Source organism: Miscanthus floridulus, chromosome 11 (genome assembly GCF_019320115.1).
Source record: "Miscanthus floridulus cultivar M001 chromosome 11, ASM1932011v1, whole genome shotgun sequence".
NCBI lineage: Eukaryota > Viridiplantae > Streptophyta > Magnoliopsida > Poales > Poaceae > Miscanthus > Miscanthus floridulus.
Window position 1 is genome coordinate 80,680,879 of NC_089590.1, and position 72,089 is coordinate 80,752,967.

Below are 72,089 nucleotides of genomic sequence, written 5' to 3' on the forward strand. Positions count from 1 at the left end.
CCCGAGGCATGCTCTTAGGATTCATAGTCTCGGAACGTGGGATCGAGGCCAACCCGGAGAAGGTCTCGGCCGTGACCAACATGGGCCCGATCCGAGACCTCAAAGGCGTGCAGAGGGTCATGGGATGCCTTGCGGCCCTGAGCCGCTTCATCTCCCGCCTCGGCGAAAAAGGCCTGCCCCTGTACCGCCTTTTGAGAAAGGCCGAGCGCTTTTCTTGGACCGCCGAGGCCGAGGAAGCCCTCGCCAGGCTCAAAGCACTGCTCACCAACCCCCCCGTCCTGGTTCCGCCCACCGAGGGCGAACACCTCTTACTCTACGTCGCCGCGACGACCCAAGTGGTCAGCGCGGCCGTAGTCGTCGAGAGGCAGGAGAAGGGACACGCTCTGCCCATCCAGCGACCTGTCTACTTCATCAGCGAAGTGCTCTCCGAGACTAAGACACGTTACCCGCACATCCAGAAGTTAGTTTACGCCATAGTCTTGGCTCGACGCAAGCTGCGTCACTACTTCGAGTCCCACCCGGTGACTGTGGTGTCGTCTTTTCCTCTGGGAGAGATAATCCAAAACCGGGAGGCCTCGGGTAGAATAGCCAAATGGGCTGTCGAACTCATGGGGGAGACCTTGTCTTTCGCGCCTCGGAAAGCGATCAAATCACAGGTCCTGGCCGACTTTGTAGCCGAGTGGACCGACACACAGCTGCCACCCGTTCAAATCCAATCAGAATGCTGGACCATGTACTTCGACGGGTCTCTGATGAAGACTGGGGCCGGCGCGGGCCTGCTCCTGGTCTCGCCCCTCGGAATACACATGCGCTACATGATCCGGCTTCACTTCGCCGCCTCCAACAATGTCGCCGAATACGAGGCCCTCGTCAACGGCCTGCAAATCGCCATCGAACTTGGAGTACGACGTCTCGACGTACGGGGTGATTCGCAGCTCGTCGTCGATCAGGTGATGAAAGAGTCAAGCTGCCACGACCCCAAAATGAAGGCGTACTGCGCGATGGTACGTCGTCTGGAGAACAAGTTCGACGGTCTCGAACTCAACCACGTTGCACGAAAGTTCAACGAGGCCGCGGACGAACTGGCAAAGATGGCGTCGGCACGGACCCCGGCCCCTCCGAACGTCTTCGCCAGAGACCTCCACAAGCCGTCCGTCGACTACGCCTCGGCGACGGAAGAGGACCCATCGGCCGAGCCCACCGCAGGGCTCGAGGCCCCCTCTGCCGCCGAGACCCCGCCAGCCGAGCCCGAGGCGATGGCGATTGACGAAGAGCCTCCCAAGATCGACCAAGGAACGGACTGGCGAGTCCCTCTCCTTGATCGCCTCGTCCGAGGAGAGCTTCCTGCTGACAGAACCGAAGCCCGACGGCTTGCGCGACGCGCCAAGACTTACGTCCTCTGCAACGGCGAGTTATATAGGCGCAGCCCATCTGGTATTCTCCAACGATGCATCACCACCGAGGCTGGCCAATCCTTACTTCAGGACTTACACGCGGGAGTCTGCGGGCACCACGCGGCGCCTCGGACGCTCGTAGGTAACGCCTTCCGCCAAGGTTTCTATTGGCCAACAGCGGTGGCCGACGCCACAAAGCTAGTACGCACCTGCGAGGGATGCCAGTACTATGCTCGACAGACGCACCTCCCGGCCCAAGCCCTCCAAACCATCCCCATCACATGGCCATTCGCTGTGTGGGGACTGGACATGGTTGGGCCTCTGCAGAAGGCACCCGGGGGCTATACCCATCTGCTGGTAGCTATCGACAAATTCTCTAAATGGATCGAGGCTCGTCCGATCGCTCAGATCAAATCCGAGCAAGCGGTGCTGTTCTTTACGGATATCATCCACAGGTTCGGGGTTCCTAACACCATCATCACTGACAATGGGACACAATTCACCGGGCGCAAGTTCCTAACGTTTTGCGACGACCACCACATCCGGGTGGCCTGGGCGGCCGTAGGGCACCCAAGGACGAATGGCCAAGTAGAGCGTGCCAACGGCATGATCCTACAAGGCCTTAAGCCAAGAATATTCAACCAGTTGAAGAAGTTTGGCAAGAAATGGCTTGCCGAACTCCCGTCAGTCATCTGGAGCCTAAGAAATACCCCGAGCCGAGCCACGGGATTCACACCGTTCTTCCTGGTCTATGGAGCCGAGGCCATCCTCCCCACTGACTTAGAATACGGCTCCCCGAGGCTACAGGCGTACAACGAGCAAAGCAACCGCACTGCCCGCGAAGACGCCCTCGACCAACTGGAGGAAGCCCGCGACGTCGCGCTACTACACTCAGCCAGGTATCAGCAAGCCCTACGACGCTACCAAGCCCGGCGCGTCCAAAGCCGGGACCTGAAGGTGGGCGACCTAGTGCTGAGACTGAGGCAGAGCAACAAGGGCCGCCACAAGCTGACCCCACCCTGGGAGGGGCCGTATATCGTCGCTCAAGTGCTGAAGCCCGGGACCTACAAGTTAGCCAACGAGAAGGGCGAAATCTTCACCAACGCTTGGAACATAGAACAGCTACGTCGTTTCTACCCTTAAATTTCCAAACGTTGTTTACATTGTTTCTCGAAATAAATAAAGAAGCGTTCTTTAGTTGTTATAATCTTTCGAGGAACCCCCTTATAGACAAATCGGCTGTATAGAACCCAAGGACCGAAAGATCGTCTCAAGGGCGAAAAGGCCGGCCGAGTCGTGAGAACGGCCTATGCCTCTGGGCTACGGCAGCTCCCTCACCACCGTTTCGCCCAAAGGACAGCTTAGGTTCCGAGGAAGTTCTTTGCAGAGAGGTTGTCTATCGATAGGGGCTCGACGTCACTATAACGCAATAAGGGAGACTCGGCTCTGCCTCTGCAAAGTCGAGCCTCCCTCGGGGGCTAAAAAGGGGGAACCCCCCTAAGTCCCGGACACCATTTCTCAACCGTTTTTCCGAAAATTTCCACGCCAAACTCTCTCGCGCTCCGACGGGACCTTCGCAAGAAACCCAAAGACCAAAAGCCTGTCTGGAGGCCAAAGGGCCGGCCGGGTCGTGAGAACGGCCTACGCCTCTGGGCTACGGCAGCTCCCTCACCACCCTTCGCCGAAGGACGGCTTAGGTTCCGAGGGATTTCTTCGCGATCGAGACAGAGGGCACGAACTTAGAAATAGAATGGAAAACGGTTAAGAAGCACACATACGCAAATACTTTAAGGGCCTCGACGGCCACAAAAAACGTCACGATTCGGCAACTAACTCGATCCGGTTACATGGCCCCTTTTGGCCCAGGTCAAAGCTCAAGGATCGGCGGCTGGCGCGGGAGGGACCACCTCTTCTTCGAACAGCTTGGCCAACGCGGTGCCAGGTGCCTCGGCCGCCTCCAACAGCCTCACGACCTCTGCATCAGCCTCCTCGTCATCTTCTGGCAACACGTAGCCGTCGCTGACAGCCTCGAGGTTGATGGCGTAGTGCGAGGAGACGACGGCCAGGGCGCGCTTGACACCCGTGTGCAACGCCCCTCGGAGTCTCTCGCGGACGTGGCCGCTCAACGCGATGAGGCGGCTCCCAAGGGAGCTAGCTGATTGGACCTCCTCGACGTCCAGAGCCTCGCAGGCAGACCGGACAGCGCTGCGCAGCGCCTCGTGCTCCCGGACCTCGACATCCAGCGCTGCTTGCGCCGCGACGGAGGCCTCAGCCGCCTGGGAGGCCTCTTTCTCCAGATCTACGTCGCAGCAAGGGGTCAGGAGTCAAGCGCGAACCAGGACAAAAAGAGCAAATGGAACGAGGAACATGGTTCAGCGGAACTTACCCTCGGCCTTGCCCTTCCAGGCTGAGACCTCGACCCGAGAGGCCTCGGCCGCCTTGGTAGCCTCTGCCAGGGCGACTTTTGTCGCCTGATGCTCGCTCTGCTCCGCACCCAGCTGCCCGGCTGTAGCCTTCGCAGAGGCCGTCGCTTCTTGGGCCCGAAGCCTGAAGGAGTCTCGCTCCTCCTCCAGTTCCTTGATCTTGGCCACCAGAGGGGCGGACTGCTCCTTAGCCATGGCCAACTCCGCCTGAATGTCAGCACAACGAAGGCGGAGGTCCTCCACTTCCGCACTCCGCGCCGACAATAGTCCCTGGGCATCGGCAAGCAAGCCCTTCTGGCGCCGGAGCTGGTCCCAGATATCCCTCTCATTTCGCAGGAACACCGATTTCCCAAGGGATCGGGTCTCGAGCTCCTAAGGAGGCAAAACAAAAAACACACGTCAAAACACTGCGAGCGGGCTCGGAGAGAAAACAACGCGGCACGAGAGGGGAAAGTACTTACCCGCGTGACACCGGGCAAGTCCTGACCCATAATGGTCATCGCTGTCTGCAGCGACCGCACTGCCAATTGGCGATACTCCTCGAGGGTATCCCAACGCCCCCCCTCGGCGACGTCCTCAAGGGCGAACACAGGCTCCCCCTCGGGATCAGCCTGGTCCCGCCAGAAAACACGCGGGAAGTTCCACCCACGGGGCTCGGGCCGTAGCGGGACAAGGGCCGAACTCCCCTCGGCAGGATCTGGGACTTGCTTGCTCCACGGCACTGGCCGCCTCGGCGTCCGCCGCCTCCTTCCCTCGGGAGGAATCATCAGACGAGATTGTCTGAACCAGGGGCGGCGCCAAAATTTGCCCCGTCTCCACCTCCATCGCCTCGGTCTCGACGGACCCGAGGGCTCTGGCCTCCGCCATCTCTACCTTGATGGCCTCGGCGTCCACCGCCCTGACGTCGGAGGTCTTGGGGGCTCCGGCCTCGCCCTCAGTGGCCTCGGCAATAGCAGACGCCCCAGCCTCCTTCGCGGCCGCCTCGGCCCCCTGTTCCTGGGCAGCCTCCTCCTCCACTCGCTCCGCGGCCGCCTCGGCCCCCTGTTCCTGGGCAGCCGCCTCCTCCGAAACGGCCTCACCCGACGCCGCGCCGCGTCGCACGCCTGCCTGCGCCTCCGCTGCCTGATGGGCGGAAGAGCTAACGTTCACCTTGAGCGCCTTACGGGGCGCCAAGGGAGGGTCTCCCACCAGAAGCGTCTGGCTGCAAGAAAAGACACTCCCAAGGTCAGCATGCAACCAAGGGGCAAACAAGAAGCGGACTCCGCCAGGAAAGACGCTTACCGCGAACGGGGATGCAACCGCTTCGACACCGTCCGCCTCCTCTGCAACGGCGGCGGTGGTGGCAGCAGCGCGGCCTCGGTGTCCACCAGCGCCAGCTGGTCCCCGTCGGACCCCGGCACCTCCTCGACCCTTCGCGGAGATAATGGGGTCGCCCCCACCGTCACCCGCTCAACCTCCACCGTCGAACCCATCGGGCCGACGGCACGCTCCTCCGACACCCGCGCCTCGGGTGTGCCGGCCTCGGCGCCGGGACGGGCCACCACTGGCCCCGGGACACCTCCTCCTCCTCCTAGGGGCGTCAGGCTCCTTGCCGGCGCCCCGGGAACCATCTCCCTGATGTCGGGGAGGTGTTCCAGGCAGGCCGTCCCCACCTCGCGCCCACCGCCGTCGCTCGAAGAATCCGACACCGACGACGAGGGAGACGGCTCCAAAGGGAGACCGTCGAGCCTCTGGCGCCGGCGACGGGCGTCCAGCTTTTCGCGCGCGAGGATCTTCTTCGTGCGCTTCGCCTCCTGGGCATCTTTCTTCTTCTTCTCCTCCTCGGCACGCGCCCTGTTCACGGATCGCCGCCGGGCGTCCTCAGGAACGGGCGGCGGGGAGCCTCGCACGTCTCTTATCCCCTGTGAGAACGACGAAGTAAGACAACAGACCAAAAAGGCGAAAAACAAGAAGGACGCGAAAGCCTCGACAACATCCAACTTACCAGCGAGACATACCCCCGCGACGGGCGCATCGGGAACGGCAGTCAAGTCATCGAGCCTCGGCTTCCCGTCTACCGCCTCCCTCACCCGACGCAGGGTCTCGTCATCGGTAAGGGCGAAGGCGGACATCTTGATACCGGCGACCGGGTCGCTCGGCGTCATCTCGAACAGCCGCCGCCGCCGGGCCATTAGCGGCAACACCCTCCGGCGGTGAAAGGCCGCCACGACCACGGCCGCCGAAAGGCCGCAGTCACGCAGCTTCCCCAAGGCCCTCAAGAGCGGTTCCAGCCTAGGCTGGTCGACCTTGATGACGCCGTACCCCCATTTCTCCGGTTGACTCTCTACAACCCGCCCGGTATAAGGGGGAAGTCCTCCGCCGTCGTTGCGGAGGTAGAACCAGCCGTCATACCAACGACGGTTGGACGTTGACAGCTGGGCCGGGATGTAGAGGGACTGCCGGTCTTGGCGCACGTGGAGGGTGCAGCCGCCGGCCCTCTGCGCCTTCCGAGCCCCCCTCGTTCCCCCCGGCTTGGAGGTGAACGTCGCTCGGAACAAATGGAGCCACAACTCCCAGTGGGGAGCGATCCCCAGATACCCCTCGCAGACGGCGACGAAGATGGCCGCCTGCGCGATGGAGTTGGGGCTGAAATTGTGCAGCTCCACGCCATAGTAGTGCGGGAGTGCCCGCATGAAGCTATCCGCCGGCGACCCGAAGCCTCGCTCGTGGAAGACGACGAAGCTCACCACGTAACCGTCGCGCGGCCTCGGCTCCGACTCGTCCCCCGGAGCAATCCACTCCGGCTCGTCGGGGTCGGTGATCGGGCGAAGAAGACCGGCCTCCACGAGCGACTGCAGCTTCTCCTCGGTGACGTCGGACCGCTCCCAGGGATCCGCCGGGAGGATGACGGGACCACCAGCCATTGCGCGGCGGAGGACGCTGCTACGGCGGTAATCTCTCTCCCTCTCTCTTTCGATCTCTCGCCCTCGCACTTCTCTTCCCCGGCGCTCTATGCTCTCAGCGACGGCACGGAGGCAGCAAAAGCGAACGCGGAAAAGGTAAGGAGGGAGAGGGCGAGGCTGTTTGCGTATTTATGCAGGGACGAATCGAAACCACCGGGCGACGAAATCGGGGAAGTTTCCCCCAGGAAATCCGGCGCGGTTATCCAGATCCGGTCTTACCGCCCACTCCCTCCTCATTAATTGCGCGTGCAGTTACGTCCCGTCGACTGACGCCACGTCGCGCCCAACCGCAGCAGCAGCAGGCGCCGTTCCACCTCCCCGAAAAAGCTGCCTCAAAAGGCGCGCCTGCCGTTGCTAACCGCAGGGAGAGAGGTAACCCCCACCCGATTCCTTTCAGGCAAAGGAACCAGGCACCGAGCCCGTTACGGTCCAGGGGTTCGAAGGCTGGGCCCTCAGGGGTTTCGACAGCCGCCCCAGGACAACAGAGTCAGGGGCGACTACGGGCGAGCCTATGCGAGGCCGAGGCCCAAGCAAGCGAGACGCTTGGGATGCCCTGTGTCGTGTCCGAGACCGGCAGGGAAGTCTCCGAATGGGATCCCACCGTAGGGAGGCACCGAGCCACCGAGGCCCAGCGAACGGCCTCGGCACCCACTAGAGAAACCCTCCGGTACTCTTGGAGCGCGTCTCCGGACCGCTAGCCGACCCCCAGCGAACGGGGTACGGGCCTCCACTCGGACTTACCCGATAACAGCTCACCGGAAATGCCGTCGCTCGCGCCCACCGAGGGTAGCGTGGCATCTTCCACCCCTCCTTCCGAGCGAAAAGGAAGCGCGAGGGTCGAACAAAAAGTCAGGAGAATCCCTGACGGCCCTCTCGCTCCGCGCAGAGGCTAAGGGACTCTTCCTGCAAAACGTTGCCGAGTCCCAGCGACCTGGGCTCGCACACGAGGGGACTCGGCAATACAAACCCTCCTTCCGAGCGAAAAGGAAGCGCGAGGGTCGAACAAAAAGTCAGGAGAATCCCTGACGGCCCTCTTGCTCCGTGCAGAGGCTAAGGGACTCTTCCTGCGACACATTGCCGAATCCCAGCGACTTGGGCTCGCACACGAGGGGGCTCGGCAATACAAACCCTCCTTCCAAGCGAAAAGGAAGCGCGAGGGTCGTTCAAAAAGCCGGAAGAACTCCTGACGGCCCTCTTGCTCCGTGCAGAGGCTAGGGAGCTCCTTCTGCAAAAAGACGCCGAGACCCCGCGACCTAGGCTCGCACCCGAGGGGGGCTCGGCAGTCAGACCCTCACACGCGAGGGGCGAACCAAAAGCCAGGGGACCTCTGACCGCTCTCTCGCTCCGCGCGAGAGACTCGGGGGCCCTCCTGCAACTTTGCCGAGACCCAGCAGCTCAGGCTCGCACACGAGTGGGCTCGGCAAACAGCCCCCCCCCCCGTCCGAGCGAAAAGGACGGGCGGGGGACGGGCAAAAAAGACGGGAGGACCCCTGACCGCCCTCTCGCTCCGTGCGGAGGCTCGGGGGCTCTTCCTGCACCCGAGATAAAGACAAGCGACCCAAGCCCGTTACGGTCCAGGGGTTCGAAGGCTGGGCCCCCAGGGGTTTCGACAGCCGCCCCAGGGCAAAAGAGTCAGGGACGACTACGGGCAAGCCTGTATGAGCGCGCCCTGTATCGTGTCCGAGACCGGCAGGGAGGTCTCCGAATGGGATCCCACCGTAGGGAGGCACCGAGCCACCGAGGCCCAGCAAACGGCCTCGGCACCCACTAGAGAAACCCTCCGGTACTCTTGGAGTGCGTCTCAGGACCGCTAGCCGACCCCCAGCGAACGGGGTACGGGCCTCCACTCGGACTTACCCGATAACAGCTCACCGGAAATGCCGTCGCTCGCGCCCACCGAGGGTAGCGTGGCATCTTCCACCCCTCCTTCCGAGCGAAAAGGAAGCGCGAGGGTCGAACAAAAAGTCAGGAGAATCCCTGACGGCCCTCTTGCTCCGCACAGAGGCTAAGGGACTCTTCCTGCGACACTTTGCCGAGACCCAGCGGCTCAGACTCGCACACGAGGGGTCTCGGCAAAACAAACCCTCCTTCCGAGCGAAAAGGAAGCGCGAGGGTCGAATAAAAAGTCAGGAGAATCCCTGACGGCCCTCTTGCTCCGCACAGAGGCTAAGGGACTCTTCCTGCGACACTTTGCCGAGACCCAGCGACTTGGGCTCACACACGAGGGGGCTCGGCAATACAAACCCTCCTTCCGAGCGAAAAGGAAGCGCGAGGGTCGTACAAAAAGCCGGGTGAACCCCTGACGGCCCTCTCGCTCCAGGCGGAGGCTAAGGGGCTCTTCCCGCAGCATCGTCGAGGCCCTGCGATCCGAACTCGCACCCACGGGCCCGGCAAACACAATGTAACTCCCCACTCGAAAGAGAAAAAAGCCCCTGGAGAAGTGAAATCACTCCTCCAGGGCCTCGGGGGCTACACCCGGCGGGTGCGCTCGCGCGCACCCACCGAAACCTCGAAGACAAAACACCATCCCGACAGGAACTATCAAGAGCCAATTCTCGTCAGAACCTCAGGGGGAGTGCCTCCACTCCCCCCAAGGCTCGGGGGCTACTGTCGGATACCGTGAGAAGGGGTACCCTAAGCAAGATCCAAAAAACGACTGCTTAGACTTCGTAAAGATCGAAACCAGCTAAACGCTGCTGGCCTCGGCCGATTGTCCGACTCGCCCGAGGCCCCATCGCCGCGAGCCTCGGCCGACCCTCCGCTTCGCCCGAGGCCCCTCACCACGGGCCTCGGCCGATTCCCCGTCAAAGGCCTCGGCCGGGCCACCGACCCTCTGTCTCGCGCAAGGCGGACTCGGCAGCACTCCGCCACCTCTTCCTTCTCCCGTCCCTCTGGCAAAACGTCGTGTCACGACAACTCAGCCAACTGCTGCCCCTGACAACAGCCGCACGCCCGGCACAGTACAGCAGAATGGCCGATGGGACAGGAGGCAGGACTGGGCAGGGGTTACCCGCCACTGTACTAACCACCGTGACGCCCATGCCTCACTATGCTGCCAACTCCTGCACCGAGGACAATGCAGCGTGGGGAGCCACATCTGGGCTACTGTAGCCTCGGAATCAGTACCCAAGGCCAATAACTCCCCCCAAGGACCTCGACAGTTTGCTTCACGGGCTCGGCAGCCTGAGGGTCCATGACCACCGAGCCCCCCGCGATGGCTCGGCCTCGGCATAGCCGCTGCCCCCTACGACGTCATTACACGGCAACCCGCACGTCGCCCGCCATGTCCTGCATCAAGCCGTACTGGAGCCCCACGACGCACAAGACCGAGTACGACCAGCATGTCACTTCCGCACGTCCCATCGAGGCGCTCAACCACTCCGACAAATCACACGACGGCGCAGTGCAGCGACGTGGCAGACCAGACGTCCGTCACGTCAGCACCCTGCCATCCACGACGGGACTGTGCAAGGGTTACCGGCTACTGTGCTGCCTAAACTCCTGCACCAAGGACGGACACGACGTGGGGAGTCAGAACCGGGTTCCTGTGACCTCGGGGCCAGCGAACCGACCGCTCCGCCCCGCTCGAGACCCCCGATGAGCCTCGGATTCCGCCTCGCCCGAGACTCCCGGTAGGGCCTCGGGCGAACTGGCCATGCTCCGCCTCGCCCGAGGCTGGGCTCGTCCCGCAATCTCGTCACCTCCACCTCAAAAGTCACTCTGGCAGGCTATCGCATCCAATTAATGCACCCAGCTGCCCTCACTACGAAAGCCACGATCGGCAGTATGCCGCGACAGGACAACGGTCAAATCGCCTTTTTACCATCCCTTACTGACGATACAGGGCACCGTATCCTGTAGACGCATGTTCGGCACTGTTCCGCCCAAATCAACTATCGGCGATGGCCGCCCAGACCTCACATTGCCACCCGCTAAAGGCCTCGGCACAGCAGGCCTCAGCACAGTGGGTCTCGGCCTCAGCGCGATAGGTCTCGACACAGCCTACTACAGCAGCCACCAGGCCTCGGCATTTCACCAAGTCAACAAAAGTACAAGAGCGCAGCATGTCGTCAGCCTTGAAGACCATACCGACTAGACATCGACTGGAACTCCCACGACGCCATACTGCTTCAGGGAGCGGAATACGTCAGCAAATAGTAGCCTTCTCATGTACCTCTCGCTTCCTCCTTGTAACTATAAAAGGAGGTAGCCAGGGCCATTTCTGGGGGGGGCAGAAGGACAAACACACCGATAGAATCACGCACTTCCACGCTGCTTGGGAGCAACGTCCCAAGCAGTTCGCACCACCCTCGCCGAGACCTGGGGCTAGCTCCCTCTCTCACTCAGCTTGTAACCCCCTACCACGAGCACTCCGGTGCAAGGAATACAAGATCAATCTCTCAGACTGGACGTAGGGCCTCGACTGCCCGAACCAGTATAAACCTTGTGTCTCTTTGCATCACCATCCGGGATTAGGGACACGCAGTACAAATTCACTCGTTGGTTGAGGGACCCCCGGTTCCAAAACACCGACACGTACACTCGGTCGATAATAAGTAGTGTCGCAACTTAGTGCAAGAGAAATATAAGCATAAGCATAACTTTTTGGTGGGAGAATATCTTATCTCTGGATCCAGTAGCCTTCTACTCAGATAGAAAATAACTCTCTCTTTTCCTTCAAATTCTTGCATCAAGGCCGATCCAATTATCTTGTCATCAGCCGATATGTATAATTTAAAAAGGCTTACCTTGCTGAGGAGAGACCAGTATAGGTGGACATTTCATATATTCTTTTATCTCTTCAAACACCTTTTGTTGTATGTCACTCCACTTAAATTCTTGATCATTTTTCAACTTCAACAAGGGAGAAAACATCAGAACTCTTTTTGACAAATTTGAAATGAATCTCCTGATGAAATTAATCTTACCAAGTAAAGATTGTAACTCTGTTTTAGTAGCCGAGGGAACAGCCTCATCAATTGCTTTTATGCTTTTTTTGACCAACTTCGATTCCTCTCTCGTGGACCATAAAACCCAAGAATTGTCTAGCTGACACTCCAAAAGCACACTTATTTGGATTCATCTTTAGACCATATTTTCTTGTGCATTCTAGAGTCTCCTGCAAATTAGCTAGATGCTCTTTGTACCCTTTGAATTTTATCATCACATCATCAATGTAGATTTCAACAATCCTACCGATCAACTTATGAAAAATGTAATTCATCTCCCTTTGATAAGTTGCACTGACATTCTATAGACCAAAGGTCATCACAACCCACTCGAATAAACCAATTGCACTGGGGCATCTGAAAGAGGTCTTTGCTATATCTTCCTCGGCCATAAAAATTTGGTTATACCCTGCATTATCGTCCATGAAGCTAATAACCTTGTGCCCGACTACTGCATCTAGTAACATATCAGCTATCAGCATCGGATAACCATCCATGGGCGTGGCTTTGTTCAGATCCCTAAAATCGATGCAAACTCTTAATTTTCCATTCTTCTTATACACAGGGACAACATTCGATATCCACTCTGCATATCGGTATGGTCAGATAAACTTTGCTTCCAGTAACCTTTCAGTCTCCTTTTTTATATCATCAAGCACGGTCAGGTTGAATCTCCTTGGAGCCTATTTAAATGGCTGATATCTAGGTTTGATTAGCAACCGATGTTTGACAATTGACCGGTCTAGACCAGGCATCTCATAGTATTCCTAAGCAAAATAGTCTTTAAATTCCTTTAACAAATCAACTAACTCTTATTTATACTCAGGATCCAACTTGGCACTTACATACATCGGCCTAGGTCTATCTCCAGAACCAATATCTACTTCTTCTAATTCATCGACTGACGTGAAACCATATCCTAGTTTGCCATCTGTACCATCTATTGGATTATCCATCAAGACATTTTCAAAGCTGGCTACTTGGATCGGCTGCTGGCTTTCATTGTTGATTCTAATGAAGCCTCCTTCCCATAACTTGCCAAAAAAGCATTCAAAGTCTCCTAGTTCCTAGAAAACTGGATTGGCTGTTGCGATGCTCACAGACTCATCAGCGTGAACCAGTTCGACATCATCTCCATGCCATTGAATCAAACACTGATGCATGATCGATGGTACACAATAGTTTGCATGAATCCAATTATGACTAAGGAGCAAACTGTACAACCATTTTCCATCGATGACGAAGAATGTGGTGAGCAGAGTCTTACTCCTGATTGTTAGTCCGATGTTTATTGCCCTCCGAGTCTTAGACGCATTACCTCCAAAATCCTTAAGCATCATGTTAGTCTCCATCAGATCTCCTGATCCCTTGCCAAGTTTATGAAAAGTGGTGTAATGCATGAGATTGACAGAAGCACCTCTGTCCACCAACATCTTGTTCATCGGCTTCCCATCAACCAAACCTTTTACATATAAAGCTTTTAAGTGCCGATGCTTGACTGGTTTATCAAATATAGCCTGTTGTATAACCATCAGCTTGGCAACTATCTCTTTATACTTCGATTCATCAAAATTCGAATAAACTTCTTGATCTGTCGGAGTTCTAAATTCTGATGGCAACAGAAAAGCCATTTGAATATCAGCCGATGGTTGCTTTCTATCGGCTGTTTGCTTAGCACACCATGCTCGAGGTTTACTAGATGCCTGAGCCTGTTCCAACTCTCTGTTCCTCAGGCATTGAACCCTTCTCTTCTAGCTTCTTATCAAACCTCCTAGACACCATTGGCCTTCCTGCCAAACATATTCTCTCTCGTTGCCTTCTTCTTCATAATTAGCCCAATCTTGATCAACAACTCTTTTTCCTAGCCGATTATGAACACTTCCATTTTTAAGCGTCGATCCATGTTATTATGGTGATATGCAACTTGAGCATGGATAGTTCGGCGGTTGGCTTGAGATTGCCTAAACTCCCAACACTGATCGCTGCACTCTGGACAGTTACTCCTGGTAGGCAACTTCAAACCTTTGTTCCAGCAATGTCTGAAGAAAGGACAATTCCAATACAATTCAGTTTGCTTTCTTTCGTACCTCTCTTTTTTCTATTGACGCTAGTATTCTTGCTTTTCCAACCAACGCTGATAATCATTTTCCTTCTGTCACTGCCATTTATTCAATAGAATTCAATATGTAACTCGCTGCTTTGTCGCCCTTCTTTTGACGTTTCTCCCTGCTCATATCGGCTCTTTTGCTTGCCGCGATGTCTTTTAATTTCCCTGTATTCGTCGGCCGATATTTGCCTCTTGGGATCGACTGTTCTAGCTTCTCTTGATTTGGTTGATGTTAGGACCTTAGTCTTTCCTTTAAGCAACATAGCATCAACCATGTTTTGATCTCTTGGGAAAGGATTATCATCAACTTTCATTTTCTAAGGTGTACCAAATTTGAGTCTTCCTTGCTGAATAGCCCTCTGTATATGCTACCAGAAAATTCTGCATTCATTAGTAGAATAAGAGGTAGCGTTATGGAACTTGTAGAACTTTTTATTCTTCAATTGATCAGGGGGCAACATAACATGATTATCGAGCAACTTGATCTGTCCCTTCTCAAGCAAGAAATCGAAGAGTTTGTCTGATTTTGTGACATCAAAGTCATAGCTCTCCTTGACTCCTCTTCCCTAAGGATTTGGCACTATTACTGTCTTTTTGCCTTAATTCCATTCAGCCACAGCAACCTCTTCTTCTTCATCTTCATAGCCGTCATCGACTGAGTATGGATTATAAGCTTTGGCCACTGTGGTACTCTTCTGAAATCAGGTATCTCTATGTATACTCTAGAATTGGCTATTGAGCGCTGCCACTCGTTGAGCCAATTGACCCAAGTTATCAAATTCTTGTCCTAGCAGTTTTTCTTTCTACATTGGTAGCATTCCTTGAATGGCTAAAGCAGCTAGCTAATCATCAGCCAAGTTTAATGAGAAGCATAAGTTCCTAGTCTCTCGGAACCTCTAAAGAAACTCAGTGCCCGATTCATTAGTCTTCTGCCTTATAGTTGTTAGATCGGTAATCTTCTTTTCTCCAGTCCCAGTATAAAAAATATGTATGAAATTTCTTTTCCAGATCAGCCCAATTGACAATGGAGTTGACCGGCAGTGATGAAAACCAAGTGAAGGCTGGCCCTAATAGGGATAAGGAGAAGAAACGAACTCAATGGGCCTCCTCAACTGATGCCTCGCCCAATTGTGTAAGATTACTAACTAACATGTTCTATTGTGTTTGTACTGTCTTAGCCAGTGAACTTAGCAAACTCTGGAAGCCTATAATTTGCAGGAAGAGCGACCAAATCATATCATTCTGGATATAGGTGTTTGTATGAAAAGGTAGCCCTTTTGGCTTTAGACCGAACTGATTCTTCATCATCTCGATCACCTTTAGCAACAACTCGTTAGCATGTGAATTTGGATTTCTCTACACCAGCTGACCCATCTATAGATTGAAATCCTGTATGACTTGATACCCTGGATTTGAAATCATGTGAAGGGTGTTATAATCTATGCCATAATGATACCCTTGTAGAATCTCTATCTACTGGGTCCTTTGCTGGTTTGCTGCTTAAAGTCTCTAATTATAGACATGAGGATCTATATCTCTATGAATCCTTTGAATAGATGGTGCTATTTTTTGAGCCAACGACGGTATGTGGCCCGATGTGCCAAAATTAATTACCTGGTTCTAACCTTGCTCTGCTAGCTGTTGCATATGCTGCACTGACGATCCAAGATTATATTGTGTCTGATTCATAGTAGTACCTTAAGCTTGTTTAGATGGACTCTGAACTACCTAGACATCACCATTACCAGCTTGTGCTGCTTCTTGATGACTAGTACCGACTTGATTAGTCCCTTGGGTTGATGGATGTGGAATATTGTAGTAAGCCGGCCCAACCTGACCAACTAGAAACTCATGAAACACCCCTTTCATGGCGTCATGGAATGTGTCCAAGAAAGCTTCATTATGGCTTGAATGGCATCACGAACATATTTGTTTACAATTTTCGTAAAGAAACGCTTGTCTTCAGCTTCAACTGTATCTGTCTATCCGTGTAATAAAACTCTTGGTAGTGGATATTTCTGAACAATTGTGTTGTCACATATTTTGGTGTAGGACAACAAACACTTGTTGTGAAATTCTTCTATAGCTTTGCCGATGACATCTTTATCTCCATCAGGTAGATCTTCATAGTGTACCATAAGGATGTCGTTGTTGTTGTGAACCGCCATGACGATTGTGGGGTCCCACCAGGCATGCCAAGAACGTGTGTCGACATGGAAATTTCATCCCATGCTGAGGGCACATAAGCAAGCCAGAAGGGTCTGCTCGATGGAGTTGTAGATCCACCTGGTTTCAACACAGGGGTGGTCGATCCTACATACTCCTCCCAAGACATGCCAATCAATTTGATCCTGCAATTAACAAGGAGAGAAAGCTAATCAGTAATTTAAGGTGAAACATGTCGGTGTTGCTAGATAGTCCCGAATGTGCAGCTCTAAGAGCCGATATGAAAGGAGATCGACTAAAGAGTCAATTCCAACATACTCATAAGAATAAATCAGTTAAAGCTCATGGGGTTGTGTAAGAGGAATCGGTTATCATTTAGGATGAATATCGTTATTTAGACAAATATTAGGCAATGGCAATAAGATGTCAACAATAATTAGTTTATGCTAAGTCAATGACTGCAGGTAACCGAATCCCTTTTATATAAAAGAAACAACTCACCATCATTTAACCATTTAATAAAGATAAATCTAATGAACGTATTAGATCTCATCTATCGCTATGACCAGTGGGGCATGAGACAGAATCATGCAGGCCATAGAAACAACAATAGATTCGACGACCCTACCTTATTACTAATATCAGTAGAGCATGGGGCAGAATCATGTAGGCCATAATACAATAATAAGATCATAGGGCTAACACATCTTTCAACCTATCTTTACTTCAACGGTCTCATGACATGAACTGTTCGTGAAAGCACTCGATATCGGCTAAAATAGCCGATTCAGGCATAACGCACAGTTAAGGTCATGCCCTATCAGGAACAGATCTACCAAATAACGATCCCCACTCCATGGTGCTAATAGTGGGGTGTGAGGTAGAATCACATAGGCAGTGATAACGGGCCATGGAACGGTTTTCACTAGCCAATAGATCTACTCAAGATCAGACATGCCTTAACCGCATACTATGCATGATCAAGATTGATATAAAACAATCGATAAAATATAACTCATCGTTTAGAGTACAGATTGGATCAAATTTAGATTAACAAACGATGGGTTAAAATGATATAAGGCCGATCTAGATCAATCCCAATCGGGCAAAGTGATATTGCTGTAATCAAATAAATAATGGAGGCAATAAGGAATATCAGTAACTTAATAAATCTATCCAAAGGAACGCCACCCTTAGATAGAGCCGATAACTTGACCTTAGTCTAGTTCAAGCAGTGGAGGTCGACCGAATTGATGCAACCTTACTTGAACTAGATAAGAGTCGATAACTAGCTTATACCAGAGTCATGGTGGAGGTCGATCGGATCGATGCAGCCGTATTAACAAAAGTATAAGCCATGATGGTACTTACAGACAAGCAGTGGAGGTCGACTAGATTGATACGGCCGTACTTGCTGAAGAACTCGTCGAGATCTACTCTACTCCTACTCCTAAGGGGTGGCCAGAGCCAAAAAAAGTAAGTAACTTGTATTTGATTGATTGTGTGTCCTTTATAATAGCCGGAGTCCAATATTTATACCTGGAACCCAGGCATGAATCCTACTTAAGCACGACTCATTATAATTTCTTGGCCTAAGAGAAAACATTTCTAATTTAAGATAACTTAGACTCTAATCTTTTCCTTTTTGTAGAGTCCAACATGATTTTTCCCGGCGCCGATCGTAGCTTTTGTCGTTATCTGCTGGCGCTATCTGAAGAAAACCGATTCTAGTGCTGCATTCGAATTGGCTGATACCGACCTTCATGCAATCAATTCCTTGATGATATGATCTTTGGGAGCTTTCGAGTCCCTATAATTCATCTCCTAAATTTTGGTGTAAACATTAGTCCAAGGATGTGTTCATCTTTTAGAAGTTTGGTCAAGTTCCTCATCCCAACATGGGCTAGTCGGCGATGCCAAAGCCAACCCATGCTAGATTTTGCCACTAAACAAGTCTCAAGCTTAGCTTTACTTTTGTTGAAATCAACTAAGTAAAGCTTGTTCTTTAATTGACCTGTAAAGACAATAGAGGAATCATCTCTTCTAAAGACTTCTACACCCTTATCCGAAAAGAGATAATTGTAGCCCATCACACACAATTGAGAAACGGACAACAAATTGTAACTTAACGAATCAACATGTAATACATTTGTAATTGAATGCTCAAGGGTTATAGCAACTCTACCGAGACCAATCATATCCCCTTTTGAATTGTCTCCAAAGACAATATTTTCATTTGAGTGTGTCATCGGAGAATATGATGAGAACATACTCCTTTCTTTGGTCATATGATTTGTACATCCACTATCAAGCACCCAACTTGATCCACTAGAGTAGTATACCTACAAAATAAGTTTAGTTGCTAGATTTAGGTCCTTAATTTGACTTGGGGCCTTGCATGTTAGTCACAAGAACCTTAGAAATCAAAATAGAAGTATTCCTATATATGTTGGTTCCTTTCCAACATATTTTGCAACCACTTTCCCACTATTGTTGTTCCTCAAAACAAAGCATGATGTCAAGCTTTGTCAAGGTGCATAAGTCTTTGGTTGATAGGCATACTTATTCTTGGTGGCCCACACTGATTCTTTATGCTTCTAGAAAACATGTTTCTCCTGATACACCTTCTTCTTGGGCTTAGTTTAATTAGGAACAGAATTGGTAGCCTTCCTACTTTTGCAGGGCGCGACACTGCTGCTCGGGGATGCTGCACTGCCATGGTCTGTGTAGGCTGATCTGTACCAATTTTGCCATTCCTCTCAAACTACACACATTCATAGCCATTCACTATCCTTCTTCTATTTGTCTTGGCTCCTTTTGTGTGTCCAAGCTCATGCTTGATTGAGGGATGCCTTCCTTGCTTGAATTATGGCCCTTTTGATTCATCATTCTTCTTGTCATTGGATTGGGTCTCACCCATCCACCCTTTTCTAATGATTTCATTTAGCCTAGCAATCTCCTTTATCATAGCCTCCATGTTTGCAAGGTTAGTAGAATAGGCTTTCAAATCAAGATTAAAACATTTTCCACAACATTGACTAGTGGAGGGAGTAGAGGTTTCCTTTGCCTTATAGAGATGTAAGGTGCTATCCCAAAGAATGCCATATTATATCTCAAGTTCTTTGTGCTTTTCATCTAAGTCACAATACTTTTTCTTGAGAGCTTTATTTGCTTTCTTTGTAATAGCATGGTCCTCTTGCTCTTTGGCCAAAGCCTTGCGCAAGGATTCTACCTCACTTCTCTCTAATGCAACAACTTCTTTGCTAGCAATGTAGAGATCCTCTTATTGGATAAGAGTCTCTTCTCTAGATTCTAGCTCGGCTTGGGCACTCTCTAAATCCTCTATTAGCTTAGTGATGAATAATTTGGTCTTTTCATCCAAATTTTTAGTTATCATGTTTATTTCTTCATCATTAGATTCATCATCACTAGAGATATCACTAATACCACTACTAGAGATATCACTAGGAGGTGGAGGAGATTTAGCCTTCGATTTGGATTTTACCTTCTCACCCTTTGCCATGAGACAAATATAAGGGGAGTAGTGCCATCGTTGGACATGTTGAAGAGCCTTGGTGTAGGGGATGACTTATGAATAGCAACGGTTGCAACCTTCTCATCTTCCTCACTTATGCTCTCTCTAGTTGAGTCTCATTCATGCCCAATATGAGCCTCTCCCATGTACTTCTTGCTCTTTCTATGGTCGGTCTTCTCCTCTTTATTGTCCTTCTTGTATTTATTGTCCTTGATCTCATATGGATACTTGGCAATGAAGTGATCGGTGCTTCCACAATTGTAGCATGTCCTCTTTTTCTTGTCTGGAAAACTTCTCTTCACTACCTTGTAGCCTTGCTTCTTTAGCCCCTTGTGAAATCTCTTCATAAAGAGAGCAACATCATCAATCTTCTCATATTGATCATCATCATGTTCACTTTCACTTGAAGATGATGCGGTCTCTATTCTTTCTTGAACTTGCTTGCTTGCTTTGGGCTTGCTAGTTGAAGCTTGTTGGTTGATCTTGGACTTGTTTGTAGAGCTTTGCTTGCTTGATTTGTTGGCCTTGAGAGCTACATCTTTGATCTTGATGCCCTCTAGCTTTGCTTGCAATTCTCCAAGTTTCTTCCTCTTATTTGCTTCTTCTCTTTGCATGTCAAATATCAAGATTCTCCCAAGCACATCATTTGGTGTGAAGTACTCAAACTTCTTCTTTTCTCTAATTAGAGTAACTATGGCTTTATTTCTAGGTGAATAAGCATCCAACATAATCTTAACAACTTTATGATCATCTAGCTCATCACAACCATAGCCTCTAATCTTGCCCACCATTGTCATTAATCTATCAAACATATCTTATGGCCCCTCTCCATCCAAGATTATAAACCGGTTGAGCTTTGACATCAACAAATTAATTCTTACCTTTCTCACTTTATCAACCCCTTCATGTGCTAGGTGCAAAGTGTCCCATATTTGCTTGGCAATATCAACTCCAATCACTCTATTGTACTCATCACCATCGAAGGCACTAAGCAACACACTTGTGACTTGACCATTGAGGTGAATGATTCTCATCTCTTCTAGTGTTGGGTTCTTGGGATCAACCGATGGCTCAAATCCATTGCAAACAATCTCCCAAATGCCAGGGTAAAGACCAATAAGATAGGCTCTCATCAAGTGCTTCCACTTGGCAAAGTTAGTCCCATTGAAATAAGGTAACTTGCCTGCGGGCACATTGATGAAAGACCTCTGATCATGGTTAGTCATAGGAATAGAAGAATAGTTAAAGGATACGGCGACATATTTGTTGTTGTCGGCCTTACCCTTTCCTTTCTTCTCCTTCTTGTTCCCCTTTGACACTTGGTATGACTCATCATCATCTCTATCTTCAGAACTACTTGATATGCTTGATGATGCACTTGTTGCCTTCTCTTCTTCTTCCTTCTTCCTAGCTTCTCTTCTTTTTCTTCTTGCTTCTCTCTTGAGCCTTCTTTCTTCTTTCCTTTGCTTCTTCTCCTCTGACCGCTGCTCCTCTTCTTCTCTCTTGATTCTCTTTTTAGCTTTCTTTCTTCTTTTCCTTCTTCTCTCATTCTCTTTGAGAGCTCCTTCGGCATCGCTAGCCTCAAGATGTGGTAGCGTGGTGTTGCTTGCTGTTGACGTGCTTAGCTCGCTGCTGTCTGTGTCAACATCCACCCGCTTCATGCCACTAGTTCCTCCTCCGGGCTCCATACCTCACGCGGTGAAGCGTATATGAGGTAACCTGCTTTGATACCACTTGTAGGATCTCTGGTTGGCCAAGAGGGGGGGTGAATAGGCATGTCAAAATAAACACTCAAACTTTTATCAAATTCACCATGCGGCACTGTCGGACCAGAACAGCGGCACTGCCGCACCTACAGACAACTTTAAGTCACAGTTCAAAATTAGTGAATGGAAACTTAGATCAGAGAAATTTCTCAGCCTACTGCATGTATGACAGTCACATATCAAGGGCTAGAAGTTGTAGGAACACCACACACAAGTAGATCGACTAGAAACCCTAGAAATCACCTCAACCAATAATATGAAATGCAAGTAATATAAATCAAGCACAAGTGACACAATGATTTATCCTGTGGTTTGGCTCACCACCAAGGCTTGTCTACCTCCACGTTGTTGAGGTTAGCCACTAAGGCTTAGGGCTTTCCAACCCTTCCTCGTTCTCAAGTGAAGAGACTTAACTCTTGAGATAAGGGATGAGTTTACTAGCTTCGAGAGATGGTTACAACCCATCTGGGGCTGCCACACAAGTTGGCAAGCTCCACGGGCGACGCTCTAGCCGGCTAGGAGCCAAGCTCCAAGAGTAACAAACACAACCGCCGAATAAAATGTGAACCAAGTGCTCTTTTGAGTTAGAAAATCAATGGAGCTGCTCTCTAATCGAGTTTTGGACCCTTTTCTCTCAAGGATTGATGGGAAAATTAATAGATTTGCTTGAGGGCTCAAGGTCAACAATGGAGGGAGAGAGAGAGGCTCATTTCTGTTTTGGACTAGCTAGAGTGAGGAAGAAGAGGCAGAGAGCCATTGGGGAGGAAGGGGAAGGGTATAAATACCCCTTAGCCCCCAACGGTCACTTAAGTCGTGGCAGTGCCTTGGCTCAAAGTGCGGCAGTGCCGCACTACGGCAATGCCGCACCACGCAAGACAGCAAGGGTAATAGTAAAGTGCAGACTGTCTTGGCTATGAATCTAAGGATGCATATGTATGTTTGAGCACTTGGTAGCACATATTAGCTTAAGCATTGTGTCCCTCTTTATAGTACGGGCCTTTTCTATACTCAAATTTAAAATATAATTGAATTTAAATCTTCTCTGAGGTTGAAGCCATCTATATTTGTAATTAGGGGCTCCTCCATTTCGTGTAGCATCCTCGAACATGAATTCCCTGCTTGTCATCTCGATAAATCTCATTAGTTCTCTAATTGCGTGGTTATTATTACTAAAACCCATAATTAGGGCTTGATTGCACTTTCAGCCCCTGCTTGGCTACTGTCAGCCACACCACACGACGTCACCGGCACTCATCCTAGCAAGCCGGTGTCGGCCATGCCACCATAGCACAGCCGACACACCTCTGCAGTCGGCCGGAGTGGGAAAACACCATGACAGCGCCTCCAAGGAGGAAGACGACGCCTGAAGGCGTCGACGCCATCTTGCCGGCGGATCCGACATGGCTTTCGCCCTTGCTCGCCCACATCCAGCACAATCGAAACAGAGGGCCTTGAAGTCACGCCACCCCTGCCCTCCACCTCCGCCCCACGCTGCATCGCCGCCTGCACAAGCGAGTTCCGGCCGGATCCGCATGGACAGTGGCAGCTGCAGTCGTGGAATGGCCGGATCCAGAGAAAGGGGTGCTAGAGCAGCCTCGTCGCCACGCCCGTGCAGGCGCACGGGCCCTTGCTGCAGCCACTGCCGCGCCCGCATCGACCAGAGACTGCCGGAGCCGGTGAAGAAGATGAAGAGCTGCAGCCCGGCGAGACAGACCACTCGCCATGGCCGCCCCCAACGCCACCAGCTCCTCCACTCCACCAACGACCCAGCCCCAGCTCGGAGGCGACAAATCCGGGCGGCTGGGTACCGAATCCGGCCATACCGTGGCCGGAGAAGCGCCGCCGACTGTCGCCCCATGCACTCCTCGCCGCCGACGAAGTGCTCCACCTAGAGAGAGGAGAGAGGGAGGGAGGAATCCCAGCCGCTGCCTTCCTTGTTCCACGCCGGACCCTCGGCGTCGAACTCCGGCGGCGACCGGGCTGAGGAGGCGTGGGGGAGGGAACCGGCGGCGACAGTACTTGGTGCCGCCCGAGTCGCCCCAGAGGAGGAGAGTGATGCGGGGCCATGTGGAGTATGTTATTGAATACGCCTATCAATTGTCAACCACCAGTACTGCTAATCTACTGATTACTGATCGGTACAAAAAATCAATACTCCTCTCATCTGCACGGCCTATGTACATGTGGTGCCGCCGGTGGATCAAAGTGACTAAATGCAGAGCTAATCATGGACCTCCGACTCATTTCTAGAAATGCCACACGCGCATCTGTCATGATGTAGAGTAACATTTTCCTTCTCCCTCCATCGTTTTCCTTCTCTCCCTCTAAGCTCTAGGTCAGAGATGTTCTTGCAATTGTCAGATGATGGCACGTCATTACTCATCATAAGGATGCAAGTGACCCACGAACTGCGACGTGTTTTACAATAATTTACAGAGGGTATACCTGCTTGTATTGCACACGCGAATGATTTTTTTGTGGCATTACAGCATGTGTATAGTACGATGATCAGTCGACAATACGCGCACGCGGTGGCGCTTTACGCTACCTATTGGTACGTCTCCGGATCCGACGGCTTTTATAGCTAGGCTTCCGCTAATGCTGTAGTTTGGTGGAATACAGCAGCACAGCATCTACGGTGCGATACGTACCTACAGCCGTAATGCTGTCGATCTGATCGAGTGTTTTGCGATGGATTCGGTCGGATTGATGGCTCCATGTACTGCAATCAATGCTCGTCGGTCACTGTGGCACTCCATCTCCGTCGATGCATGGATGGATGTGCTAACATTCATTAGTTCCCTGGGATGGATTATACAGGCGTAGGAGTAGTTGTTAAGAAAGAGTAGAGATCAGTTTTACGCAATCGGGCCTTGTCTGTTCAGTGTAGCTGTGCAGTTGCGGAGTGACCTCCGGCAGCATGGGATCGGAGTGACTGACCGAGCTGAGCACACCCGGCAAGGCGGCAACCACTGTTTACTCCCCCGCGCGCGCCGGCCTCTGTTTCGGCACCACCGCACCGTGCCACGCACTCCAAAGATCGGCGCGAATAAAAGCTGCGGCATCCCTGTCCCGGGTCACGCGGTGAAACCCATCGTCCCTGTCTAGGCAGCTAGCCTCGCTCGCCATGTCCTCCTCCTCCTCCTCCCCGTCTCTACAGCCGCCTCCCGCCGGTGCAGTCGGCGGCACCTCCCCCTACTCCGCGTCCTCGTCCTTCCTCCCCTCGTTCATGATCATCGCCGCGCTGCTCGCCTTCGTGTTCCTCGCCGCCGTCTCCATCCACCTCCTGCTCCGCTTCCTCTCCGACCGCTCCTCGTCGTCGTCGTCTGGACCTCCGCTCCCGCGGACCCACCGCGACGAGGCGGGCTCGGTGGGGAGTACGGCGGACGCGTCCGTGGCGAGGCCTGCCGCTACCGCGGCTGCTCCAGGCGACGCAGGGAAGAAGGCAACGGCGGCGGGCGACGACGCGAAGCAGCGGCTGATCGACTCGCTGCCGCTGTTCACGGTGGCGTCGGCGCTGGCGGCGCTCCCCAAGAGCTCGCCCGACTGCGCCGTCTGCCTGTCGCCGTTCACGCCCCACGCCGAGCTGCGGCTGCTGCCCGCGTGCCGCCACGCGTTCCACGCCGCCTGCGTCGACGCCTGGCTGCGCACCACGCCGTCCTGCCCGCTCTGCCGCGCCGCCGTCGTCGCGCTCCCGCACCCCTCGCTCTCCGCCATGCTCGCCGCCGCCGCGCAGCAGCGGCCGCCGCCGTCGCCGAGGACCAGCAGGGACCGGTCCGGCTCGAGCTTCCTCGTCGAGATCGGCACCGTCAGCAGCAGCCGCGGCTCGCCCGCGGCGGCCGGTGGGAACGGGGACAGGAACAGGAACAGCACCCGCACCTACTCGCTCGGTTCCTTCGACTACCAAATCGACGAGGAGGTGGAAGCCGTGGTGTCCCGCGTCGCGCGCATCACCGCGAGGGAATCCAGCGCCGTCAAGGAGGAGATGGAGAAGCCTTCGGCCGAGGAGGGGTCGGCGCCGGCGGCGCCGCCTCCTGGCGAGACGGTGGCCGAGGCGGCGGGCTCCTCGCGCGGGTGGCTGCGGGAGTACGTGGACCGGCTGGCGTCGTCCGCCTACACGTTCTCGGAGCGGTGGAGCTCGCGCTGGAGCCAGGGGCAGGGCCAGCAGCAGCGGCAGGAAGAGCCGTGGCTGTGGGACGCGGAGGCCGCGGACATGTCGGCGGCGCCGGGGTCCGATGAGGAGGAGGAGGAGACGGCGTTCATGGTGATGTACCGCTGGATCGCCGGGGTGTAAACGTAGTCGAGTTGAGGTGATCCACATGTCTTGGAACCTTCTGTTGACTGTGATGCATGGCGTGGTAGGCGTGAGCAGCAGCAGTGAGAGTATCAGCATCTGGACATAGTAAGTGCTTTTGTTTGGTTCGTTGCGTTTTCCCATTTCCTCCAAGGATGTTTGGATGTGGCTGTCATCTGTCTTACACTTTGCGTGTGGACCGTGTGGTTTATCACAACTCACAACGTGGCAGTTACACACTTGCAAATGCCAGCATGGACTGCATGGCAGGTTTGCTAGGTTGGGGTTTAGTCCCACATCGTATAGTGATAGTGGAAGCGTACAACATATAAGGCGGAAGAAGTCCCCATCTATCAAGCTAGTCTTTTGGGTTGAGTAAGACCCAAAGACCTTATATGTTGTAGCTCCGATGGACCTGGGACCTGTGGGAGCACAGGCTCGTTAGCGGCATCCTGATGTGTGTGACTAAGGGGGAGATGGTATCAGAGTCCATGGTAAAATAAAAAAGCTAAACCCGATAAAAAAATCCCGAGCGTCACATATGGCGGGGGCACCCCGATGTGTGAAGCTATGTGTGACTAAGGGGGAGATTGTAGGGCACCCCGATGTGTGACTAAGGAGAAGATTGTTGGAGAAGATTGTTTGGGGACAATTGGTACAGAGCCCATGGTAAAATAAAAAAGCTAAACCCGATAAAAAAATCTCGAGCGTCATATATGGCGGGGGCACCCCGATGTGTGAAGCTAAACCCGATAAAAGCTATGTGTGACTAAGGGGGAGATTGTAGGGCACCCCGATGTGTGACTAAGGGGAAGATTGTTTGGGGACAATTGGTACAGAGCCCATGGTAAAATAAAAAAACTAAACCCGATAAAAAAATCTCAAGCGTCATATATGGCGGGGGCACCCCGATGTGTGAAGCTAAACCCGATAAAAAAATCTCGAGCGTCACATATAGCGGGGGCACCCCGATGTGTGACTAAAGGGGAGATTATTGAGGTTTAGGGCACCCCGATGTGTGACTAAGGATGTGTGACTAAGGGGGAGATTGTAGGGCACCCCGATGTGTGACTAAGGAGGAGATTGTTGGGGACAATCGGTATCAGAGCCCATGGTAAAATAAAAAAGCTAAACCCGATAAAAAAATCCCGAGCGTCACATATGGCGGAGGCACCCCGATATGTGACTAAGGGGACTAAAGGGAAGATTGTTGGGGTTAGTCCCATATCGTGTAGCGATGGTGGGAGAGCACAACATATAGTAGGGGAGCACAACATATAAGGTGGGAGAACCCTTACCTATAAGACGGGAGAACCCTCACCTATCAGGCTAGTCTTTTGGGTTGAGTAAGGTCCAACGTACTAGACTGGGAAATTGAAAATGTGAGAGAGAGGAATGGATCTTTCCTACTCGAAGTCTCGAACACAGCGAACCCATGCGTATCGAGCTGAGGGAAGAAAATCAAATCCAAATCCAAATCCTTTGTCGATTATGCAGGTTGTCCTTGATCGTTGTTCAGAAAATCCCAGGACTTGCAGACGCAGAGACGCTTGGTTGAATGAAAGCAGGACTGAGTATCAGGCGTATCCACCGTGTAGTATCGCAATCTAGCCCGCTGAACGTGGAAGACAGGAAGAGGCAATGCGATGACAGAGAGTGATCAGGCTGGCCGGTGTGTGTGACAGTGTGAGTGTGACCTCGCGACGGCATGGATTTCATTACACCTCACTTTTTCCTCCCTTCCAGACTTGTACGCCTACAGATCTTTGCGTGCATGATGCAACACACGAACTACGTACGGGCCTCTATGTCTGATCCAGACTGTCGAAAAATCTCTTAATAGGAGTACATGGCATCGTCTGTTGAAGCAGGCATCTGTCTCGTATGACTGTCACGACTCACGAGCACGCATTGCACTAAAACGGATATGGGCAATTCATGCCTATTCCCAGGTGAGTCCAGCGCATTCGGACACGAGAGCCGCTTGCCAGCGACTGACCTGCGGCGGCCCAATCGAAAGCAGTAAGCAAAGCCGGAGCTGAGCGCCCTCACCCGTTTCCCGTACAGGCAGCGGCTGCCGGCGGTGCCCCTGCCATGAGCACAGCAGGCAGCAGTGGATGTGGCTTGGTCACCAACTGTACCCATCCACGAGGAGCTGAGGCCTGAGGATCATGACGAGGGCGGCGCGCGGCATGCCCCTGCAATCGTGGTCAAAGCCACGACACGGGCGCTGCTTTTGGCAGCGAGGCAACGACCAGCGCCCCCCGCCCGTATGGTTTGGTTTGGTGCAACGATTCCGGCGGAGCCCTTGTCACTTGCTAGTACGTACTAGTTTTCACGCTCCACCGTCGTGTTTAGCTTACCAACCATTTGGTAGCGCGGAGAGCACTAGAGCAGCAGCATGCTTGCACAACTGCTCCGTACAAGATTAATTTTGTTGGTCTGACCACTCACGCGACATTGGTACAGGTAGTTAGTAGTACCGGAGCTCCAGACTAGCAGGCGGCGAAAAACGACGAGACGAGTCCAAAAACGGGCGTTCCACCTCTAGAAATGCTGAACGTTTCATGAATCAAATTTAGACACTTCTGATGCGAGAGAGCACGCCTAATCCATGTATCCGTGCCTGATACAGTTAGAGCTTCTAGTGAAACTGGGCAACAAAGAATACCCACAAGGGAAACTGGACAACAAAGAACGCTCATCTGGAGAGGTATTGGATCGGAGTCATCGATCAAACAGACTTGCCTCGACAGAAATGGTGGCTGGATCGGAGCATTTTGTGAGCCCCTCCGAGGCTGGAGGTGCAGCAGACCGGCAACGGATGCGTAGGTGAGCGGGCGGGGCCACCAACGGAGGCAAGCGAGGGAAGGAGGGACGTGAGCCATGAATGTGTCGGTGACGGTGCACCAGCCCCGGCCCCCGGGGCGCGCTGCGGCCTGGACACGGGCGGCCGGCGGGAGCGGGCTCGTTCCGTTTCTTACGGACTTACGTGTGTGGCAACTGGCAGCCAAACGGCACATGGATCAGCATCGGCAACGCTTTTGCTGCCGTCTCTACGGAAATCATGGACAGCGAGAAACAGTGCCACCTGCGGACGCCCGTCTCGCACTAATGTCGCACGCACGTTCCGGCTCCCTGGATGCTCGCGTTAGGTTCCACAGACGGACACGGACTCGGGTTATGGCCTAGCGGAAAGACTTGAAGCCCAATTTTCTGAGAGGAAGTTGAGGCCCACCTAGCAACTTGATTACGGGCCTGCCTCTGTTTTGGACTTTTGCAAGCTTTTTCTTTTCTTTTCTTTTTTAGTTTCAAGCTGGACTTTTGCAAGCTGATTTAGTGATTTGACTGTTTTGTGCAGTACCTCCGTTCCAAAATAATCGCTTCATCAATTTTTTTTATAAAGGAAGGATTTTATTAATTTATAAACGTTAATTCGAGTTGATACAACAAATATGAATTCACTTTGAAAAAATTAACATCCGACATGCTCCACTTCACATGAGAAGTGACAGTTTTTTTTCTTTATCCCACGCTAGTCCATATGCTTCTGGCTATTTTTGGGCAGTGCTGCACATAGGATCTCATGCTATTTGTGTATTTATTATGGGACAAAATTCAAACTTTAGAAGTACAAATAATATACGACAATGGGAGTACCGGGAAAGTGGTAGACAGCCGATGCCACCACCTACCCTGGGAGGGCATCCAGTTGTATGGCACATCCTCAGGCATGTATTCAATCTTTGTAGTATATCATGGCGATCCATGTGCTAAGTGCTTGCCAATGCCACACCGTAAGAAACTAGAACACGTGTCTACCCTCCAGTAGCGTGGAGGTCATCGATCCCTCCTAGAGTGCAGTCGTTGGGCCTGTTGGGCCTTGATTAGTTTGCAAATTTTTTGGTGAAATGGCATGGTAGCGCTTTCGTTGTTATTTGACAATTAGTGTCCAATTATAGTCTAATTATGCTTAAAAGATTCGTCTCGTGAATTTCGTCTAAACTATGTAATTAGTTTTATTTTTTATTTATATTTAATGCTTCATGCATGCGTCCAAAGATTCGATGTGACGGGGAATCTTGAAAAATTTTGTAAAATGAAGCGCAACTAAACAGGCACGTGGTAAGACTCTAGATTTGAATTTAACATGGATCATAGGTATCTAGGATCGACACCCTATCCTAGTTCATTTTCTACGAGTTGCAAAATGGTAGCTCGTAGACTCTAGATTGCTTGTAGACTCTCTCACCTGCTTGTTCTTGACTGTTGTCTCGGTCTTCATCTCCTTTTTGTCGAGTGCCTCTTCCTCGCCGAGCTTTTTTATGAAATACGTGCAATGTGCATGTTCGCGAAAAAAAACAACCTATAAGGACCGAGATTGAATAGTCCAAGAGACAGATGAATTGAACTCTAAAAAACTAAGCAACAATCTAATTAAGACTGCAAACTATAAACCCTTTAATTAGCACCTTGGCTTCTAAGTTCTTCTACAAAAGTAATATAATACGTCCTTAAGGCCAACACACTAATCATTTTCTTAGGAAAGATTCACATGGATGTAGATAATTAAGGGCATAGAATTGAATTAGGTTTGATACCATTATGTTTAGCCGGGATACTTTGGATATAAATAAGAGAGGAGAAGTTATGAATGCCCTCGATATACAGAAAGAAACTATGAATGATAGGTACCTGCGACTTCCGATATACGTTGGACAATCGAGAACGAAGGCGTCCACAAACTCGAATATGGCGGAATATGCAAAGGTGGAAGGAGAAGATGCTTTTTAGGGTAGGAAAAGAAATCCTGCTTAAAGCAGTAGCAGAAACAATCACGACATTTGCATTGGGATGCTTTAATCTGACCAAAGAATTATGCAATCAAATTAGTGCGATGATAGCAAAATACTAGTGGAGTAACTAGTACAGATGCACCGGATCAGCTGGTCAGGGACTCAGGCCGGGGCGGAGACAGGGGAAGCAAGGTTGCTTAGTATATACTATAGTATTCCTCATTAGTCAATTCTAGAGATTATAGATAAAAGTCCCATCAACTAAGTTAACAAAAGTCCCACTAAAAATAAAATACATCTCTTATTGTGTTTTTTCGAGTTATATCTCTGTATAATTCTATGTGGCCAGATAAAACAAATATGATGATACCTGTTGGTTTTATAACAACGTCCTTTTTTATCTTCAGTTTAGACAAATACTACTGTATAAGGACGGATGGAGTACCACTTGACCCAAACAAAGAAAAAGAAAGAGATTAAAGCTGATTTTATAGTTTTTTAAGCCAACATCAAGGTCAATAATATTTTAAGTCGATATTAAAGTATTCCTCTATATCTGAATCTTGGCTTTCAGCCCAGGGCCGGCCCTGTGTTTTTAGGGGCCCAGGGTGAAACCAAAATTTAGGGGCCCCTTATATACACATGAACTAAGCACTTATACGTATAACTTGTTAATGATAAACGCTTAGTTACATATACAAAAGCGATATTCAAATAAAAAACAATTCATATATAATAAAATACCTTAAAATTTTATTTTGATGTTCTCGATGCGAAGTCATTAATTATGATAGATACTCTAGTTCCCCGACAACAACCGGTCAACCATCACCATCTTGTTTGGATCTCTACGCTTGAATTACTCTTATAAAAAAACTTACGTATAGATCTCTCCGTGATTGTATTAATTCATCTACTCATGCTCACTTTTTTCTTTTCTCTATTTGACGAGATTTTGTACAAAATATTTTTTAAAAATAAAGGAAGCATGTAAGCTTTACTGTACTTGTGCATGCATAATCATGTGCGCTTTGAAGAGGCAAGAAGATAGTGAAGGAAACTAGCAAATTGCTCTGGCTTTCATGTCTTGTTTAATAGGAGAAGATGAAGAAAGCTAGTTAGCATGGTTGCTCAGGGCCCACCAGATCGAGTTCGCAAAGTAGCTCGCATGAGAGCGTTGTACCTGCAGGCTAGCAACGGCGCAGACTATTCGCTAGCTCGCTGCTGAGCCTTAAATAAGGTATTCCTGGGATGGGGCCCCATGGGATTGGGGGCCCAGGGCGGCCGCCCCGCTCACCCGCCCTCAGGGCCGGCCCTGTTTCAGCCCTGCACACCTGGATAACCTTGACAAAGCCAAAGAGAGAGGGGTTGGGTTTTAGGGACATCCATACCTTCAATTTAGCCATGCTGGCTAAGCAAAGGTGGCGTCTCATACAACAGGCTAACTCTTTGTGTGCTCGAATATTGAAGGCCAAAAATTACCCAAACTTAGAGCTAAAGTCTTTGTGGAGTGTCTGCTTGAGTTAAAGTCGTCGACATGATACATGTACTTGCTTTTTCCTGAATTTATTTTAGAAATTAATGACGGTATTCTTTCAGTGGTAGACGTCGTGCCCGTCGATAGAAAGACATATGTGGCTACTTTATCGATCTCGAGATCTGTTAACCTAGTATTTAGGAGGCGTTCGTAGTTCAAAGAAATGAAGCAATGAATTTTATGATTTTGAAAGCTAGCTCGTTTCTATATAAATCGTGAGTTAAATCTTGTTTGTGAGATGTTGCATTCTTGGCTATATGTAAACCATCAATTATATTATTGGTCTATTTATATTTATTGCTGGCTCATGGAATCAAATTTTGTGGCAGGACATTAATTAGTTTTATCATCCAACAATCTAATCCATTTGTGGCAGGGCAGTAATTACTCCCTCCATCCTCAAATATAAGGCATGCACGTTTCAAAATTCAACTTTGTTATCTTTGGCTAACAGTTAGCCTATTTATATCAAAAGTTTGCATTACAAATGTAGTTGCATCATATTTGTATTTAGAAATACTTTCTGATGATCAAACTTCTTCCTATAAATTATATATTATAAGAGAAATTATAGGTCAAAATATGTTTTTTTAAGATTGCACCAAGTTAAATCACGCCTAATTATTAGCAGGGGTCATTTAGATCCAACTACTCATAATACATTGCTAATAGGTGGTTGGTACTAGCAGTTCCAAACCTACCAGTGAAACTAATATTATAATAGCCCTCAAGCTAATAGTTGGCCTATTGAAAGGTCCTTGTTTGGTTTTGGTAATTGAGTGACAACTTAGGTGGACTAATTGTGTTTATGTGAGATACACAGGTGATTAGTCCACAGGTATATGTGTGTGAGCAACATATGCCATGAAGGTGAAAATGGCTTGGAGATGTTGCAAAGCTCACACATGTGATGATGAAGGAGCTTAAATGCACATGAGACATGACATTGAGTCATGTGATCAAGGTGGAGAAGATCAAGACAAGACTTGGCTTGATGGACCGGTTGCAAGAGTGAAGGGCAAGTCGAAGGCTTTGGAGTGATGGGCCGCGTGGCGGTGAAGCTTGAGCAAGACTTGGCGCCGATGGACGATGGCAACGGTGAGGAGCAAGTAGAGTCAAGATCGATGAACCAATATGATCATGTGATGATATGAAGTGGATCATATCATTGTTGATCGTGTTGGTGCATGTGTTGCATCGACATTGAAGGAGATGGAATGGAATGCGTAAGGCAAAGGTATAACCTAGTGCATTTCATTTCACCGGTCATAGGTGTGTAGAGAAGTTTATGACCGGGTTTAGGATAGATGGCCGTACTATCAAGAGGGGCAAACTTGTTTGCATATCGGTCATCTAGTGCCACTCGAGTGATCTAACTTTGCATTGTCGCTAGGATCGAGTGGCGTGGCAAGTTGAGTGGCTAACATCCTTTGGGAAATGATTGTGAAAATGCTAACACACATACACATGTTGGTGTATACTTGGTGGTGTTGGCACATTTACAAAGGAGGTGGTGTTTGCAGGAGTGAGATGGGTTTGGGTCCCTCTCTCCCTCCCGCCGAGCTTATGAGGCGGGATTCAGCGCTTTCGGGAAAATGAAATGCCTATTTTCTATTGCGCCGGATGCAAATTCTTGTGGTTAGCACACTTGAGCAAGGATGAAGAGAATGGAGAAGATGCTGGCGTCGGTCAACTGACCGGACGCTGGATCTGAATGCACCGGACGCTGGCTGGCTGTGTCCGGTCAGGCTGACGTACGGTGATGCAGTAGCTGGAGAGTGACCGGACGCTGGCTGCGTCCGATCGCGTTCGATCGGACGCGTCCGGTCATGCTCGGGAGCTTACTAGAAACGACCGGACGCTGAGGGTCCAGCGTCCGGTCAGTTGAAGCTGGAGCGTCCGGTCAGGTCAAGTGACCATTGGAACCGGGACACGTGGTCGTCTGTGGGCGACCGGACGTTGAGGTCCAGCGTCCGGTCAACACGACCGAAGCGTCCGGTCGGCCCGACCGTTGCCCAGTGAAGGGGTAACGGCTAGTTTAGCCCTTGGGGCTATAAATAGAAGTGGCCTTCGGCCATGGCTGGTGTGGAGCACCTTGGGGGACTTTGTGTCCATGCTTGAGAGTGCTTGGGAGCCCTCCATCACACACATACTTGATAGTGATCATTCGATTGTGTGAGTGAGCGATTCTAGTGCGATTGCATCGTGAGGTTGCATCGAGTGGCACTAGGTGATCGAGTTGCAAGCCGGTGGTGCTTGTTACTCTTGGAGGTTGCCACCTCCTAGACGGCTTGGTGGTGGTCTCCATCGAAGCGCGCAAGAAGCTTGTGCGGCGCTCCGGAGAAGTGCTTGTGAGGGGCATTGTGCTCGCCCCGCGGGAGCCGCGAAGAGCAACTCTAGTAAAGCGTGTCATTGAGCTACCCTCACTCAAGGGGTAGGTTCTTGCGGCGCCCGACGTGCGGGCTTAGCGGGTGATGCTAATTAGCCGCCGAACCACCAAGTGAGCGGTCGACACAACGGGGACTAGCGTGTTGGCAAACACGTGAACCTCGGGAGAAAAATCATCGTGTCAACTTTGTTCTTCCCATTGGTTTGCATCCCCATTACACAAGCTTGCAATTACTTTTATACATATTAAGCTTGTGTAGTTGCTCTTATAATTAGATAGCTTGTGTAGCTTGCTAATTACCTTCTTGCTTGTGTAGCATAGAAGTAGCTCCATTGCGTGGCTAATTTGGTTTTAGTAACCTTGTTAGTCACATTGCTTAGTTTGTGTAGCTAAGTATTTGCGCTCTCTAATTAGGCATTGGTTGCCTTGTTATTAAGCATTGCTAGTGAGCTTAGTTAGCTTTGTGCTTTTGCTTACTAGCATGTGTAGGAGCTCCCTTGTTGCTTAAAGTACTAGTGGCATAGGTTTGTGTAACCTTGCTCCTAGAATTGTTTAGGAGAGCTCTAACTAGCCAGGCACCTTTATTGCATAATTGTTATCTTTGCAAGGTGCTAGTGAACATATATAGTGGGGTATAGTCTTGGCTAGACCGATAGTTTTAATTCCGCATTTGTATCGGTTAGTCGACACGATTAATTTTAGAAAAGACTATTCACCCCCCCTCTAGTCCAACATCTCGACCCTTCACCTATTAGCAGGTCAGTTTGAAATTACTATTACTAAGGGGTGTTTGGTTCAAGCTACTAAACGGTTTAGTCACTTTTAGTAACTCTAGAGTTACTAGAGATGACTAAAGCTCTTTTAGTAGCTTTTAGTCATAGTGTTTGGTTAAAAAATTACTAAAGTGACAAAAAGCTACTAAATTTAGTAGCTACTGAAACGACCCTGATTTCCGCGAAGGGAAATCCACAGCGTCGAAGTGTAATAAGACCATTGTAGATCATATTACCCAAATTCCAGTCGAATATCACATCCATACAACGATAATATCAGAGTACAAATAGTACGAAATTACATAAATTATTACATCGCCGCATTGGCGGATTCAAAAGTAGCATTCATTCAGAACAGCTTGAAGATAAGATCGCCAAACTCGAGCGTAGGCACGAACCCCTTATCCGTCAAACTCCTCGGAGCTATACTCCTCAACAGAATCTGTGTGCCAAAATTTATCAGTACGATTTGTACTGGCCACTCCCATCCCTATGAGCATTGCTTTGTGAAAATTGGATGCAAGTTGGACATAGTCAAAGGAACCTAAAAAGCTGGGGTTTCCTATGCATTAACATATCAAGTGGTTAATAATAGTTTGTCAAGTTTTAACACCATTCCCACACACATTCCACCCCGTTCCCTTTTCCAAGCCAGGTTTCGATCCAGGGATCGATATACCACCATCTCCACACCATCACCATAACCATACCATCGCTTAGTCGATAGGCCAACTCCCTCTCGGCACTGTCTCAAGGCCCGTAGCCCTTGGCTACGTCCGACACTCTCTTACGAGGGAAGAAGAGAATGACTCATCTCACTATCTAGTTTAAGCGAAACCCAGGAAAGATCCATAGCCAACAAGTCGGCACATGTATCGATCGATCAACCATACACTCTGTAGAGGTTTTACATAACCACAAGATCCGCCTTCCTCGCTGACCGTCGTCAACTAGGCTGATTTCGGCCGCTTGCTCGCCTAGGATAATGCCACTCTATCATTCAGCCATGGTTCACCCTAAGTCTAGTCCGGGGTGGCTGAAACTGTGAGTCATGAGCCGGGTCCACAAGGTCTCCATGAAGTCTTGGAAGGGTGTGGGGGGAAATCCTCCACGCCCCGTACCTCCCTCGCACTGCCCGCTATCAACCTAGCAGTAGTGGCAATATCCTATCAAGTAGTCCGGCCATCCCGCACCATATAGGGCGAGTGGTACATAAGGCTTCTCGGTGAATCTGAGTACTAGTAAGTCCTTAAGGGTGACCAAGCCAGAATGTCTTCATCAGGGTTTCCATTTACCATGCCACCACAGCACCTCCATCCCAAGCTCCTCCCATCATAGGTTCACACCCAGGACCACCTCATATACCATTTACCCACCATAGGTACCCATTCCAGGGGTGCCCAGGTAGCACCCCCTGGCAAGACTTGCCCCAGGCTCGTCGTATACTCCAACTTGGTCGACACAACCCTCACCCTCCACACACCCAAGTCACACACGCAGCACTCTCCCCATAGTCCAATTATCACCCGTTTCCACCACGCATCAATGTAGTATAAGCGTAGTAGAAGTGCAAGCAATGAAATGTAGTAGTAAGCGTGTGTCTAGCCTAATAGCAGGGTATGCAGGAGTAAGGTTGCATCAAGGTAAAGGCCATCAAGTAAGCATTCTACCATGCAAGTCCTATCATAGTATGATTATAACCGTAAAGTAAAGCAATAGCAATTCTATATTAGTCATGCGTAATAGGTGCTACGAGATTGGGTGGGATGTGGCACCTTCAGTGTAGTCGTCTCTATTCTCCTCATGGTACTCATGGTCCTCGTCTGTCAGGTTCTCCTCCGAGTCTGCATCGTTCGTATTATAGTCGCGTTAGCGACGTCTATAGAATAGCACAAAGAAGCAATGGAAATTCAAAAGAGCCAAATGCACTCAAACATGGGTTCATGGTGTAGAGCTCGATTTTAGATGAATTTTGGTCATGGTTTCGTATTTTTCTGAGGTCATATGAATTAGTTATGAATTTTCGAAGTTTAAATCATTTCTGAAAATAGAAAAAGGTTGAATTAATCCTGGGCTGACATGTGTCATGCCGTGACTGGTCCACGTGGCATGCTGATGTCAGCATGACGTCATCGTCTCGGTTCCAAGCTGACAGGTGGGGTCCAGCTGACGCTAGCATGACGTCATCGGTTCCGATAGGTGGGGCCAGAGGCTATTGGGTCGCTGACAGGTGGGTCCGGTCAAAGTCAACATCAGTCAACGGTGGGTCAACGGTCAACGGTCAATGGTCATCGGTCAGGGTCACTGGCATGTGGGGCCTGGGCTGCTGACGTCAGCATGACGTTACCCCGGCTGCGTTGGCTTCTGACGTGTGGGTCCCACGTGACGTCATCATGACGTCAGCATCCGACGTGTGGGTCCAGAGTGTCTGTGCCACTAACATGTGGGGCTAGGTCAACGGTCAACATTGACCGATCAACGGTCAATACGGGCCGGGTTCAAACTGGGCCTAGACAGGGCTGGATTTGGGCCAGTCTAGGCCGGGCTGACCCGGACACGTGGCGTGCTGTGGCACTGCCATGTGGCATAGTTGGGCTCTTACTGGGCTTCGTTTCCTGGCTGTGGGCGTGAGCGCGGCTCACGGTGGACCCAAGTTCACGGTCCATGGACCTAAGGCAGGGTCCATGGTGGACCGAGTCCATCGTCATTTCCCCTTGGCTTAGCTCATGTGCACCGGGTGCAGGGCTGCGCTGCTCAACTCGCCCCTTCTCCTCTGTTTCTTCCACGGCGCGCTCCCGCCGGCGACGTGCTCACCGGCGAGCTCCCACAATGGCTCAGGCATCCAATTGAGGTGGGGAAAAGCCTCCCCGCGCCATGGCGACTACAACGGTGGGGTCAGGGCGACGGATGGTGCTTCCTAAGTCACTGGTCACGGTGAGCGACGGCTCGAGCACAACTGGCGTGCGGGAATGGCGCGGGTGCAGCGGCATTGGCCGGTTCTGTGGTGCGCGTGGGTGTCACAATGCTCCAGCGGGCATGTTGGGCAGGTCGAGGGGTCCTCCAGGTCCTCCGGTGGCTTTGGCCACGGCAGCGGCCTTCCGATCACGTCGGTGGCGTCGGTGTGGGGGCTATGGCCTCGGAGGGGCGTCACAGTGGGGTGGTCACGGCGTGCGCGTGAGTTACCCGTGGCTTTAGCGAACAGGACAAGCGAGTCAAGGAGACGCCAGGCGCCTCAGTGGACTTGGCCACGGTGGAGTCGACGCGGTGGCGGCGGTGCTCCGACCGTGGCACGGTGTGGCCTCCGGGGTCCTCCAGTGACCTACGTCTTCACTGAGCGCGAGCGGGGCGTCTTTCGCGGCGAGAAGGAGCCAGCCAAGGCGGTGGCGTCACTTCTACTGCGGTGATGCGGCCATGGTGGCTTCGCCACGGCCGTGCGCGTCTCTACGGTGTGCGCCCGTGCGTGCTCGTGTCCATGGGGCTTAGGAGGGGTCTCAGCGGCATACGGCTCACCGTCGGTGTTGAGGGCTAGAGGATAGCGGTGCAGTGAAGAGTCGAGGCCGTGTAGCTCCGGAAGCCGTGCCGTGCAGCGTCGCCCGCCCCGACTCCGGTGATCTCCCGATCTTCCTACCGGCAGCGGCTCCGCCCTTTTTGTCCTTCTCCTCCCCTCGGCCCTCGTGCTGGGTGGTCTGGTGGATGGCCACAAGTGGCGGCGGGGCGATGGAGGGGCGCTGGGGCAACCGAGGGCCGAGCTTTATAGCCGAGCTCCATGCTCCTATGGCGGACGGCGATCGAGCGGTGGAGGCGTGTTCAGTGGCATCCAATGGCTCGCGTGAGGTTGCGTGGGCGCAGCGCAAGGAAAAGACAGGGCCATGCCCCGGGCGTGACCCCTGGCCCGCCCTGCCACCGCTGTCGGACGCCGGTCGCGTAGGCGGTTGAGGCGTGGGTGAGGAAGACGACACTGTAGACGGGGGTGGCTGACACGCGGGGTCCATCGGGTAGTGGCTGCGAGTGAGGCAGATGGGTGCGCGGGCGTGGGCGACGCGCTGGGCCGGCTAATGGGCCGCACGCGCGCTGGGAAGACGGGATGGGTTGGCAGGCCGGTTGGGCTGGCTGGCTGGCGCGGGCCAAGCAGGCCGAGGCGGCTTGCGAGGCCTACATCCTTTCTCTTCTTTTTCTATTTTGTTTTTCATTTCTTCTCTTTTGTTTGAATTCGAATTTGGTTCTAGAATTTGAATTCCAAATTGGTGCACCTAATTTTATTAGAGTTTTAGGAAATTTTGTTTAGCTATTTTGTATAACAAAAATAGGTGTAGTTTTGTTATACAAAAATAGAAATAATTCTCTTTTTAATCTTTTATTCCTTGCTTTGATTAATTAGTTGCTTCATGGTTTATTACTTCGACTTCAAAGGAGTTGATAAGCATAACATAAAGCAAATAGAATTCCAGATCATAATTTGATTTAACAATGTATGTAATACTTTATTTGTTATCATTTAAATAAACACAATTAACAAATGATATGCCATGCTTATGTGTTGACTTGGGTTGAGGTTAGACCTAATGCATCTTTTAGGTTGGGTTTCTATACATGACACTCATCATCATATGGGAGTTTTTGAGAAAAAAAATTTATAGTTAGTATTTTTAGTGTGTGGATTTTTGGGTTGTTACAGCTACTAGGCGAACCAAACAGACCCTAATTTAGACCATATTTAGATTCATAGGGCTAATAGTTAGCTACTAATATTTACCTTATTTGGATCCAAACGGGTCCGGCTAATAATTAGCTAGTAGGTTTGGGATAAAGAAACTAATTAATAGCAGCTAACTATTAGCTGTATGGATTCAAATAGGGCATTGATCATCTTTATATAACAATCTACACACGCTGGTTACTTTGACAGAAGCTCAAACACACATGAACTTTTCAAAAGCTTGAGGGAATCGAACCTAGTAGGAAACTATGAAGCTTCTGCAAGCTACTGTCTCCCTGCTGGTCTTCCTCCTTGCCTGTTCCACGTCCAACGCTTCTGTCTTACATGACGCGTGCCAGTCCTTCGTGGCTATCTGCTACAAGGATGCCGACTACGGCTACTGCGTCAAGTTCTTCCAGGCCAACAAGGAGAGTGCCACCGCAGACCACCGTGGCCTCGCCGTCATCGGAACCAAGATCATCGAGGCAACCGCTAAGAGCACCGGCTCTCTCATCGCCACCATGCTGACCTCGGAGAAGAATCAAGAGCAACTCAGGTGCCTCGTCGCGTGCGGCAAGGGTTACTTGGACGCCATGGACGAGATCGGCAAAGCGGCGAAGGGCATCGTCTCGAGAACGGATGGGGGCGTAGAGGACGCGGTGACGGCACTCGGCGGGGCGCTGGACGCGCCCTTGGACTGCGAGGATGGGTTCCAGAAGCTTCACAAGCCGTCGCCACTCGCTGCAGAGGATGGCAGGCTCCGCAAGGAGACGTCCATCACCCTGTTTGTAACGTGGACGTTACTCCCCCAAACCAAGGCTCTAAGACCGTCTCCAATAGATCATCCATATAGATATCTAAATACAAAATAGATAGTAAGAGATCTAAAATCAGTCTTCAACAGAGTATATATACGAGAGACTCATTTTGAGTTGTCTGAGAGGCATAACTCAAATATGAGTATTCTCTCTCCTGGAAACCTATTTGCAGAAAGATTCTCTTTTGGGTTCTGTTGTCGGAGAAGATGTCGAATAGGTATCGAACCTTTTGGCTGTAGCGCTACCCAAACGTTAAATGGGTATTACATTTTGAATGTTGTTGTTGGAGATAGTCTAAGTTAGGGATCTAGATCTAGAGTCCTTTGGAAGATCAATAAATTAACTACTACTTATGGGATTTTGTAAGATTGGAAAATAACTGGTATAAATAAACTCACAATCTTGGGCACAGAAATTTCTTCTCGCAACTTTTTTTTTTGCGACAGATCCCGCAACTGTTATGTGATTACATGCTAAGTGATTACATAAGAAAATACTACTAACACGCAATTTTACCATTTGGGTCACAGTGAGATATCACGATTTTAGGGCGTGCTTAGAGGGGCTCCGGCCAGTTCCAAACTTCTAGCACTGTTGTGACACTATAGCGGAGCTCCAAACTCATGGCTCTGGTGGTTTCTCCTCATTTCACGTTGTTTTGTGACGGAGCAAGAGCCATTTTTTCTTGCTACAGTGTTGCGCAGTGTTCATGGTGCTGCAGGGTACTCACATGCCGAAGCAGGAGCCCCTGGAACCCGAAACAAACGGGGCCTTATTCATTCGCTTGGAGTGCTAGATGACATCAGTATACAATGAATACTATCATATCGATTACCAAAATGATGCATGACATCATGTCAAGCTAAATCTACTTATGAAAATGTTGTCATGACATCATATCAAACTAAACCTACTTATAAAAATACCGTCATGACATCATGTCAAGCTAAACCTACTTATCAGTCACGTTACTTTCTTCTATGTCCCTGCTCCTGTCTCCATTCAGCGATGGGGACGAGGGGCTTGCTAGGGAGAAAAGAAGCTCCCGACGCACTCTTAAAAGATAGGACTGAGAAGAAAGATTTGATGGCCTATATAATATAGTCACTTGAGTTAGAACTATGTTGAATGAAGTTTTTTTATTGTAGCACCAAAAAGTAGAATAATAAAGCTATTTAGATCTCGTTGGAGATGCTCTTAGAGAACCAATTGTGGGGGTATAATCTCGGATACCCATAGGGCTTCACATGGGCCGAGCCACCAGGGGAGGCCCAGCCCACTAGATCACGTCGCGCGGTGCACGGTACAGGTCGGCGTGCGTTGCAAGACTACGCAAAGGACCCTTGATGATGAAGGAAGATCTGTTCGGATATGCTAAGATGTCGCAATCCTTGTAATCCTTATCATGTAAACCGATCAGGGTAGATTCAACCGACCTGTAACCCTACCCCCATGCTATATAAGGTGGGTAGGGACCCCCTCGATTTCACTAGATAACAATATACGGTTCACCAAAGACACATGACGTATGGTATTACGTTAAGCTGACGGTCTGAACCTGCCTAAACCGTTGTCTCTGCGTCTTGTGTCATCATCTAGTTCGTATGTCGCGCACCTCCACCGATTCATCTACTACCGTGGGCACACCACTCGATAGATTGTCGGCCATATTTCGTCGACAGTGGCACGCCAGGTAGGGGGTGTGCATGCTGATTCCATGGCGAGCTAGATGGTCCACTTCCCGAGCTTCATGGTCCTTCCCGAGCCAGGCCAGTCATTCACGATTGGATCTATGTCCTAGGTGATCGGCGCCAACAACATTGAGGAGATCGTGGCGATGGTGCAGAATCACCCTGCGCCGATCGTGCCAACATCCACAACAACATCTCCGATCCTGGCGCCCCGCGCGCTGGGTTAGGAGATCCATCGACCAAGATTATCTGATCGCATCTATTGATCGGGTCACAGATCGCTTAGCCGAATGTCAACTTCTTGTGGACTCAGTCTTAGATCGGTCTACTATGAGCGATGAATTTCCTGCACTCTGAGGTCACCAAGCCGCTGCAACCGAGCGACCTGCTCGCCCGCATCGTCCGGGGCAGCAAGATTCAGATCTGGTGATCACGGCTACTATAGAAGGGCGTGCGGTGCGACGCCGACCACTTCCTGCTACCGATCTGTGCCTAGACGACTACAAAGCCCTGACGGAGAGCATGCCAAAGCCCTATCCCTTTGGGCTAGTGGGTGCAGGATCTGCGTTCAAGACGCCATCCACCACCTTTTCATTAACCACGCCTAGCGCGACCAGGTCGATGACCTCTACAAGATTAATTTGCCTAAGGCCGATTAGCCCGCTCCCGTGATGAACATGGTGGCTATCCGCTAGATTTCATACGACTCCCTCCACACCATCTTGGAGGAGAGCCCCGACGGGTACTCCAAGGGGTCGACTAAGACCGCATCCAGTTGCCCCCCTTTCCCCCAGGGTTTGGGGGCAAGCTTTTCCACATCAGCCACGATAGCGTCACCAAGGATGGCGAGATCTTCGACAAGCGCGATGCTCGTCTAGCAAAGAACGCCGACCGCCAACATCACTGGGATGAAGAAGCCGCTCGCGCGGCACATGGTGATACGAACGCCCACACCGCACCCGTCACAATCTCGATGAAGACTTCGACATGGTGGGCAACCAACCGGTGCTGCAGACGTCGAGTGCCAACCTCACTCTTGCTTTCACCGAGCTGGCTAGACTCCCACTGACTCTGAAAGTAGAAAAGACCGTCGTGCATCTTAAAGCGGCCCAAGTCCAAGTTAATGAGATCCGGAACCCTACCCCATCTTTTTTGACTGTGTCAACACGCAGCCATCACCCTTGTGGCTCTCGCCATGACAGGGGAAGTCAGCGCCAAGGCTCCGAATGCCCTCACTATCAAGCAGGAGGCCCCTATCTCTATAGGGGGTCCAGGGACAACTACGAAGGGCACCTGGATCAAGAAGGACCCCCCTCGCCCACAGGCGGCCGAGGCGACTTGTAACCCTACCCCCTATGCTATATAAGGCGAGTAGGGACCCCCTCGATTTCACTAGATAACAATATACAGTTCACTAAAGACACATGACGTATGGTATTACGTTAAGCTGACGGTCTGAACCTGCCTAAACCATTGTCTCTGCGTCTTGTGTCATCATCTAGTTCGTATCTCGCGCACCTCCACCGATTCATCTACTACCGTGGGCACACCACTCGATAGACTATCGGCCATATTTCGTCGACAGTGGTGCGCTAGGTAGGGGATGTGCATGCTGATTCCATGGCGAGCCAGATGGTCCACTTCCCAAGCTTTATGGTCCTTCCCGAGCCAGGCCAGTCATTCACGATTAGATCTATGTCCTAGGTGATCGGCGCCAACAACGTTGAGGAGATCATGGAGATGGTGCAGAATCACCTTGCGCCGATCATGCCAACATCCACAACAACATCTCTGATCCTGGTGCCCCGCCGCTGGGTTAGGAGATCCATCGACCAAGATGATCTGATCGCATCTATTGATCGGGTCATAGATCGCTTAGCCGAATGTCAACTTCTCGTGGACTCGGTCTTAGATCGGTCTACTACGAGCGATGAATTTCCTGCACTCTGAGGTCACCAAGCCGCTGCAACCGAGCGACCTGCTCGCCCGCATCGTCCGGGGCAGCAAGATTCAGATCTGGTGATCACGGCTACTACAGAAGGGCATGCGGTGCGACGCCGACCACTTCCAGCTACCGACCTATGCCTAGACGACTACGAAGCCCTGACGGAGAGCATGCCAAAGCCCTATCCCTTTGGGCTAGTGGGTGCAGGATCTACGTATCAAGACGCCATCCACCACCTTTTCATTGACCATGCCTAGCGCGACTAGGTCGATGACCTCTACAAGATTAATTTGCCTAAGGCCAATTAGCCCGCTCCCGTGATGAACATGGTGGCTATCCGCTAGATTTCATACGACCCTCCACACCATCTTGGAGGAGAGCCCCGATGGGTACTCCAAGGGGTCGACTAAGACCGCATCCAGTTGCCCCCCTTTCCCCCAGGGTTTGGGGGCAAGCTTTTCCACATCAGCCACGACAGCGTCACCAAGGATGGCGAGATCTCCGACAAGCGCGATGCTCATCTAGCAAAGAACGCCGACCGCCAACATCACTAGGATGAAGAAGCCGCTCGCGCGGCACATGGTGATACGAACGCCCCACACCGTACCCGTCGCAATCTCGATGAAAACTTCGACATGGTGGGCAACCAACCGGTGCTGCAGACGTCGAGTGCCAACCTCACTCTTGCTTTCACCGAGATGGCTAGACTCCCACTAACTTCGAAAGTAGAAAAGATCATCGTGCATCTTAAAGCGGCCCAAGTCCAAGTCAACGAGATCCGAAACCCTACCCCATCTTTTTTTACTGTGTCAGCACGCAGCCATCACCCTTGTGGCTCTCGCCATGATAGGGGAAATCAGCGCCAAGGCTCCGAACGCCCTCACTATCAAGCAGGAGGCCCCTATCTCTATAGGGGGTTTAGGGACAACTACGAAGGGAACCCGGATCAAGAAGGACCCCCCTCGCCCACAGGCGGCCGAGGTGATCTGTAACCCTACCCCCTATGCTATATAAGGTGAGTAGGGACCCCCTCGATTTCACCGGATAACAATATACAATCCACCAAAGACACATGACGTAGGGTATTACATCAAGCTGATGGCCTAAACCTGCCTAAATCACTGTCTCTGCGTCTTGTGTCACCATCTAGTTCTTATCTCACACACCTCCACCGATTCATCTACTACCGTGGGTATAACCCTCGGTAGACTATCGGCCGTATTTCGTCGACACCAATAGACCCTAAACTAGCGAACTCAGAATGGCCATGTTGGAGCTGTTGAGCAATCGACTTGTCTTGGTATGATCACCTCCTCACCGGAGTAGTTTTGGGAACAATCATGAGACTTCAGGTTCCATGGATTTTATCCCCTGAGGTCTTGATTTTGTTTAGATGCATATATATATCCACATTAATCTATACGTGTTGAAGTGTGTATTGAGATAAAACATAGTTTAAGTTCTGCTATAATCTACTCCAACACATATAGATTAAGGTGGATAAATGTATAGGAACGTCTTGCACCCGGACAGGGCTAGCGTCTAGACGCACACGCCTGCTTCACGTGGGGCCCCGCTCCCTATCCCGCGCTCGCACCGTGTCCCGAGCCCACACCGTGGCCCGCACCGCTTTGTGTCACACACCCACACCGTGGCGCCCCTCCACACACACGCGTATGCAGGCAGGCCCAGCAGCTGCAGCAGGTGGCTACTGTATATGGGTCCCGCTACAACATGTGTAACCCTAAGATCTACTTTTGCAACATTTAAATAAAACACTTGCAACATACGTCCGAAACAATTAAAACATACGTATGAAACACCAGAAAAACTTAGCCATTGCAAAACTTATGCAACATCCATATAAAACACTTTCAACATATGTATGAAACACGTAGAACACTTGAAACATATGCTTGAAACATGTATATATATGCAACATCCAGATTTACTTTTGTATCATCTAGATGAAACATTTGCAACATACGTCTAAAACAGATGAAATATTTGGGACATACACTTGAAACACCATTTGCAACATGTGCAACATCCCGATCTACTTTTGCAACATCGATATAAAACACTTGCAACATATCTCTGAAACATTTAAAACACTTTGAAATAGATGCTTGCAACATGTAGTTTCAATGCAACATCTCCTTGCTGCTTGGGAGAATGAATCCTCGTCGGCGTGTGGAGTTCTATCCTGGTCATCGCGGGCTGCACGCAGGCGAGTTCCGCCCCGGCCACGACAAACTAGGTTGGCGTGCGCAAGATGTGTTTGGGCGGGCTCCGCCCGGGCTGCCATAAGCTGCACGTGGGCAAGCTCCACACTCGGCCGTAGCGAGCTGGGCAGGCAGAGACGGAGGTCTTCCTGGTTGCCGCCCAGGCATCTGGCCCCCGTGGTGGAAGCGGCAGCGGTCTCCCTCACCACGGGCGGGCGGCGCAGCACGGCCGGTGGAGCTCGTGCGTACGCGGACGCGGGCGCTAGTAGAGCTCGTGTATACGCGACCGAAGGACGGGCGGTACGGTGGGGCCGATGGAATGGGAAAAATAAGATATCATTTTCTTTTCTTTTTTTATTACTTTTTAGATAAACCATGTATACCGATAAAGTTGGCAGACCTATGGGGCGATCCACAGCCCAGCTTGCCGTGTCTTAACTGACCGATGCGGAACAGGCGCCCGCGGTGGAGCATTAGCATAAATGTATATCTAAACAAGCCGTGATCTGGTTTGGGCCGTCATCTGCAACCAGTGATCGGGGGCTCTGCGCTAGCCGTTACGAGGACCGCGCGCACGACCTAGGCAACTTACCAACGCGTCACCCGTGGCCCGTGGCCCGTGGGCGGATGCGGTGTGCGAGCACGGGCAACGCCGAGTCGCTGGCGGAACGGATGTAGTGGTCATTCAGTGGGGCTCAGGGAATCGCCAGCGACGAGAAAAATAGGAGTAGCAATCTGTCGTAGTAGTGTCGTACACTCGTGCCCCATCCTTGCGCTGCATCAGCTCCACAAAGGGAACTGGGTGCTCCATTTTTTTTTTGTGGGAGCAAAACTGGGTGCTCCAATTAGCAAGTGTTAGCAAGTGTTATTACGCATGTCTTGCATCCTAGTGGACAGAGGTGAGGCCCAGCCCAGCTACAAAGTTGATTCGGCCTTTTGACTCGGATTTGATACCACACTCCAAGTGCTCTTATGTCCTGTCCTTATGTTTTACTTCATTTCATAGGCCGCTGCCTGTTCTTTTGGGCTGAAAGTTCCAGATCGTGGGCTTCGAAGTATGTAGGTATATTTGGCTACTTGGATTCGAGATCCAGTTGTCCATATCAATATTCACTTTATCCACGCTTTTTTATGTTTGTACTATTGAAATTAGGCAAAAGTACATTTTTGAACCTCTAAGTTGTACGTCAGTTCGATTTGGAACCCTCAACTATGAAATTGGGTAACAAATACCCTCTAACTATCAAAATCGGATAAATTTGGTTCTCTGACTGGTTTCAAATATGGTTCTATATTTTCTAAAAATAATAAAAATCTTGTTTAATCTTTAGAATTTTATAATTATTGTTTTTAAAATCAGGAAAAATTAGTTCTAGCTTTCTTCTAAACATATTATCTATCCGGTGTTGTTCTATTACTTGGATCTTATAATGTTTTATATAAATAATGAGCATGACTACAAGCAATAAACCAATAGAAATAGAAATAAGTTAGTTCCAAATAACTATATACATATAGAGATCATAAATAGGTAGATAGAAATTTTAAGAAAAAACTATACTAGTTCCAGTTAATTGTGAATTTTTAGAGATCAAATCGGATTTTTATCATTTTTATAATATAGAAAACCAGCCAAATAACCAAATTGGTCTAGTTTTGATAGTTGGAGGGTGTCTGTTACCCAATTTTGTATTTCAAGGTTAAAAATTAGACAAATGCACAATTTAGAGGTTAAAGAATGTACTTTACCCCTTGAAATTCAAGGATCTCTTAGTATGAGTTGCGACGAAATAGTTGTCGGGATTGCCAAGACTTTCATGGATGTTGAGTTTAGAGGAGCTCACGGGGAGGCAACCTGACCATGTGGTTGATGTAGGCTCAAGGTGGCGTCGAGGTATGTAGTGGTATGGTGGTGGCCATTGGTAGTGGAGGACTAGGGTGGAAAAGGGCAGAGAGAAGGGAAACTCGTCGATAACACCATCAGAGCAGCTTTAGCATCGTGGGGTAGCAGTAATGCACCCACTAATGGCGTCACTGAGATGATTGGAGGAAGGCAAGAGGCGAGGGCAAGGACATTGAGGCTGTTAGTGGCGGCAGATGGAACGAATGACCATCAAGCAAACCATGTGGATCATATGAAAGATCCTTGACGTTTAGCCCTTAATTTACGAGTTCTGTTTGGATCCACCTTGCTAACTATTAGTTGTGTTAGTTAAGGAAAATCAACTAATGGCTAATTGTTAGCTGACTGATAGATAAGACATTAGTTGGCTTATAGGGCCTCAACTAATTTTTAGCAGCTAACTATTTTTTTTTGACCGAAATGGTAGGAGAATCCCCTACCTTTTTTTTTTGCTTTTTGATTAAATGAAAGAATGATATTTACAAGCACAAAATTACAAGGCAGATAGGCCCAAAAAGAAAAACAACTTATACAATGTAGTTATCTCTCCAAAGATTGAGGGGGGTTTGTCTGCTCGGCTTGGCTTCAGTGCAAACTAAACCAAGTTCCTCCTTGAACTCTCTTCTCCAGATGTTGATGCTGACTTGGCCCTGATCAAAGATCACCATGTTTCATGTTGTCCAAATGATCCAGCAGGCTGTAATGAAGATTTCTCTGAACATTGAGTTTCCAAAGTTGGTTCTGGCATCTATTACCATATCAAGAGGTGGCAAATTCAGGTTCCAATTAATGGGGATGGAGATCTAGCAGTCCTGACTAAAGGGGCACTCAAAAAAGAGATGAAAGCTTGTTTCTTCACATCCAGTACTACAGAGAACACAGCTGTAATCATCTAGTTCCATATCTTTTTTTCTCAAAAGATTTCTAGTATTAAGTCTGTCCCTTAGGAGTAGCCAAAAGAAGAATTTGTGGTTACCCAGATTACTTGATGTCTAGAGCCAAGAGCAGAGGGGAGATGCTTCTGTGTGTCCAATGAGTAGCTTGCATGCCTTTTTGCTACTGAAACTAGAGGGTCCCCAAGAGTAACTCCAACTATCATTGATATTTCCATCCCACACTCTCTCTTTAGCAGCTAACTATTAGTTATATGAAATCCAAATTAATGTAATAATGCATGTAACTGATAGTTTTTCAGGAATACAATTAATATTTCAACCATCTTGAGAAATGTTTTAATAGTATCATAAATATTCTGAAATACTTGTGTGAGTATTTATGCTCACTCATAAATGAATTTCCTATGCATGGATTACTTTCATAATGTCATAAATTTTACTATTGGAGTAAGATTTTCTCTGAAACCGTCATTTATGGTAGGGGATTAATAGTTTCCATGAACCAGCTATAATCTATTTATTAGTTCAGAAGGACATCTGCCTATATATATGCCAAAGTCCATTCTACATCCACGCTCACACTGGCTACACTACCAAACACTCCAAACACACTTGAACTTCGATTTGCATAGACACTCAGGCCAGCCATGGAGACCATGAAGCTTCTGCAAGCTCTGTGCCCTCTCGTTTTCCTCCTCGCCTGCTCCATGTCCAACGCCTCCGTCTTACAAGACGCGTGCAAGTCCTTCGCCGCTAAAAACCCGGACACCGGCTACGCCTACTGCATCAAGTTCTTCCAGGCCGACAAGGGAAGCGCCAGCGCGGACAAGCGTGGCCTCGCCGCCATCGCCGTGAAGCTCACCGGGGCAGCCGCCAAGAGCACCGCCAAGCACATCGCCGCCCTGCGGGCCTCCGAGAAGGACAAGAAGCGGCTGGCGGGCCTCAAAGATTGCTCCGAGGTGTACACGCAGGCCGTGGACCAGACCGGCGTGGCGGCGAAGGGCATCGCGTCGGGCACGCCCCGGGGCCGTGCGGACGCGGTGACAGCGCTCAGCGCGGTGGAGGACGCCCCCGGCACCTGTGAGAAGGGATTCCAAAACCTGGGTGTGCCTTCGCCGCTGGCCTCGGAGGACGCCGGGTTCCGGAAGGATGCGTCCATCGCGCTGTCTGTAACGGCGGCGCTGTAGCTGTAGCCATCGTCATATCTGGACGACGTGATGAATTATCTAAGCTAGGGTGTAGAATCCTTTTGGATATGTTCGTTGTATGAGCTTAGATAATTTGAATTTGAACTAATAAACTTTGCAATGTTCGTTGAACTGTTGTGATCATCTCGGGCTTAAGAAAATTGCTGGTCATGATCAAGCTGGATACGTATCAATCCAGTACGTCATTACCTGGGGATGATGCCAATCCATAGATTTGCAGTAAATCCCAAGGGCAAAGGAAGTAAGGAACTGACTCCACTGATCGGTTGCAGATTTGCAGTAAATCCGAAGGGCATCTGCAACGGTTGTCGTTGATGTCGCTGGCTAACTGCATTTTATTTGCTAAGACCAAGTATAATAAAAGGCCGTTAGTAGGCTGTATGCTAAGGTGGAAGAGAACAAGGAGAAGTGAGAGGAGAGGTGACCCGTAAGTTTACAGTCAGTTCAAGCACACTAAAAAAAATTGTGAGGGAAAGAGATGTGTTTTAAATGAACCGACCACTATACTAGTTGGCTGATAAGTGAACTACAATATCCATACAGCCAGACCGTATTATTAGCCTAGCTCTAAATTAATATAATCACTGTTTGTACAGCTCCTTCCTGGATTGGCTGTTAGAGCACAACAGACATTTTCTGACCACTCGCATGCTCACGTTTGAGGCTCGGAGCTAGCGATGAGTGAATCGCTAGCCGGTAGTTCTTTAATCATTTTATTCTACATCATTTTGAGCCAATAAGGAGGTGTTTGATCTAGTGACTAAAGTTTAGGAGGTATTATACGTGGATGTCGTATGGAGTGTTCAGATACTAATAAAAAAATAAATTACATAATCCGTCAATAATCTACGAGACGAATTTATTAAGCCCAATTAATCTGCCAATAGCATATGTTAATGTAGTAACACATTATTAAATCATGGACTAATTAGGTTTAAAAAATTCGTCTCGCAAAACAGTCTTAATCTGTGCATTTAGTTTCGTAATTAGTCTATATTTAATACTCCATATATGTGTCTAAATATCTAATGAGACAGTGACTAAAGTTTAAGAGGTGAATCTAAACACCCCCTAAGTAGATTGTTGTTGGAGAGGCCCTTACGTCACACTGGTTACTGTGAGCATTCTTGAAAAACACCACGCGGCGTGGGTGGGCAGCCGCTGCCTTGTACTCCATTCCTCCGTCAAGCGCAGCGACGACTGCTTATTGTCAAAACAAGTTGAAACTAGAAATCAAATAGTATGTATTTATAGTTTCATTTGACTTATTTCTTAATCACAACTTTATTTATACTAAAACCTAAATGTTAGGTTAGATCAGCTTATCCTAACTGTGTTTTTCCCTCAATTTATACAATTTTTTAAAAGCATACTTCAACCATTCTAAATTATAAGTCATTTTATTTTTTTTAGAGTAAAAGCATCTCAAGTTTGACTAAATTCATATAATAAAATAGTAACATTTATGATACCAAATAAATATTATTAAATTTTTTATTAATTATATTTTTATAATATACCTATTTGATGTCATAAATTTTTATAATTCTCTCTATAATTTTGGGCAAATTTGAAATTTTTTGTAAAGAAAGTTAAAATGACTTATAATTTGGAACGGAGGGGATATCAAATAGGACTCAAAGAGGCTCGCTGGCCGCCACACGATGCCCATAGAGACAGGGTTGGTTATAGGTTGTGGTGGATGGTGGCAGCCTCTAGTTGAAGCCTCGAAGATGTGAGATTTGTTGTTGTGAAATTTGATGGGCCCCTGTGGTTTAGCACGGATGGAGATGGACCATCGTTAAGTGTTTAAGGTTTTGATTCAGTTAGCATGTATTTCCTTCGGAGGCGATCCAGGATGGGACGATCCTGTCTCTTTTTTTTTATGGAATCATCTATCTTGTATTTGGTTGATATGGACAAGTTCATTCTAGTTTTTTGTTTGGTACGATGGGATGAACGATGTCCTTCGCATCATTAGCCTCTGTTATCTATGGGACCTGTATCTCATTTGTGGGGACCCATATGTCAACTACCCATACAAAAAAAAATCTATGCATAATGTTAAAAAACTAAAATTTCTTGAGTTTGTCACTCTTTGTTTCTTTCCCTCGCCTCCAATTCTCGCTCACTTATTTCCGGTTCCTATGAAATCTGATGGTCCCTTATGGTTTAGTATAGATGGACTATCATTAAGCATTTAAGCTCCCGATTCAGTTAGCATATGTTTGGTTCAGAGACGATGCATGATCATCCCATCTTGTATTTAGTTATCATGGACAATTTCATCCTAGTTTTCTGTTTATTACGAGAGATGGGACTGAATAGGATGAAGGATGTCCTTCACACAACTAATCTCTTTTATCTGTGGGACCTGCAACTCATTTCTCGGACCCATATGTCAACTACCCATGCAATATCTTTTTTCTATACCTAATATTAAAGACCAAAATTTTCTTTAACTCTCCATTTTTACACACTCTCCCCCGTCGATCCGTTCCTCACTCACTCATTTTTTATTCCTCGGTTTGTCATTCTCACTTTCATCCTTCTCGCTTTGAGTTTGTAGCTACAAAAACCTTTGTTGGTGTTGCACCACTCATTTCTTGGCTTGGCCAACTCGAGTCTATTGACATCATGGCGCGCGTGTGTGGGCATGTGGCTGCACATGTGTGGACGTATGCTTTGCCTTCCATCTTTCTTAAACTCATAACAGATACACACAATAGTCATCTATTTAAGTCTATTTCACTAGCATTTATTTGGAGTTAGTCGTCTTGAAATTTATTTAATTTAAGATTAGATCAACAACAATTAAATCCAACAGAGATAGCTAGCTTCATTATCATTGGCATAAGCACCGTGCAACAAACTGTATGTCCTATTACAACACAAGGTGTGTTTGCTAGTACTATATTAAAAAAACTCCTTTCTCAGTAATTGCGTAGTCTATTAAAAATGACGATCTCAGATACAATATGTATAAACCTATCATACTGGTTGAACCAAATAGCAACAGTGCGAACAACAACCATAAGACATGCTGAAGTAATAGTTTAAATCATGGCATATGCGTACCTTTCCACCCTCGCTCCCGTCGTATCACACTACTATACTCGTACCTTTTGCAGCCGCGTCGTAACCCACATCGCAGTCTAATTTTGGCCTCGGCAGTAAGTTGTCGACAGTGATGGTCATAGCATTCATCGTCACCATCTGGGACCAACTGCGGTGTACACTAACACGCCGATTGGTTTATGATCCGTCCGTGATTAGGTTCTTACTTCAGTCGCATTGGAGCACGACCCGATTGTGGATGTACACTAACACCGCCGCATTGGCAAATGTTCCGACTGTGTCGAAGGTATCAAAACCGTCGTGTGGGCACATCAACCGCCTGTGTAGTGGTCACTAGCACCGTTGCCTTGTACGTCGACCCGACTGTCAGTGGTGCGGGTTCACTGTCGGTTCAACGGCCGAGACGCCTGTGTAGAGGTTAACACCACTATCGCTTTAGCGTATGATCCGCCAGTACAAAGACATGGTCACCGTCACCTTGCACCACGATCCGCCTTTGATGATCATTTAGTCAGTGTTGGGTTACTAGAGGATTTGGCGGTGATATACTTTTGATCCCTGCCACATCATACCTATAGTGACGGTGACAGAATTTATCCCGTTTCACAATAGTTACTAATTCAGTTGGGCCCTTAATAGCTTGATGAACATAAATCATACAGATATATACTTATTAGATCCACAAATCATGTTCACAAACAAGAGAACTTTTTACAATAACAATAGACGCTACCATAACATCTTTTCTCAACTGATGTCCTATCACAAGTGGTACATAGAGCATACTAAAGATACTGATCTATACAGACTTACATAACAAAACGACGTAGTTGTGCTCCTTATATGTGGCACTCCTGCTTGCAAGACAAAATGAATATAATTAGTGCATCCTTCGGATTGGTAGCCAATGCACCATGGAACCCCTCTTATTCATCTCTGATCCACAACCTGAACAAAGCAGCAGAATTAATAATATTAAACATACCACTCGTTTAGTTAACAAGCCAAAATTGGTCTATACATACATAGAATGAAAACAACTGCCTACCTGAACAAAGGCTGTCGTGACGACGAAATGCAGGAAATGTACCTTTACGGCTCTGCTAATGACTCCATAAAAAAGAGAACATAAGGAAGATAGTAAGGCCTGTTCATATAGAAATGCCCTCTTGATCTACAAAAGCAGATGATACGGGTATGGATGACATGAACCTTTCTGTGGTTCATGTCATATGCAATCAATGTTCTATCCTTCCCAATAAAGAAAATAAAATTCCATTATGGGTGAACTGTAATCACTCTATACTCCTCATCACAAAGTTTAGAACCAACTTTAATATTCATGTGTCCAAATAGTTCCTCCGTGTCCACAATATGCTTCAAATTCCAGTTATTAGTACCATAATCTTCAAGTATACACACTAAAAGCCAAGACCTATTGCAAAAATCAGCACAACACACACACACAGGTGACCCTAAGCTTGATGGATGGATATTTCAGCACCACTAGGTTTACAAATTGTCCTGCATGTCTTTCTCTCCATATCCACAGCAACTATCCCAGAGTACTCAACCATGTGCACAAAACCATTAAGAAAAACACTTCTCAATTTTAAACATATAACAATACTACCCTCGCCCCATTTAAATTTCTTAAAGATCCATGCTGTAGTTTTAGATGAGTAGATCTCCACACCTACACACGCACCATCCACCTCAACAAATTCAATCACATGGAAGTGCGAGGATGTTGGTTCAAAACCTAAGTGAGCATGACCAACAGAATGGATGCTACGCGGCAGTACATGCCATTTGTCGGTCGTCGGATTGTAGACAACATAGCGGCGTAATCCATCAGGCCCAGCACACCATCAAAGAACGAGGCCGTTGCAACAATCTGAGACTAGGACTTTTTTAAGGGGGAAGGGCAAGAAGGACAAGGAGGGTTGTTCACCGATGATGCTGGTGAAGTGGCTATTGCCCTTCCACTAGCTGCCATAGAAGAAGTCGATGATAGTTTATGAAAGCTTCTTATGTTGATAGGAGTCAGAGATGACGCGTCTCTAGGAGCGACAGACACACTTGCAGCAGCACAAGGACCGAGCGGGGAGGTAGCTGAAGATGTCGGCAAGCACATCATTTGAGAGGTTGTCCACTATGTTCCTCAAGTTGCAGGTCTCCTTCATCTAGAAGGACACCACCAGCCGAAGAGATGAGGCCGCCCTACCATGGAATTAAATCAATAAACATTAGTAAGGAGATGAGTTTCGAGGAGAAGGGACGGCGATGCAAGTAAGGCCTTGTTACACTTGCCTTTGGATCTCACGGTGGTGAGCACGAGTGGCAATGCCGATGACAGTAGTACATCGTGTGCCGATGGATCTGTGCGGGCAAGCTGGCGATGTGCACTAGCATAGAGCAAGAGCTTGTAACACCCTCGGTGTTACATTGTACTGTTCTTGCTAAAACACTGCATGAGCATCTTACTTATGTGCAAATGTGTATATCAGGAAGTATAAATCAATGTACGACACTTGAAACATTTATACGAAACAAGAAACAAATGTTACGTTTCATGTCACATAATAGTGTTTAGTATTTTAACCGAATTTTTATCGAACAAAAAAGCTATAGAATGATTATGCGAACTTTGATAGAGTTGGTAGTATGTACTTCGTAGGCGATGATGAAATATGTGCGGTCGAGGAAGAGGTTCGCTAGCTAGCATATTAGGAGGCTCGGAAATTGAATTCGATGTGAAACCATCGCGGTTTGTTCGTTTCGCGTTAAGTCCGTAATTGGGTCGACGAAGCCACCTTTAGCAATTTTTATAGAGCGATTGGCTTAGGAAATGGTGCAATGTCCTAGCTTCAGTCGATAGCCCTATGTACCCTCTTGCGTATAGATGATTTGGTTTGGCGTTTGGACCATCGGGTAGGAATTGGCAACAGCTTTAAAAAGCGTGCATGTCACATGGTTCAGCCAAGCTGGCGTCGGCCACAGTCACCGCCTCTGCCTGGCGTTGCTGCTGCTGCTGCTGGCCGCTAGCTAGACCTACTGAGTCAGCCGTGTCACCACTGATGTGCTCATGCGAGCACGCCGCGCGTGAGCCGCTACACTGGCCGTCCCGGCCGTTGCCTTGCCTTGGCTGCACTGCGCTGCTGCGCTAGCGCGCCACGAGCGTCTCCGAGCCGGCCGCCATCATGTCTATGTGCGTGCACCCACGCGTTGGCCTAGCACTGTTGGTTTGGGTCCCTACTATCTACGTTGGCATGGCGCGTGCTTGGCCCAGCCATGATTGGCGGCTCTGCTTCCCTTCTGCATCTGTTGTGGCTGCTGCTCGCGTCGCGTCGCTCACATCGCACGCTGTCTGGCGCTGCCGTCTAGGTACTGCTCCCGTTGACGATGGCAGTGCGTGCACATGGGCTTGTCCGGCTTGTCGCATTCTCACGTCTACGCTCAAGGCCACGCCAGGGGCGCCGGCCATTTCACCTACAAGGTCATCGGCCGGCCAAGCCACGCCAAGCAATCAAATCGAGGCACTGCCCCTTGTCTATGTTTTGTGTACGTGTGGTGGTCGTGGAAGGACAACGTCGCACCAAATCGGTCTCTGTGGCAGAGGTACAAAGGAAGGACGCCATTTTTGGAATTCTGTCACCGCCGGTCGCCATAAGTCTTTAGAGCACGCCACTGAAATTGGCCTCAACCACTCCACCATTTTCTAATTAACCGTGCCCTCTACTAGCCCAAATAGTTGTCATGTGAGTGAAGTTGCCCTGGCTTTCGTTCAGCCTTCAGCAAGGTGAGACGGGGCTTTTCCCTCACGGCGGTCCGCCATGGCTGCCAGAGCGGGCGCATGACCAGGGCATCATGGGGTGCTTCATTGTTTCATTTAGGCCGTGTCATGAGTAATTGTTGACTGGGTATCGCGATCATGCAGTGGTTTCGTCGACGAAGCAGCGGGTCACCGAAGACGCCATCACTGTGCTCGCCGGGAATCAGCGTGATCCTCTATTCATGGCCAACCGTCTTGCTGAGTCTCGTGCCTTTGCCTAGTCCGCCCGTCACACCACTGGTGAGGTTCTTTCACTCCTAGAGTAGCTGGTCAACTCGATTAAGGCAGAAGTTCGCCGACGCACGTGGCCGTTCCCGGCGGACGTCAGTAGATGCCATTTTCATGGCCAACACGATTGAAGGTAGTAGCAAACCAATTAGGACTGCTACTTTGTTTAACACAGCCTACTGGTGGTCCTCGAGTAGCAATTGAGGCATTTGAGGAGGTGGTTTCGCTGGCGTCGGGCTACCGCGGCCAGTCATCGCCGCGTCATGTGGCCACGCCTGCGTGGCACGCCATTTTGGGCGTATGTTACCTCAATCCACTTCGCGTAGCACGAGGAAGCTTGTGGGGTTGCTGGGCTATGCCGGCGGGGTTAGTGCTCGCCGGTGTCTGGCTGGGAGGTCGTGGCTCTGTTTAGTTTGGCCAGGGGCGTCGCTATGTGAATTTGGAGTAAGTGAAGGGGTTAAGTGTGAGAGTTAGTGAGAGGAGGGAATAGTGGAATGGACCGCGTTGTCATTTGATGAGAACCCAAGGACTCTTGCATATTGTGGCGCGCGCACAGGTCTACTTTCCCGTGGGCCGCTGGCGCTCGTGGGCCGCGCCGGTGTCTTCACGCGCGCGCTGGCGGGAATTTGGTTTGGGCTAAGCCGACGCTAGGTGGGCTGCCAGCTCGAAAGTTGTTTTCATTTTTCCTAGCGAATTTGTTAACGTTTATTCAATTAAGTTTTCAAGCTAAACTTTGATAATTTGTAGTAAATTGTGTAGTGGTCCAAAAATAGTAAAACTAATTTTGTTAGGTTTGCAAAATTATCATCTACTTGTTATTACAATTTGGTTACAGTTAGCCATGACGATGGTAGTTTCATAAATGCAAACTAAAGGGCTTAGTATTATGTAGATTAATAATTGTAGGAATTCTTGTGGTAAATTGGTAATAGTTTTAGCTATAAAAATTTTATGGTAGACTCACTAGGTTGGTATATACTTGCTATAAATTTCATAGTCCTAGAGTAGAATGCTAGATGGAGTAGCTATTACCCTTGTTTTATCGTATATAGCGTAAATTGGTATTAGGAGTAAGAATACCTGTAGTTGCTATAATATTAATGAATGTCATATTTCAAACTTGTTATCGGTAACAATAGGTAGCTTAGCACCGTGGTCGGTATCACTAGCTTAGCAGTTAAATCGATGTATTTTATTTTAAGAGTTGCGGTTGTTATATTCCTAAGCATTGCATCATCATTTTATGCATGTAGATCACGAGCTGGTAGACTTTGTGCCCATCGGCGAACTGGAGTACGATGAGGTGATCGAGGAGTATGAAGAGGAGATCCTCATGTAGGAGGGAGCCCAGGAGCCTATTGGTGCTGACCCTGCTGACCCATCGCCTGCCCAAGGCAAGCCCCGGTGCATAACCCCCATTTTAAATGATCATTGAATATATATTTATGATGTGCATTTAAGTTACAGGTATTTTATGGAAACAACATGCATAAATATATCTACTCATGAGTCCTACTAGCACATGTCAAGTAGCTGCTATGCTCAGGATATCGGTAGCGTGAGTAACCTGCCGTTATTCATAAATAGGTAATAAAATATGATCACTCATGATAAAATAGTAAAGGTAACTGGTGATCGGGCAGGGATATGGTTTGGGTATTGGTGGGTGTAAGGGGTTGTGTCCTGCATCCAACAGGGCATAGCTCGGTTACACTTTTTCCATGTCTGTGTCGATTAAGGACCGATCGTTGCATATGACTCTAGGCAAGTCATAGATTTATTGTCCCAAGCGCATACTTGGGTATGGGCGTAGGGAATACTTGTTGCTCTCTTGTCGTGGATCTAGCTCTTTCGGGACCGACTGATTGGAGGCAGAGATGGTGGAGGTCCTTGCACCACACTAAGTCTGGGACTCAGGAGTGGAGGCTTGGAGTCCAAGTTTGGACGGGGACCTGGACACCCGGGACAGGAGAGTGATGGGTTAGTCCTGCTTGTGCCTGGGGTACAAGCAGGGTGTGTGTTTTCGGGACACCCAGCTGGGCACATTGATTCGCGAATCACCAGGAAATCTGGTATGACTTGTCTACGGTTTAGCACCGTAGTAAGAACTAAAAGTTGTAAGGAGAAGAAAATGGAACTGATCGCTCAACTCTTGCTTGAAAGTAGAACAAATGCTTATATAGACTGGCTAGATGATAACTTAATACGGTTCATAATGATACATAAATAAGGACTCACTATTAGTATTGCTTTCTGCCAAAAGAAACCAGCAAACCATAAAGCTTATCATATTCTTTGGAGTCAGGAAATTATTCCCACTAGTCGGATAAATCTTGCGAGTACATTATGTACTTAGGGTTTATTTACCCCTATTACAGGTGATGCATGAGAAGTACCTTGTGTGGAGGATTCTTCTGGTGGGCTCAGATGGATCCTCGTCCCTATCGTTAGATGTATATTTTTAAATTCCACTGTTTATCATTCCGCACTCTGATATTTGGTATTGTAATAATATACTTTTTAAGAAACTCTGATGTATGAAATGGATAAGTATTGTAACTCATTCTCATTATTGGATCCTTGGGAAAAATGTGAATCTTTTAGGTTCTCCCTTGGGGCGTGCCCAACAGATACCGCCCGCTGTAGCTTGCTTTCGAGATGCTTAGTGTCTAGTGGAAGACGAGTGCCTCCGTAAGTGTGCTATTTTGGGTGGTTCTACCACAGAGCTGAGCAGTGGTAATGAGCAGGAGCGGTTATGACAAACAGTAGCAATGAGGACAAGAAAAGCTATGTGTGTGTGTGAGGGAGGGGTGGCAGTGGGGGAGGGGAAGGGTTAGGGGGTGTTGGGGCAGGGGTTGCTTGCTCTCTATATAACTTTTGTGCCACACGGGAATCAAACTTTCATCAGTTCCGCGTGGGAGGGTTCAAACGCGGGATTGAAAATTTTGCAACTAAGCGGCGGTGAATGCACAGTACCATCACCGGCGGTTGGGTCCTTTTACCTACCGGAGACCGCCGTATGATACGGTGATGAACACTAAGGCACACAATTTTAACGTTTGGCATTAAAACAAAGCGAAATTGCGCACTTAGAAAACTAAGAAAAACACAATTCTAGTAGTTAGATTGAAAAGAAGCCAACTTGAGTTCGATGATGAATAATAAGGCACATAGATTTACATTGAAAGAAAACCAAACTGCGCACTTAGAAAACATATGGAAAGCACAATGCTAGTACTCTCAGATTGAAAGGAATCCAACTTGAGTTCCATAAAGTCATACCGAATAAGTAGGTGGACACTACCAAGCTAACAAGCATGCCAAAAGCTAAAATGCAGATACTAATTAGGCCGACACTATGCCAAAGTTAAAAGGCCTTTATATGTACATCATTGGTTGCATAATTAATTGTTCTCCATGTAGATCCTAGTTGACCTCTATGGGATCGTTGTGAATCTACATAATATCCTGCAGATCGTTATCGACCTCCATAGAATCATTGTCAATCTCCATGAGCCTTCACCACTACAACCCTATCCACATCCATTGGTACACTTTCATTTAGCTCATCGACTTTGTTCACAAAGCACTGATTTAGTGAACCAATACTAAGGACAATTAGGCTCAGAAGCTGCACTCTACGGATATACAAGGCCACAAACTCCAAAACAAAAAGATGCATTTTCATCTGCAGATCTAACAAAATTATTGTAGCTAGGTTGAAGGTAAAGGAGTAGAGAGCACGAGAGAGCAATACAAAGGAATATAGAATCTAATGAAGGAGCAGATCTAGTGCAGTTACCTTAGATCCAAATGGAGCAAATAAGTAGGGATGACGCACTGAAGATTTGTGTGCTAGCGAGGTTGGAGGTGAAGGAGCAGTGAGCACGCGAGAGGCTGCCTTTCATCCAACACTAGCAGGGTGAAGCAGAGCAAGGGAGCAGAGTGGGGAATGGATGGAAGGGTGTGGTAGGACCGTAGGAGTGTATATACATAGTTCAATAAATTGGTTGCCCCTGTACTAGGGCCCAATGTCCAGGGAAGTAGGATGCCTCCAACACATCAATTTATACTTAGATCTACTATCATTTATAGCTCAATAAATTGAACACCTGGTTAATCACCTTGCATTTAGTTCAACAATAGTTGTACAATAGTGAAAGATTTCAGTCCAAGACATCAATTGATACTTGGATGTACTAGCATTTACATTTCGATAAATTGAACACCTGGATAATCACCTTACATTTAGTTTAACAATAGTTGTACAAAAGTGATAGATTTTAGTCCGATACATCATAAATTGATACTTAAATCTATTGTGATGAACTAAGCAACTTATCAATGAACGTGCCAACAACTAAGGTAAGTATAAAATAGGTGAAAGAAGAATAGGAAGCACATTTCTTTCTCAAAGGAATGAAATCTTCCATCATCTTCGTTGGAACCCTGGTCATTTCTTCAATCTGTGGCATACTCTCTTCCTTCTCTTGCAGATGTTCTTCATTTGTTGTAACATTGGCCTCCGCCTTCAGCTCCAAAATCTTGTTATGTAAATCCAAAATCAAAGTCCTCAGAAATTTTCCATATTGGGGATTGTGCCACTTAAAGAACCCGCAATCTAAGTCGAGCTAGAAAAAACCAATTACCATAAGTACAACATGATTTTAGCATTTGCATTGTGAAAACAGAATGAACAAGAAAGAAATCGAGTTACATTATTTGCCCTACAGCATCTGTGGTACCGACGTCATGGGTTTCCATCACTCCATGATATCCACCGAGGCGTCTTCAAGCCATAGTGACACAAAAGTGGTGGCTGGTATGCGTAGGGGTGGTTCTCGACACGATACAGGATGGGCGGCCCCCTCCTGTTGTAGCCTCCTCCGCTAGAAGCCGATGTTCTTCTCACGGCAGCGCCCTAGGATGGTGCCAGACACTGGGAGGAGTTAGAGCTTGATGTAGCCATGGAGCAGTCTGGGTTCAAAGTGTAGCATGCTCTGAGTGAAGAGGTCGGCCTAGGTCTTTTGTCTATGCTTTTGCCTCCCGCCAAGGCGCTAAAACGCCCATCAAAACCATCGCACTCTCACCAAGATGAAATGTTGTGTCATCACTGATTTAGGATACTATCCGCCTATAGAAGAAGGCATATTTTGGATCCTCTGTGCTTACATAGAGGTGTACACGTGAACCATAATCAAGACCAACTAATTCAATTAATAGTTCAACCGAAGTAATAGTTCAACGATTATGCAGTTGAAAGTTCCTTGTGTGGTTTTGGTAATTGAGTGACAACTTAGGTGGACTAATTGTGTTTATGTGAGATACACAGGTGATTAGTCCACAAGTACATGTGTGTGAGCAACATATGCCATGAAGGTGAAAATGGCTTGGAGATGTTGCAAAGCTCACACATGTGATGATGAAGGAGCTTAAATGCACATGAGACATGACATTGAGTCATGTGATCAAGGTGGAGAAGATCAAGACAAGACTTGGCTTGATGGACCAGTTGCAAGCGTGAAGGGCAAGTCGAAGGCTTTGGAGTGATGGACCGCGTGGCGGTGAAGCTTGAGCAAGACTTGGCACTGATGGATGATGGCAATGGTGAAGAGCAAGTAAAGTCAAGATCAATGAACCAATATGATCATGTGATGATATGAAGTGAATCATATCATTGTCGATCATGTTGGTGCATGTGTTGCATCAACATTGGAGGAGATGGAATGGAATACGTAAGGTAAATGTATAACCTAGGGCATTTCATTTCACCGGTCATAGGTGTGTAGAGAAGTTTATGACCGGGTCTAGGATAGATGGCTGTTCTATCAAGAGGAGCAAACTTATTTGCATATCGGTCATCTAGTGTCACTCGAGTGATCTAACTTTGCATCATCACTAGGATCGAGTGGCGTAGCAAGTTGAGTGGCTAACATCCTTTGGGAAATGATTATGAAAAGCTAACACACATACACATGGTGGTGTACACTTGGTAGTGTTGGCACATTTACAAAGGAGATGGAGTTGGAGTTGATGTGGATCAACTTGGTGAAGAAACTCCACCGGTGGAGTGTCCACCCGTAGAGTGCGGACAGTCCGACGGTGCCACCGGTGCCCTACACAAAAAAGATAGAGTCTCACTAGGTGCATCAAACGCTGGCACTGGAAGTGACCGGACGCTAGTAGGGCACATCCGGTCAGGCTGATGCATGATGACGCAGGAGCTAGAGTTTGACCGGACGCTGGGCTGCGTCCGATCACGTGCGACTGGATGTGTCCGGTCAAGGTTGGTACCTTACTATAAGCGACCGGACGCTGAGGGTCCAGCGTTCGATCAGTTGAAGCTGCTGTGTTTGGTCTAAAGATGACCGTTGAGATCGGAAGAATGCCGTTGAATGCAGGTGACACGTGGCTACCATCGGGTGACCGGACGTTGAGGTCCAGCGTCTGGTCAACACGACCGGAGCGTCCGGTCGTCTCGACAGTTGCCCAGTGAAGGGGTAATGGCTAGTTTAGCCCTTGGGGTTATAAATAGAAGTGGCCTTCGGCCATGGCCGGTCTGAGCACCTTGGGGGACTTTGTGTCCATGCTTGAGAGTGCTTAGGAGCCCTCCATCTCACACATACTTGATAGTAATCATCCAATTGTGTGAGTGAGCGATTCTAGTGCGATTGCATCATGAGGTTGCATCAAGTGGCACTAGGTAATCGAGTTGCAAGCCAGTGGTGCTTGTTACTCTTGGAGGTTGCCACCTCCTAGATGGCTTGGTGGTGGTCTCCGTCGAAGCCCGCAAGAAGCTTGTGTGGTGCTCCGGAGAAGAGCTTTGTGAGGGGCATTATGCTCGCCCCACGGGAGCCACGAAGAGTAACTCTAGTTGAGCGTGTCATTGAGCTACCCTCACTTTCAGGGTAGGTTCTTGTGGTGCCCGATGTGCGGGCTTGGCGGGTGATGCCAATTAGCCGCCGAACCACCAAGTGAGCGGTCGACACAACGGGGACGTAACGTGTTGGCAAGCACGTGAACTATAACAGAACCAACCAATTATATGAAATTAAGTAAGAAAATCATCCGCTAGAGCAGACAATTTAGCAAACTTAAGCCTGTATAACCCGGTAGTCCATGAAATCATGAATGATTTCAAATCAACTTCCATTCCAGCCAAGATCGTAATAAGTTTAGCGGTCACTATCACATATTACATAAAAGTTTGTATCTCAGATACATCAGAGTTTAACATAGTTATTACAAAACAAGTTTGAATAAAAGTAGCGGAAGCCATTTGTTCAAACCACACACACACTCACACGGAGTTCAAATATAGTGCCAGCGAATGATCATCTCCAACAAAAGCATTAGACGAGACGTAAGGAATGACCATGCCCATGGTCCTAAGCATCACCCATCGCAGGATAAAGGCAGTTGATACAGTAGCCGTAATACATCTGCCCATCTACAACAAGTGGGAATAAAACCCTGAGTACGAGAAGGTACTCAGCTAGACTTACCCGACATAACCGAAAATAAGTGACACCAAGGATTATGAAGGCTTTATAGTAGGGTAGCTGACTCATTTGCAAACAAAGCATTTTTAGCATTTCAAGAACCTTTCAAAAAGTATTATTGCCAAATTAATTATTTATAATCTGTCGACTAGATTTGCACCTATACTAGAGCAAACATGTGATTAAGCAGATAATGATAACTAATGATCATTAAACAACTTCCATACTATCATATTCATTATAACTGTCCAAGTGTTCCATCAACATTACTATGATGAAGTAACTCAAGTCAAGTGCTCACTATCCAGGAGCGATGGCGATTCGAATCGATTCCTAACCAGCTGGTGATTTATTCCTTACACAAACCTCACTCACCCGCTAAAGTGAGATATTGATCACCGAGTCAACTATCTAGGAGTCTCGAGTTTGCTAGGAACCACATGAACCCAAGGGCCGACCAACTGTACTTTGGTCTTATCATCTCGCCCCCGTGTCCTACCACACCTGCTCTGGCACAGTGCGCTGTGGGCAATCTACTCAGTCCGAATAATCTCTTAGCTTTGTGGTCGGAAGGTACTTTATCCGGCTAGCTAAATGTAAGGCATGTGTTCAACATGACTTGAGGCCCAACAATGGTCGGTCCTTAATCGACACAGATGGAAAACACTACAGTCCAAAACTCTACAAGTCTTCGTCCGGTCTCAACTTCATTTAACACTTGTTATACCATGACTTCATAGTCATCCAAGCAGATCTAGGTAACCACCTATAGCTCGCAGGTGACAGGAAATCACTCGACTTCTACCGGTCTAAGCCAGCTAAGCATTGACTCGACTGCGGATACCAGGGTAACAAGGATATAGTATAACAAAGGTAAACAAGGTATAATGCAGCAACGGTTGCAAACAACTCCTAAATGTAATGCATCAATTACAGTAAAGCATTGAATTAATAATTGCAAACCGGGAGAAAATGCTTCGAGGCTTGCCTCTCTCAAAGGAGCTCGGGCGGTGATCGGGGCACTCCGGAAGTTCCTCAACATCCTCCTCGTCAGCTTCGGGCACTTCTTGTGGCTGCACCTTGAGCTGCTCCTCGGGCTCCTCAGGTATGACGACTGGGTTCTCGGTTTGCGATCTTGTATGATGCAATGTGCGTAAGCGCTTATGCAATCGGTGCATCGAATGAGATGAATACAATGGATATGTTTGAATGCAAGGTAGTCAACATCATCCAAGAACATATACTACAAGCACATGTCATCTACTGCATTCTCTTCTACTATTAATATGCTAAATCAACACATCTTATTAAATGCTTCAAAGATACACCAAAGCTTCACTAATTTCTTAATCATACTTAAAGCAACACTTGATTAAACCTTAATTAATAATAGGTTTGAATAGCAACATCTATTTTTATTGCTTAGAAAAATCTTAGAAAATTACTACAGCATAGTACTACCCTAAGTAGTCTACTATCATATTTTCATGGTATTTGAATGAGTGGATTAGCCTACACAAAAATAACAAGCTATGGCATGATTATGAACATGAAAATACTTTGTACTGTGAAAAGTGTCAAACAACAAAGTTAGTATTTTTCCTATGATCTTCATAGCATACAATCACTGTACAAAAATTATCACATGCATGTTTTATACAAAGTTTGCTCTCTAGCAAAAATAACAAAAATCAGCCATTAAAGGTCCTTGAACTACACCTCAAAATTATCCCACAGCACATGCATGAAACATATTTTTCCTAGGAAGTACATTACATAAGAAGATCAACAAACTTTGAATCATATTTTTCTGAAGCCTATAGGTTTTTCTACATATTTTTTCAAGTTATCAGCAATATCCATGATTAAATAAAGTTCTACAGAGAAGTATCCCAAAAATGACATGCAATAATTTTCCCAAGTAGATCTGATGATAAGGAACCTAGCAAAATTTATTTCAACAGATTTGGAGCAAATTTGAGTATCCAAACATTTTCCAAACCATTTCTATTTTCAAATAATAAAGAAAAATTGAAAACGAATCCTCCTATTGCTACTGGGCCGGCCCGCGGGAATCAGCCGGCTCACTGCCACACTTGGCCTGCGTGGCTCGAGCGAAGGGAAGGGGAGGTGGCCTGGCAGGGGGCTTCAGTCCATGGCCTCTTTGGCCCAGCTCGGCCGAGGCGAAGCCATGCCGGCGCCGTGACGTCGTGGCGGCGCGGCTCGGCCAATAGGGCCGGCGGCCATTGCTGGCCGTGCTAGGGCAAGCGAGCGAGTGCATGCGGTTCGCGAGAAGCTGGCGAATGCGGGTAGGTAGCTAGGCAGGGTGGAGAAGAGGAGGAAGGGTGCCTTCCACGGTGGCCCAGCACAGCGGCGCCATGGCCGACGGTGACGAGGCGCTAGAAGGCGCTACCTGGGCTCAATAGTCGGCACAAGCGTGAAGACCATGTGTCAGAGAGCGAGGCGGAGCTGCTGGCGCACGATTGCTGGCCGAGGTGGAGGAGAGGCGGCGAATTTAACCAGCGGGTGCGGTGGCGCGGCGAGGGGGAGAGTGAGCGAGCTCATCGTAGGCGGGGAAGAAAGGCAGTGCGGGAGAGTGAAGGCGAGCGTAGCGGCTCTAGCAGAAGTAGGCGGGCGCGTGGGAGCAGGCCTAGGCTGGCTGCGACGTGCGGCGGCGTCGACGGCGCATGGCCGCCACGCGGCGGGCTTGCTCTGCCATGGTCGGGACGTGGCGCGGTGCGTCAGCGGGCGGGCGAGCGTTGAGGCAGGCCAGGCGTGGCGCTGGGCTGGGCTGGGCTGGCGAGGTGCGCGGCGCTGGCGTGGGAGGCTCGCTGCTGCAGGCCGGGCCGGCTTCGGCCGTGGGCCGGAAACGAGGCGGCGGCCCGCGAAATGAAAAAGCCTTTTTCAATTTATTTTTTTCAAGAAATTTTTAAATACTAGCTTTGAATTATCATTTTGAGCAAGAAAATGACATCTTTTGAAAATGTACCAAAAATGAAAATTGATTAGAATGTAATTCTCTACAACTTTGCTTTTATGACCAAAGTCCAATTCTATCTAGATTTTGAATTATAAAATCAAAGTTAAATTTTAACTCAAAACCCTAATTTTCGGGGAATTATTTTTAAAGCAAAATTTGGCAAAAATTTGAATACAAACCTTGCTCCAAAAATTGTGCTAAACAATTCGAGATGATTTACAATCATAACCAAACAAGTTCTACTAACCTAGCAAGCAAAATCAGGGCAAAACAACTCTTAAACAGGTGTATTCAACATTTAGGTTACACAACATGTTTCATATGTTTCGAAGCAGTGTTTCAGTTATTATTTTCATGATTGGGCATGTATGATTAGGATGCTTGATGATGCACGATATGCATGATTTGTAGTGCCTAAATGCTGGCATAACACCGGGGTGTTACATGAACCTCGGGAGAAAATCACCGTGTCAACCTTATTCTTCCCGTTGGTTTGCAATCCTCTTACACAAGCTTGTGATTACTTTTATATACATTGTCCTTTTGCAGTTGCTCTTGTAATTAGTTAGCTTGTGTAGCTCACTAGTTACCTTCTTGCTTGTGTAGCATAGAAGTAGCTCCCTTGCGTGGCTAATTTGATTTGTGTAACCTTGTTAGTCACTTTGCTTAGTTTGTGTAGCTAAGTATTTGCGCTCTCTAATTTGGCATTGGTTGCCTTGTTATTGAGCATTGCTAGTGAGCTTAGTTGGCTTTGTGCTTTTGCTTACTAGCATATGTAGGAGCTCCCTCATTGCTTGAAATACTAGTGACATAGGTTTGTGTGACCTTGCTCCTAGAATTGGTTAGGTGAGCTCTAGTTAGTCTGGCACCTTTGTTGCTTAATTAGTATCTTTGGAAGGTGCTAGAGAACATAAATAGAGGGGTGTAGTCTTGGCTAGACCAATAGTTTTAATTCCGCACTTGTTTCGATTAGCCGACGTGATTAATTTTAGAAAGGACTATTCACCCCACTCTAGTCCGCCATCTCGACCCTTCAAGTGGTATCAGAGCCCGGTCTCTCATTTGTGGTCTTCACCGACCCGAGAGGATGGCGTCTAATGGGCTAGATGTTTGTGAGACACACATTTTTATGGCACAAACTTTGCACTTTGGAAAAATCACATGCTTGATCATTTTCGTGCAAAGGGACCTAAATTTTGGTGGGTTGTTACTAGTGGTCTCACCCATGTCTTGGATCATAGAACTCTAACCAAAGCTCAAAGAGTCCTTTATGAATTTGATGCACATGCTTGTTGTTTTCTATTGGATGCTTTGTATTTTGATTTGATGAAGTAAGTAAACTACAAGGGGACCGCTCGTGAGATATGGGAGTCCATCAAGGAAACCTTTAGTGATTCCTCCACATGGGATGATGGCAAATTCAAGGAGGGTGAGCCCAAAAAGGAGGTGCATGAGTGTGTTGAACATAACCACAATTTGATGATTGTGGAAGATTGCTCCACCTCATGGTCAAGTGATGATGATGATGATCGATCTACTACAAGTTCACTTGACAAGGTTGATGATGATGCCACAAGTGTTGCAAGTGATGATGCTACCCCATGCACACTTGATGGTGATGATGGTTCATGCTCAAGCCATGATGATGCTACTACAAGCCCATCCACATCACCACATTGCTTCATGTCACAAAGTGACACTAAGGAGAACATTGAGCTCAAAAGAGAAGTGAAGAAATTGAGTGACAAGTTAGAGAGATGCTACAACTCAAAAGTCACCTTTGAGCACATGTTAAAGACTCAAAGAAACTATGGTGACAAGTGTGACCTTGGCTTCAAGAAGAAAATGACAAAGGGTGAAAGAAAGAGAGAAAAATGATGAAGAAGCTACAATAAAGAAAGCTCTCTTATACCATGTGCTACCAGTGTCATGAAGCGGGACACCTTGCAAATGGTTGCCCTAACATTGAGAAGCTCAAGAGTATAAAAGAAGAAGAGAGGCTAAAGCATGTCAAGTGCTTCAAGTGCCGCACTTGGGGTTATCTTACCTCAATGTGCTCAACCAAGCAATTGGTGAAGCAACAAGTGAAGCCTCAACCAAAGCCACAAGTTGAGCAAAAGAAGACACCCCAAGAGCAAATCAAGATCAACCATGAAGATGGTGATGATTTAATGATAAAGAAGAAGAAAACAATAAGGGGTGGAAAGGCAAGGCATCCAATGCAAACTCAAGATGCCAAGATGATGAGCAAGAATGAAGATGAGAAGAAAGATTATGCTCACAATAAGTGCTTCAAGTGTGGAAGTATGGGACACTTTGCCTCTAAGTGTCCTACCAAGCTTGAGAAGAAAGCTCAAGCAATCTATGAGAGGCAAGGCAATGAGAAGCACCACATGAGCAAAGAAGAAAAGGCTCAAGAAAAGAGAAAGTGCTACTCATACCGGGAAAGGGGACACATGGCACATTCATGTCCCCTAGGTGATATTTCTAAGCCTACTTCAATTGTTGATAATAATGTGCTTAGAAAGAATGGCAATGTCACCTCATTGGTTACAATTGCAAAACATCCTGCTATTCATACTAAGGGTATGCCTAAGTATGTTGCTTCTAACTTGAGAGGACCCAAACTTGTTTGGGTACCATAAAAAGTGGATGATTGATTATAGGTACCAACGGCATTGGAGACTTGATTCAATTGTGTTCATATTAATCATCATATGTTGAATCAAGCATTGAAGCTTAGTGCATATCTAACCCAATGCTAAATGAAAATTGAATGAAGTCCAAGTGCTACAACATACAAGTGTCATATTCAAGTTGGGGTGATTTATTGGAATATTTGATGACTTACAAATAATTGAGTTGAAGCTTGCTAGTTGGATGATCATGAGCTAACCAAGGTATATCTCTTGTTGATCATTTCATTTGGGTGCATATGAGTTGATTGAATTGGATAAATATGCAATGTTGCTTACTATGAGATGTTTGAATGGATAATTGATTAGTAGTCAAGTTTGGATTGATTTATGTTGGATAAGTTCATAATATGACTTTTAGTAAGTGGTTTGAATGGATATATGTCTTATGAAAGTATTCAAACAAGTTAGTACCAAGTTTGATTCATATTTGATGAAGAATAGCTCAATTGTTGAAATCTGTCCTATATTGCAAAATCTGAGCTAGCTGTGAACTTAGCCATGTTTGAGTATTGAAAACTTATTGGATTGGCATGAAAATTGGTGTACATGTTCTAGACTTATGGTATAAGAAGCTGTAAAATTTTCATGAGAATTGGATAAGAAATGCTTTAGTTTTGGAGTGGATCTTTTCAGCTATAGTGCAGCAGTTTTCAGCATGTAGCAGTGGTGGAAGAATTGATATATAGCAGCAATCTAGAAGTCAAATGAAGTTCAAATTTTTTACAGATGCTAGGTAACTTAGTAAAGAACATCTCCACAAAATTTGTGGTATTTGGATTTGTACCTTGGGATATAGGCTTATTTCTTTGAAGGGTACAAAATCTGTCAGAAAAGTGACAAATATTGGATTGATCTAGAGTCACTTTGATTGAAAGGTCCTCAAGTTGGAAACATGTTTACAAGTGTTTGAGGTACCTAAGTTTGGTTTTGAAATGATCTAGAAGCATGACAAGATATGAGTACAAGGCTATTTGATTGTGGAGTGTACTTTGCACACATTTGGTACTCAAATTGGAAGATCAAGATCAAACTCAAGATGAAGTTGAAGTTTAAGTTCTAGTGACTATTGGAAATCATTTGATAGAAAGAAAAGAACTTAAACAAGAAGAAAGAAAAGGACTTAAAGAAGGAATCAAGGTTACTCATCAAGTTAAGTCCATCACTTGGATCAATCAATCAAGTTATTTCAAGTGAGTGTCAATAATGGTTCTTAGAGAGAGGTCACTTCTCCCTAGTGTAGGGGCTTGCCGCCTATGTGTAGGTAAACCAAGTATGGTACTTGGAAGGCTAACATGGAAGTGGTGATCCGAGGAA

The 72,089-nt window shown here is 48.2% G+C and overlaps 4 protein-coding genes across 4 annotated transcripts; 3 read left to right on the top strand and 1 right to left on the bottom strand.

The window, feature by feature from the left end:
- Window positions 1-3,268: 3,268 nt before the first annotated feature.
- On the bottom strand, window positions 3,269-4,012 carry LOC136491343 (uncharacterized). The gene is made up of 2 exons (XM_066487615.1): window positions 3,781-4,012; window positions 3,269-3,693 (listed from the first exon to the last, which is right to left on the bottom strand). Exons 1-2 carry the CDS (start codon window positions 4,010-4,012, stop codon window positions 3,269-3,271), a joined length of 657 nt encoding a protein of 218 aa, XP_066343712.1.
- Window positions 4,013-23,991: 19,979 nt separating this feature from the next.
- On the top strand, window positions 23,992-25,970 carry LOC136494404 (E3 ubiquitin-protein ligase ATL4-like). The gene has a single exon (XM_066490570.1). It carries the CDS (start codon window positions 24,410-24,412, stop codon window positions 25,574-25,576), a length of 1,167 nt encoding a protein of 388 aa, XP_066346667.1. The 5' UTR covers window positions 23,992-24,409; the 3' UTR covers window positions 25,577-25,970.
- A 14,066-nt stretch (window positions 25,971-40,036) lies between these two features.
- On the top strand, window positions 40,037-40,639 carry LOC136492283 (pectinesterase inhibitor 12-like). The gene has a single exon (XM_066488354.1). It carries the CDS (start codon window positions 40,037-40,039, stop codon window positions 40,637-40,639), a length of 603 nt encoding a protein of 200 aa, XP_066344451.1.
- Window positions 40,640-49,901: 9,262 nt separating this feature from the next.
- On the top strand, window positions 49,902-50,432 carry LOC136492585 (putative invertase inhibitor). Its single transcript, XM_066488558.1, has one exon. It carries the CDS (start codon window positions 49,902-49,904, stop codon window positions 50,430-50,432), a length of 531 nt encoding a protein of 176 aa, XP_066344655.1.
- Window positions 50,433-72,089: the final 21,657 nt, after the last annotated feature.

Bases quoted from the DNA above. Each gene is read 5' to 3' on its own strand.
- LOC136491343 (XM_066487615.1), bottom strand. From the start codon at position 4,012: ATGGCTAAGGAGCAGTCCGCCCCTCTGGTGGCCAAGATCAAGGAACTG. The intron at 3,694-3,780 runs GTAAGTTCCGCT...GCTGCGACGTAG, and splicing joins CTGGAAGGGCAAGGCCGAGG to ATCTGGAGAAAGAGGCCTCC.
- LOC136494404 (XM_066490570.1), top strand. From the start codon at position 24,410: ATGTCCTCCTCCTCCTCCTCCCCGTCTCTACAGCCGCCTCCCGCCGGT.
- LOC136492283 (XM_066488354.1), top strand. From the start codon at position 40,037: ATGAAGCTTCTGCAAGCTACTGTCTCCCTGCTGGTCTTCCTCCTTGCC.
- LOC136492585 (XM_066488558.1), top strand. From the start codon at position 49,902: ATGAAGCTTCTGCAAGCTCTGTGCCCTCTCGTTTTCCTCCTCGCCTGC.